At 35.8% G+C, this 72,089-nt stretch overlaps 2 protein-coding genes across 2 annotated transcripts; one reads left to right on the top strand and one right to left on the bottom strand.

Moving 5' to 3' along the window:
• Positions 1-41,224: 41,224 nt before the first annotated feature.
• On the top strand, positions 41,225-41,922 carry LOC127084828 (putative lipid-transfer protein DIR1). Its single transcript, XM_051025346.1, has 2 exons — positions 41,225-41,604; positions 41,680-41,922. Exons 1-2 carry the CDS (start codon positions 41,292-41,294, stop codon positions 41,685-41,687), a joined length of 321 nt encoding a protein of 106 aa, XP_050881303.1. The 5' UTR covers positions 41,225-41,291; the 3' UTR covers positions 41,688-41,922.
• LOC127084826 (sodium/hydrogen exchanger 4) lies at positions 41,881-46,578 on the bottom strand. The gene is made up of 14 exons (XM_051025345.1): positions 46,271-46,578; positions 45,840-45,958; positions 45,659-45,756; positions 45,497-45,556; positions 45,108-45,154; positions 44,829-45,020; positions 44,611-44,657; positions 44,386-44,452; positions 43,731-43,831; positions 43,562-43,663; positions 43,241-43,385; positions 43,088-43,150; positions 42,900-42,983; positions 41,881-42,604 (listed from the first exon to the last, which is right to left on the bottom strand). Exons 1-14 carry the CDS (start codon positions 46,460-46,462, stop codon positions 42,305-42,307), a joined length of 1,617 nt encoding a protein of 538 aa, XP_050881302.1. The 5' UTR covers positions 46,463-46,578; the 3' UTR covers positions 41,881-42,304.
• Positions 46,579-72,089: the final 25,511 nt, after the last annotated feature.

Here is a 72,089-nt window from a genome sequence, read left to right as displayed (position 1 = left end):
CACGGATGACGAGGATTTTCCATCCTCTGTGAATGCGGACGCAGTTAAAAAATACTTCGTATAAAGAGACCCGCTGGACGAAAAGAATAAAATAGTCTAGGCAAAAAAGGGCATCCCGGCGAACCAAAAAACAGAAAGAGAGGTTCGGGCAAAAATTAGGGATAAAATGAAAAACTGTACACCCGGCAAGTCGAAAACCTGAAAAGGCGACTTGGGCAAAAAAGGGTATCCCGGTGGACTGAAAACCCGAAAGGGCGGTCCAGGCAAAAGAGGAATTGAAACGAACAACTGCGTCTGGCATGATCGTTTACGCTTTGGTTAAAGCATCATGGATAATACCCGGTGGGGATCGATCAGAAGCGTCTTGTTCAGAAGGCAGAAAGCAAGGAGAGTCTGAGGACATATGGGGTGTAACCGAGTTGGAACTCGATGAGATCGCGGTTTCACATTGCCATTAGGATAGATTTTCCTTTTGTGCGCAATTACCTCCTTTCAGGAATTGCTTCCTTTGTATTGCTCAATTTGAGCCACACTTTTTCAATCAATAAAATGCATATTCAGTCAAATAATTTTGTTTTTGTCTTTCATTACCGCTTTGATTGCAAAAACATCCAGGTTATTTTTGATAAAGAATTTTGCATTTTAAGACATACAGGTCCCTTCCAATGCATGCTTATAAGATTGAGGCTTGAAATCTTATTCGGAAGGTTGGGTGACCCAAGTGTTGAAATCTTGACACGCCTGGGGCACGGTTTTATCTAACGATCTCTTTTGCAGGTGTTGTTAGACATTTTTCACTCACTTGCAGGTTGTGATGTGGAAGCTTTTGACAAAACAAATCCCCGAGGAGTCCGATCAGGGACGAATGAATGGAAGAATGGTGGAAAGGACGGCGAAAGACGTACGACAATCCTTGAGGATTAATCAAGAAGACTCTTCAAGGTTGGAAGATTGAAAAGTCTGTATAAATCCCAGGGGTTCGCTCTCTGTCGAGTACGGAGCGGTTGGGAATACAAGATGATGGAGCAGAAAAGGTCCAGACGAGTCTGGGAGTTTTCAAAATTGGAAAGCTGACATGGGAGTTGGATATGAATGTCGTGGTTCGACGAGTTGACGGGTGTTCAACACCGGACTGTCCTCCTACCCAAGCAGAGTCGGAACGACTAATTCCCCAGCAGATTCAAGGTCTGTGGATTCCCTAGCAGGGTCAGGATGGTTATCCCCAGCAGGTTTGAGATCGATGCTTCCCCAGTCGCCAGGCCTGAAGGTTGCTATTTCCCAGCGGAGGTATCTGTGAGTGGTGGTTTCCCAAGCAGGGTCGGGATTGTTATATTCCCAGCAAGTCAAAAACCGTGGTTATCCCCACAGATTGCATTGGTGGTTCTTATCCCCAGCGAGGTCCTCCAAGCGGATCGGGTGCAAAGGAGGTTTTCCCCAGCAAGGGTTGCCTTTTCCTAGCAGCAGTGTTATTCCCCAGCAGGGTGGAAATCGGAGTATTTGCGAGTTCCTCAGTAGAGTGTCACGAGCTCCCCAGAGGAGTCCCTTGAGGGGGATGCTTTTTATACATTCATCATGAAAAATAAGCATAGCATATTGCATAATAAATCGCGTAGCATTTCCATGATTATGGAGCATTACGCTGGAAAAGTCAATCATGCATCATATTGCAAGCATAAGCTAGTCTCAGACCGTGGTTATTGTTTGAGAGGTGGTTCGCCCAAAAGGAAGATGCTACTCCGAGGAGTTTGGTACTGTATCAGCAGTATTCCCCCAGTAGTGCTATATTGGAGGAAGAGTTTCTGTCGAGCAGAAATGGAAATGATGGTCAGAAAAGTTTCAGGGTCCAAAAAAAAAAAAACAAGAAAGAGATAATCCCCAGCTAAACGCGAAGTGTTTGTCTGCTAGGGTTGAATAGAGAGCAGTCGGCTCAGGGCTTGTCATCCTCAGCATGGGTCGTTATGGCACTCCGGCCAGTTTCCGATTTCCAGATCGAAGAAGTTCTCAACAATCAGGATGAAGAACTTGTGGCACTCCGGCCAGTTTCCGATTTCCAGATCGAAGAAGTTCTCAACAATCAGGATGAAGAACTTGTGGCACTCCGGCCAGTTTCCGATTTCCAGATCGAAGAAGTTCTCAACAATCAGGACGAAGAACTTGTGGCACTCCGGCCAGTTTCCGATTTCCAGATCGAAGAAGTTCTCAACAATCAGGACGAAGAACTTGTGGCACTCCGGCCAGTTTCCGATTTCCAGATCGAAGAAGTTCTCAACAATCAGGACGAAGAACTTGTGGCACTCCGGCCAGTTTCCGATTTCCAGATCGAAGAAGTTCTCAACAATCAGGACGAAGAACTTGTGGCACTCCGGCCAGTTTCCGATTTCCAGATCGAAGAAGTTCTCAACAATCAGGACGAAGAATTGTGGCACTCCGGCCAGTTTCCGATTTCCAGATCGAAGAAGTTCTCAACAATCAGGACGAAGAACTTGTGGCACTCCGGCCAGTTTCTGATTTCCAGATCGAAGAAGTTCTCAATAATCAGGACGAAGAACTTGTGGCACTCCGGCCAGTTTCCGATTTCCAGATCGAAGAAGTTCTCAACAATCAGGACGAAGAACTTGTGGCACTCCGGCCAGCTTCTGATTTCCAGATCGAAGAAGTTCTCAACAATCAGGACGAAGAACTTGTGGCATTCCGGCCAGTTTCCGATTTCCAGATCGAAGAAGCTCACGACGATTAGCTCGATGCAGCTTGCGGCAATCTGGCCAGTTTTGCGGTATCCAGACCGAAGTGGTATCCAGATCGAAGTGGTATCCAGACCGAAGTGGTATCCAGACCGAAGTGGTATCCAGACCGAAGTGGTATCCAGACTGAAGAGGTGTTCAGACCAAGGTGGCGTTCAGGTTAATTCCCCCAGGTGTTCAGGCCATGGTTATCCATGCGTTACCATTTATTTTGGTATCCAGGTCGACGTTTCTGTTTCGGTGATCAGGCCGACTTTCTCCGTACCAGACGGGTTCTTCTTTCGAGATTGCTTCTTTGCCGATGCTGACAAGCATTGTTAATTATTTCCCATCAGAGTGCAAATTGTTCGTTTGTTCTTGGTATTCAATCACTCTTCATCCTGATCATCTGAAAGCCGAGGCTATTCATATCGACAGGTTCACAGTGGATTGAATAGGGGCAGCTGTAACACCTCAAAATTTGCCCTCCTCTCTTGGGACTAGCTTGAGCATTGCATATCATTTTGTAGGTCATTAGGCATTGCATAATTGCATTTCATGTGGCTGCATTGAGCAAGTCATCCTCCTAGGTCTTGGTCAGAAGATAAAGAGGTTAAGATGCCAGCTAAGGTTTCATGGATTGATCATTAACCATCTAAGGATGTGTGATTCAAATTAGGGTTTCATGGTTCCTCAAGAAGGTTGAGCTTCATCTTGGTTGCAATGATACATCATCATCATCATGATCTTGATATCATCCAAGAGATTGATCAGATACCTTGGGATTAGGGTTTTGACCACTGGTCAACCCTAATCAGTTGAATCATCTGCATTGGGCCAGTCAGGGCTTGGCAAGGAGATGGGATTTTCAATGGATATGGGGATCATTTCATGATTATATTGAGCTTATGGAAGCTAGGGTTTCATCATTGAGCCATTTTGTCAGAAGTTTGAGGCTCAATTTGATCAGTCAAGCTGAAATTCATCTATTAGTCAGAAAAGTCAACTATGGTCAACTGTGCCTGAATTGATGAATTTGGAGGTGGGAGAGAGTTAGAGACACCTCTTTCATGTCTAGACAAGTTTCATTTGGCATTTCAAACATCAAGAATGAAGAAAAAAAAGTCAGATGAAATATTTCCAAAAATAGAAAGTGACTTGTAATTGAAAACTGCCAAAAATGGAAAGTTTTTCACCTCAAAATTACGTGTCCAAAAATGCTTCAAATGAAAAGTTGTTCAACATGAAAGTTGTAGATCTTGCTCTCACCTTTCCAAAAAAAGCCAAGAACATGAATTTCTCATTTGTGGTTGGCAAGTTATGGATTGATCATTGTCCAAAAAAGTTGATTTTCAAAGTGGCATAACTTTTGATTCACAAGGCCAATTTGAGTGATTCTTTTTTGAGCAAACTCCATTTGACATGTACTATCATGATCCATCATCACATTTCATGAAAACTCATCACATAAAAAGTGCATTTTTCAAGTGGACTTAATTTAAAAAGTGGAGGGAAAAAGTGCATTTTGAGAAATATTCATTATTTTCACTCCATTCCTTTTGCACTAGCTCACATACACCATTTGTAACTTGCTGCAACAAAGAAAATTCTACTGTTACATTGCATTGCATAAGTGAGGGTGAATTGGTAATTGTCCATTTAGCATGAAAATGCATTTTCACTAATCCATTCCATTTTCACTAATCATGATTACTAACATCATTAACATAACATATATAAACTAAATTGTAACTGTTTTCTGATTAGCAATAACAGAATTTCAGATCTAGATCCAAAATTGCACAATTCTCTCAACTTTTCATCTTCATTTTTTTTGCAATTTCTTCAAAAACCTTGCTTAGATCTTCATTGTTTCATCATCTACATGCATTATTGAAGCTAATTGAAGCAAGATTTCTTCATTTCCAAGCCAAATTTTGGACTGTTAAAGTGAGGTGCAACAATGGCAATTCAAGATTTCATCAAGATCGTGCGTAATTGAGCAACAAGACTTGTTCCATTCACCTATACAAGAGTCATAGCGCATCTGTTTTGCAATTTCGAGGCCAAAAACATGCAAATTCGCAATTGTCTTCAAATTAAGGTGATTTTTCGAATTCAATAATTCTTGAAATTGATAGATGATTTGGATAGATCTTTCTTAGTAGAAAATTCTGCAATTCGTTTCACTAAATTTGGTTGAGAAATGAGAGAGTTATGTTGATTTGAAGTTTCATGCATGATTATGTTTGGCTTCGATTCTCTTAATTTAGGAATAATTAGGAAAAATTAATTTGAGATTGTGAATGTACATTAGAAGAGCTTTCCATTGATATAAAGTTTGTCCAATTTGGTGGAGATTTGTTCTTGGACCTATGAACATGAAGAACACATGATGAACATTCAAAAAATTTCCAGAAAATGCATTTTGATCCAAAATTCGTGCTACTGTTCATGGCCAGGATGTTAGGCGCTACTGTTTTGAAATGTGACCTCACTTCGAGTCCTGGCCGTGGCATTTTCGTTTTTGCCTTATTGTATTTATTCCACATGACTTCACATGTCTTGTTTCACATTTTTTTATTTTTTCATGACATTAGAAAATCCATATCTCATTCAATTTTTGTCCGAATAATGTGAGATTTTTTGTGGAATGCTCCTTGTGATGTGCTTTATATTATGGTGATTTTTAATAATATTTTGCACGGGTAGATTTTGAAAATGCTTAGGGTTTGCTTTGACATGTCATTTTGTGCACCATGCTCACTTTTTTGCTCATAAAATGACTATGCTTCATCGGAAATGCCTGAAATTTTGTATGCATGATCTAGACTCATTCCTGGTCAGTTTGGTATATGATTTGCTATTTTTGAGTTCCTGGTTTGAGAGATATGATATAATCTTTGGAGGTGTTACATTTTGTGCCATGCCATGTCTTGTGCATCTTCCTGATTTTATTTGCAATGCTTATTGAACTTGAATTGAGCTGTATTTTTGCATGAGGATACTTGTGAATGTTGAGAGCATATGTGAATTTTTCTGGAATTTTTGAATCCATTTCTTATTTGATTGGGATTTTATTTGCTGTTTAGTCATTTGTTGACTTTTTGTGAGACATGTTTTTATTTCATTTGTGAAATTCTGGTTATTAATTGGATGGATGTGAAATTTGGCATGAGTATTGTAGACATCTTGAAGTGCATCTTGGCTTTGGTCTCATTTACTTATCATGTTTGGTTGCTGTTTATGATTGGTTGAAGTGGATGCATGTTTTGATGCCATGTATGAGCTTGCTTGAATTTGTGTTGATTTAGTGAATTTAATTTCCATACTTCCTCTTATCCAATTGCCATGAAATTTGGTATGTTGCTCATTGAATGTGTTCTGTTTAAGCTTGAATTTTCTTGGAATTTATTGAGCTGTTTTGGTATTGATATGATGGTGATCATTCTGTTTGCTCCAATGTGATTCCAAAGTGCATAGTTTGACATGTTTTGTTCATAAAATAGATTTGGTGCATATTTTTGATGTGAGACCAATTGGATTCTTTTCTTGCTTGATTAATCTTGGTTTTGATCAATTTTCACTTGCTGTTTTGAATTTTTCACCTCCTTTTGACCCTAGGCTTGTCCTAGTGGTCTTGTTTCTCATGTTTGAGTTTGCTTTTCAGGTTAGGAAGCAAATGCTTTAAGGAGATTAATGCAAGTTGATTGAGTTCGGTTGATTGTTATGAACTAGCTTGTTCTATTTTGTAGGATGCTTAGCTCACTTGCTTTGGGCTTGTGCTCTGCACATGTGATTGATTGTGTTGACTGTTGGTTTTTATCTGTTTGTTTTGACTTTGTGATTGGTATACTGATTATATTTGATTGATTTCAGGTACATTAGTTGCTAATAGTTCCTTGAGAACTTGCTTGTGCTGTTGCTTGGTTGTGTTAACCAATTGAGGTAGAATTTCTTTTCTCCATGTAGTCTAGAAGACCTGGCCTGTTACTTGGCCAGGCACCTGTCTGAAGTCCTCCTTAAGAGGCAATGTTTGTGCTTGTTTATTTTTGTCCCCAAGCAGGAAAAGACCTTTGTTAAGGCAATTGGCAGACACAAGAGGTGTGTAATCCACCTCCTGCTAATCTGTTGAGTTGTCCCTTGGCTCACATTACATGTTGATGCCTTGTGGACCCTAACCCAAGATCCATGTACAGTTGTACAGTTGAGTCAGTGTCATAAGTGTAGAAGGGTTCCCACTTTCTGGACCCACACTTCCTTTGTCTGAAGTTCTCCCTGGCCAGGGATAAGAGCTGTGAGGCACACCCCTCACTCACCTTTCATCTGGCTTCACCCTGACTCTCAATGTTAGGGTTAAGAGCTAACATCACCCTGATACAGTTGACTTGCTTTGGCAGTCTAACCCTTGTTTGAGCCACCTCTGTTTGGATATAGTGTGTGCTATTTGTGATTGTTTTCTTTGATTGCTTTGCCTGTTTAGGATTAGCTTGCTGCCTGTGCAAGTTAGGATAGAAACCATAACATAGGGCAATGATGCATGATAACATCTAGGCTCGAGTACAGCTCCCTAGTAGTGTGTCTCCCTTTGTATCTGGTTAGAATTTCTTTCCCGTTCAGGGGAACTACGTCGCTCTGATCCTCATACCAGATGAGGTACGTAGGCAGGAGACCGTGCAAGGTCTCTCCGGGCACTTTTTTTCTTTTTGCGTGTGTTTGCTTGACAGTTGCTAGGCTCAAGTTCCCGACTCCTTAGTAGCTTATTGCTTGTTTGTTCTTGTGTGTGTAGGAGATGGATGTAAGCCCAGCCATTGGCATTCCGTATCCTCTTGTTGTGTGCTTGGAGTCTGGTTTAAGTCCATCAAGTGGCATCTGGTTTCCAGTGTGGGTTTGTTTGGTTCGGAAGCTGATGTAAGTCCAGCTATTGGCGTTCGGGTTCCATGTTTGCCTTTTTGTGTTTTGTTTTGTTTGGCGTGCGTGAGCCGAACTACGACAGCTCTGATTCTCGTTCCAGACGAGATACGTAGGCATAGGATGCGATATCCTAGCGAGCTCTCTCCCCTCTTCCTCCACCTGTGTTGTTGTGTGTGTGTGTGATGTTTGTTTTAGCAACCTTTTCCTATCTTTTAGAGCGTGGATCCTGTCGAGTACGACGGATGTGTAGGGGTGCTAATACCTTCCCTTCGCATAACCGACTCCCGATCCCATTCTCTTTGGTCGCGAGACCATTGCTTTTCCCAGGTTTACTTTGAGCGTTTCCTTTCCCTTTTTGGGATAAATAACGCACGGTGGCAGCTCTGTGTTGTTTTTGTTTTAGCCCGCCGGTTGTTTTTCGCGGATGCGACAGTACCCTAATCATTTTCTTAAGTGTGCAGGATTCTAAGTTAAAATGATTCTGAGGAAACGAATATCTGGCATCTGACGTAGTCAAGAAAAGTTAACCCAACACAAAGAAATCAAATCTAACTTTGAACAAGAACACATATGAAGAGCAATCACCTGAAGAATCTGAATGTTGAAGTTCAAGCTCTGATATCTTAAGACTGCAAGTGATATCTAAAGACTACTAGTGATATCTGAAGACTATAAGTGATATATGAAGACTACTAGTAATATCTGAAGACTGCAAGTGATATCTGAAGACTACAAGTGATATCTGAAGACTCTGAAATAGATATATGAAGTCTACAAGAGATATTTGAACTCTAACTCTGAATACTCTGATCAGGCTCAGTCTGATACATGCTCAACACATCACATGATCAGAAACTTATGCTGGAAGTATTCTAATTCGAGCACAATTCCTTTTTAAAGAAACTATGGATTATGTTCCAAGACTTCTATGGAAAGGACAAGAAATTTAATTCCTTTAACTCCCATAGCTGGCACGAAATCTCCATTGATTTCCCTCCAACGGTATCATCTCAAAGTGATATATAAAGGTCTCCTCACAACTTGCTTAATAGAATAACTTGATACAAAGAAATAACTTTGCTACAATAACATTCTCATACTTCAAATATTCTCACTATCATTATTGTAAGAAATAGCTTCCATACAAGAGCTATTGCTCAATATTGTATGGTTGTGTTTCATAGTTCCTTAAAGTGTGTTTATACTGCTTATCTAGAAGCATCTAGTCAAACACTTGTATTCCTGAAACTCTTTGTAATTCCTCAAGTGACTTTTTTAGGTCTGTAGACTTGAGAGGGCTAATAGGTTGTCAAGCTCTTAGACGTTTTTGTAATCTATTGAGATTATTGGATTAAGTCCTTATTGAAGGAGAAATCACCTTGGCCGGGTGGACTAGAGTAGCTTTGATTTTCAAGCGAACCAGGATAAACTCTTTGTGTTTTTAGTAAAAAGATTTTTGTGTGTGGTGTTTCAAAAGTTTTTAACTATTGTGAAAATAATTCAAACCCCCCTTTCTTGTTTTTCTCTACTTTCAAGATGAACAACGAGAACTTCAGCAGCTGGCTGAAATCCTTTAGGCACAAAGTTATGAGACATACCCCAAGGGAAACCAGGATGCATTTGGTGTTACGGAGCACTGACTGGAGCCACATGAATGGGCGTACAGATGATTTCAGAAATCACAATCCTCTTAAGCGGAGTTTGAGGAGGAGGAACTTGATTTTGAGCAGCCTCCAGAGTTTCCATCATAGTAGTGAGCATTTCAAAGCTTTCCCTCAAAGTAGCCACTTCTTCACGGAAGTCACGACTCTCTTGCTCTAAATGATCCATCTTCTTTTGTTTATTAACACGAGTGTTGTATTGGTGAGATAACTTGTCTGAATGAAGACCTAGAAAAGGAAGCAATAAGGCACCTGACAAACTTACTCAAAGCAAGACAAAAAATGCAACATGATGCTTGATATCCAAATGCAAATGCAAAGTTTTCAAGGAACTTTAAGATATAAAGCAAATTGCAAACGTCATAAAGGAAATAACACATTTTGAAATACTGAAAATCTCATTTTATTAATAATGGGTAGGATTACAACCTGAAATACAATTCCACAATCCTAAGACATAAGAGGAAAGAAGTTAGGTCTATGGAATCATATACGATGATGATCCAATTCCAAGCTGACACTTCTTGCGAAGTTTTTTTATCTCCCTTTCATAGTTGCTCTTCATGGGATCCTTCTTCATCACGAGCTGATCCACAATGCATTTCCAAACACCGGAAGTAGGAAGATGAGTAGATGATGAAATGTTAGAGGAAAATAAATCCTCTTGGTTCCTTGACCTCTTCATGGCACGTTGCTTAAGCAACTCTATCAAGTCATCCTTTTTCCTTCAACTGCTTATGTAATTTTATCTTCTCGGGGTTTAAAGAGTGAAACTTGTCTTCCCAAGCATCCTTCTCTTGGTTCATACTATCCAAAGCTTCTTGCAACTCATATATGTCTTCAATATGAATAGTGGGTGATTTGACCACTACTAAAGGCATAGGTCCCTCATAAGCGTATGACATCTTGAATTATTTTTCTCTCTTCTTCACCCAACTAGTGTAATGCTCAAAAGCTACATAATTCTTCAACCCAAGCTCACCTTTTCTTTTCCTATGAATATTGTGCCAAGCATGCACCATCCTAGCCTTCAATCCTTGAGTGTCTTTTCCTTCTTAGAAAACTAAACCTTCTAACAAAGTGTTATTAGGTTTGTCCTTCATAGCAAACCCAAGTTGACGTCTTGCCAAAGATGGATTATAGTTGATTCCTCCTTATGTAGCAAGAATAGGCACATTAGAGAACTCCCCACAACTATCAATAATCTCGATATTATCGTAATCAGAAGAATACCAAGTGATGTCACCATTGGTGAGAGACATAAGTCTTTGAGACCTTAAACAACCCTAATTTTCTTTGAATATAGGAGACTGCGGCAAGTGCGAAATAAATCACTTGTACATCAAAGGTACACAACAAACAATAGTTCCATTTCCCTTAAAATTCCTATGATAAATGGAGAAATAGGTATCACCAAACAAAGTTGAAACAGGATTCCCAACCAAAAAGATCCTAATGGCATTAACATAATTTTTTTTAATGTTGGGAAACAAGACCAAACCATAGACGAGTAAGACAAGAATAGCTTCAAAGGTCACCATGTTGTTAGAATTATCAAAAGAAAAGGCTTTCTCAATCAGGAATTTTAAAGTTAACCCTCTGATACCTCCTTTGACAGTGAGATTGTCATCTACATCAGATTTCTTCTGGTGAATGGCTTCAGCAATAACTTGATATTCTAGAATCCCTTCCAAACCACAAAAAGGAATCTTATCTGAAATTGGTATACCTAAAAGATAAGCATACTCATCCATGGTAGGCAGCAACTGATAATCAGGGAAAGTGAAACATCGGTAAACATGATCGTAGAACTGAATCAGAGTATAAAGAAGACCATCCTCAACATCAGTAGGTAGAACATAAAAAAGTCTTCCAAAACGGTCTATGATATCCTTAGGATCATCCACAAAATATGGTAGCTTTCTCAATTCCTTAAGATTAGGATATCTAAAACTGTATTTCCGAGTATTCCTTATTCCAATATCCATGGTCAAAATATTTGTGATGTTTGCAAAGAGAATCTCTAAGTTCCTTGAAAATTGAGAAAAATGCTCATGAATGCAATGAATGCATGATGCAACAACCACAAACAAGATCACACAAGGCACACAAGTGAGGTCCAAAGGTTCGGAGTCACGGGTATGGAACCAAGGGTAAGAACCAACCCACAATGTATGTACTAAGGGTATAATCACTTGTAGAACAAGGTTCTAAGAACTTCCTAGAGTCATAATTATATCTTTTGGATATTATCGGCTTAAACGACTACTCACCAACCAATAATATTCTCAAGAGAAACTCGTTCGAGTGTAGTATCGTGTAACAACTAATTTAAGATTACATCTGAATAGCCACCGCACTACGCCCTAAAAGGCCAAGATGGGTTAAAGGTTCTAAGGTCCTCAACTTCTCGGGCTCATAGGTCGGAAAACGTAATACCAATTACAACTACTCGCATGACACCAGTAATCCCAAAGAGGCCTCCACTAAACGGGGGATCTCAAGTCAACTCATTAAGGATTAACTCTACATAAACCAAACAAGACTATACCACCCTCCTATCATAAGGGAACTCAAGTCCGGGTATAAGAATTATCTCACCATATAGAGATCACCAAGCACCAGACAGAATAAACAATAACAAACAACAACAAACATAATATGCACAAATAACCAAAGATAAGCTAAACCAACTAGGGACTACTCCCCAGCAGCGTCTCCACTTTTCTGTAGCGGTAAACATTTTGAGATTACGTTATTGATTAACTTAACTCACAAATCAAGAGCCGCCTCCGTGCTTTTATCATTTCCAAAGGAAAGGGAAAAATTATGAACAAAATCCAAAGAAGTTTTAAAACAAAACTAATAAAAAGAGATAAGGGTTCGGGGTTGGTTATGTAAAGGGAAGATATTAGCACCCTAAACATCTATAGTACTCTATAGGAACCTCTTCGAAAATTTGTGCATTTTGGTTTAAAAATGGTGTTTCTTGCAAAAGATTGGGGAGATGAGAAGAGAAATATTTTTTTATAGTTTTGTGTTTGTCATGACTTCCTGAGTCTCATGCCTACGTACCAACAAAGTGCAATGGAGGATCAAAACCTCGTAGTTCGTGGTAAATATAACAAAGATGTTTTTTTATTCATTTTTAATGAAAATACATTTTTTCATTTTAAGGAGAATACTCAACTAGTCACCCACAAATATGAGAAATTTGCATCATCACAAAGAAGGGATCCAACTTGAATAAAGATCAACAAGTATCTACTAGCTCTATTAAATGTAAAAGAATTATCATAAATACTATGGGGATAGTAGAATTATGTCTCAACTATGGAATGACTCATGTCTAAGCTTTGAGAAAAGTTTTAAAAGAAAAAGTGCACAAAGGGAACAAAAAAGTTTGAATGGGTTATGTTTTTTTAAGTCTTTTGAAATTGATTTAAATATACTTAAGATGTATTAAAGTTTATTAAGAAAAATATTTTGAAAATCACTCAACAAAAGTCAAATTTTATTGAGAAAGTGGTTTAAGTTTGAAAACAAGAAGGTTTTTTAAAAAAAGGAGAGAAGATTTTGAAAATCAAAGAAGGGGAGAAGAAGAAGAGACTATTCTAGAGCATAAGTAAAATCTAGAGAAGAAATATCTAATCAAGAGATAGCAAGCTTTATGACATAAGTCAAGCAAGAATTCCCTCCTTTGGATTTAAGCCTCAAGCAAGCCAAATAAGCAAAGAATAATCCATGTATCAGATGAAATCAAAATAACCAAGCCAAGTATTCAAAAGGAACCCAAAGTTAAGGGTACTAGATGAATCCCATGGTCTCAAATCACAAACTCCCTAAGCAAGGGTCAAGGTCCTAGTTCTAAGTCCATAACTCCACAACCATGTTAGACGGTGTGGCTAGTGATCGAGAGGGGGGGGGGGGGTGAATAGATCACCTCTTTATAATTAAACGGATTTAAAGTTTTATCAGAGTTTTTAAAGTTGGCGGAAAATTTCAGTCCCGAATCGACTTCCGTCTATTCTGAACCGCTACTAGAAAGCCGGACACGCGAGTTTAATGCTGGATTTGAATAAGAATGACAGAAACTATTAACACCAGAATTTTAGCTAATTGAATGCACTTATCATTAAAGTCTATTTCCAATGAATAAAACCTAGCTAACAATTTTGTCGAACAGTTGGTGTGTATGTAATCAATAATGAACAACAGTGGAGTTTAGTTAAAGAAGTTTTCTTGCCACTACTGTCTTGCAAAAGGTACACTCACTACACACTAACTGAATTTGCAAAACTGTTGGAAACGTAAAACGTAGTAGGGAAGAATACAATACGCAGAGATTTGGTAAGGAAGTTCCCCACGCCGTCCTCGCGTGTGGGTACGTCTCCCTCTCAATTTCAAATGAAATTGAGAACTTTGATTATCAATTATTGCCGAATTCGTTGATACAAGGTTATGATACAAAGCCAGAATTCTAAATTCCAAGAACTTCTTCTTGTATGAAACCTCCACTTGATCTGAGCACGATCAAGAATTTCCTGCACGAAATTGCAAACAATTCACCGGTTCCACGACCTGCTTGCGAAATCCCCCGATCTCCAAACGCAACGCTGCGGCTGAATCTGTTCTGCAAACGTGACTAACAAACCCGCAAGAACACTCCAGTTCTTGAAGGACAAAGCAGTAGGTTTTTCCTCGAAACCCCCTTCAATCTTCAACTCAGCTAGATCCTCGATCGTTCCACTGAAAAACCTCAGCTAGATCCTTGATCGTACCACTGAACGTTATCTTGTTGATCCTTTAATCCAAAGAACAAGAATGATTATGTGTTGATGTTCTTGAAGAAAAGTGATTGAGAAGATGAAGAAGATGAAGTCTCTTTCAGGTTTCTATCTGCTCAAGAAACAATTGCCTCTACACACTGCTTTGATCTTGTGTTCAATTGTTTTTCCCTCTAAGAATTCGTGTTTTTGCACTGCTGTCACAACATCTCTTATATATGCTGAAAAGCAGAAACTGTTAGAGCACAAAACAGACTTATGCATTGATACATGAGAGTATGCATCGATGCATACTGTAAGATAGGTTAGTTTTTGGTGAATTGAATTAAGCATGGATCGATGCATAATTCGTATGTATTGATGCACATGACATTTCCACTAACATGTATCGATGCCTAATACGTATGCATTGATACATAGGGTGTTTCAATAGATCATGCATCGATGCAAGGATCGTATGGATCGATCCATAGATCATTTTGCCTTTCATGTTTCGATACATGACTCGTGTGCATCGATGCATACTGAACAAAAAAGTTTTGTGATTTACCACATGCTGTATGGATCGATACATAGGCTTATGTGTTGATGCATACTGACACAAAATGGATTTTATGAGTTATTTTAAGAGATGTATCAATGTAGGTCTTTATGTACAGTTATGCAACAATAGAATGGGATAAAACACAATAAAAACACAAATGTATCATGTAATGTAATGCACAGCCAACATTTGGATGATGATCACACAATTTGCTATCATTCAAAATTAATTCAAAGTAAAGAATTTTCTCACAAACTCCCCCTTTTTGATGATGGCAAATTCTTGGCAAGATGTGTGATACTCCCCCTGAGTCTGTGCATATCTGTATTTCTCCCCCTTTGACAACATCAAAAAGAGGGAGAACTAGGTTTATCAAGGCAACATGTTGTAGCAGAATATGGCAAAAAGATTGATAAAAAAGCTAGCAGTCACAAAGAAGGAAGCTTCAAAGTAAAGTATCACTCACAAAGAATGACAAGCAAGGGTAATAACACTAGAGATAAACAGAAGGTAAAAAGCATTTAAGGAATAGAGCGAGTTTAAGAATTACATAACCTAAACCATATATTGTGCAACAATTCAAATAAAACTTGAGTAATATGAGATGAAATGCAGTGAAATGAAATGATGATGGGTGAGAGAGAAAATATTCATTTAATACACATAGCATCAGTATGGATCGATGCATGTGGCCATGGGTCGATGCATATCAGGCATTTTTGTTTGTACCAGGGCTATGTATCGATGCATGCGACGAATGGATCGATGCATCCTGAACTTGTTTTTAAAAAATTTAAATATGCAGAAGATATGGATTGATGCCAACATGTTTAGATCGATGCATACTGATGCCAAAGCAGATTTTAGAGAATTTTTATGCAGTATGTTATGATGGTTATGCAGAAGAAGAATTCACAAGTCAGATTGTTAATGTGCAAACAGTATAGGCAAACAATATATGCATCCAAATTTACATCAATTGGAGTAAGAACTTTTGTTCTAACATACACAACCACTTAGTAGTAAAAGAATTGTAGAAAGGAATGATATTACCTCTGTTGACGTAATCTTGTGATGGATAAATGATATCTAAAACGAATCTCATCAACCAAGGTAAGGCATAATATAATTAAGAATCAACAGCTTAAGACATCAAATGAGAAAGATCTAAGATCCCTAATTCACGACGAATGTTGAAGAACGGTTCCGTTGCCAAAGGTTTAGTGAATATATCAGCAAGCTGATTTTTGGAGTCAACGTGCTCAAATACAACGTCTCCTTTTTCAACATGGTCGCGAAGAAAGTGATGTCTAATCTCTATGTGTTTAGTGCGTGAGTGTAAAACAGGGTTTTTAGTAAGGTTTATGGCACTAGTGTTGTCACATTTTATAGGAATACGTTTGAGTTGAATGTTAAAGTCTTGTAGTTGTTGCTTTAGCCATAAAATCTGAGCGCAACAACTACCGGCTGCAACGTATTCAGCCTCTGCAGTTGACAAAGCCACAGAAACCTGCTTTTTGCAATGCCAACTTACCAAGGAATTTGAAAATAGGTGACATGTGCCACTTGTGCTTTTCCTATCTGATTTGCAGCCAGCAAAATCAGAATCGGAGTACCCTACTAAACTACAATCACTTCCTTTGGAATACCAAAGCCCATATTTAGGTGTTCCGTGAAGATATCTAAATATGCGCTTCACAGCTTTTAGGTGTGATTCCTTAGGATTTGATTGATAGCGTGCACACATACAAACACTAAACATGATGTCAGGTCTAGAAGCAGAAAGATACAAGAGAGATCCAATCATACCTCTGAACTTTTTGACATCTACACACTTACCATGCTCATCCTTATCTAGATTTCCGTTGGTAGGCATTGGAGTGTCAATTGATTTTGAGTCATTCATTCCAAAGCGCTTGAGTAGTTCTCTGCAGTATTTTGTTTGACATACTGCTGTACCCTCATCAAGTTGCTCTATTTGCAGTCCTAGGAAGTAGTTCAGCTCCCCCATTAGACTCATCTCAAATTCACCCTGCATAACCTTAGAAAATTCTTCGACCAAGTGTATGTTAGTTGAACCAAATATTATATCGTCTACATAAACTTGAACTAAAAGAATGTGCTTCCCTTTGTGTTTAATAAAGAGAGTATTATCCACTTTACCTCTTGAATATCCATGATCAATTAGGAATTTGCTAAGCCTTTCATACTAAACCCGAGGGGCTTGTTTAAGACCATACAAAGCTCGTTTTAATTTGTAAACATGATCTGAATTTTCAGCATTCTCAAAACCAGGAGGTTGTGAAACATATACCTCTTCATTTATGACACCATTAAGAAAAGCACTCTTTACGTCCATTTGGTAAAGCTTAAAATCATTAGAACACGCATAGGCAAGCAAGAGACGTATAGCTTCAAGGCGAACAACTGGAGCATAAGTTTCCTCATAGTCTATGCCTTCCTCTTGGTTATACCCTTGTGCAACTAAGCGTGCTTTGTTCCTAGTAATCACTCTGTTTTCATCAAGCTTATTTCTAAAAACCCACTTAGTACCTATGATATGATGATCTCGCGGACGAGGGACAAGTTCCCAAACGTCATTTCTTTTAAATTGATTAAGCTCTTCTTGCATGGCCATTAGCCAAAATTCATCAATCAAGGCCTCTTTGGCATTTTTAGGTTCTACTTGTGAAACAAAGGCGAAGTGAGAACAAAAGTTACTTATCTTAGAACGGGTCATTACTCCCTTTGAAATGTCTCCCAAGATGTTGTCAATGGGATGGTCTTTTGAGGATTTCCAAGCTGTTGGAAGATCATTCACTTCAGCTGTCTTTTCTTCCCCATTTTCTTCATGACTAGTATCTTCCTCCTTCTCATGGGCAGCTGTTTTGGACTGATCAGTTTCCTCAACAGCTTCCTTGAGTATGTCTTCTGTAGATACACCTGCGTCATCAAAAGAAATACCTTTTCCGACATTTTTCGGATAAGACTCATCAAAAGAAACATGGACAGATTCTTCAACAGTAAGTAAACGCTTATTATACACTCTATATGCTTTACTTGACAGTGAGTAACCAAGAAAGATGCCTTCATCCGCTTTTGCATCAAACTTCCCAATGTTTTCCTTACCGTTATTCAAAACAAAACACTTACAACCGAATACGTGAAGATGTGACAAGTTTGGCTTTCTTCCTTTCAAAAGTTCATAAGGAGTTTTATTTAAAATAGGGCGAATTAAGATTCTGTTTAAAACATAACAAGTTGTGCTAACAGCATCAGCCCAAAAGTATTTTGGTAATCCACCCTCATTTAGCATTGTTCTTGCCAACTCCTCTAAAACACGATTTTTACGCTCCACAACCCCATTTTGTTGTGGAGTTCGAGGAGCTGAAAAGTTATGCTCAATACCATACTTGTCACAGTACTTCTCAAAGTGATAATTTTGAAATTCACCACCATGATCGCTACGAATTGTAACTATTTTGGAATTCATTTTATTTTGGGACAGATTTGCAAAATTCTTAAAAGCAGAAAAAGTTTCATCTTTGCTATGAAGGAATATAGTCCAAGTAAATCTAGAATAGTCGTCAACGATTACAAAACCATAGTAATTTCCACCTAGGCTCTTTGTCCTAGAAGGTCCAAAGAGATCCATATGGAGTAGCTCTAGGGGTCGTGAAGTTGAAATTACATTTTTAGATTTAAAAGAGACCCTCGTTTGCTTTCCCATTTGGCACGCGTCACATAGGTGGTCTTTTGAAAATTTTATTTTTGGTAGACCGACTACTAGATCCTTAGATACAACCTTATTAAGCAAATCGAAATTAACATGCGCTAAACGCCTATGCCAAAGCCAAGAATCATCATTCAAGGTGACTAGACATTTAGTACTTGTTAAAGATACATCAAAAAGGTCAAGCATATAGATATTGTCTACTCTTACACCCTTAAACACAATGTTCTGTTCAGCATGTTCAATTATGCAGCAAGTTTTTGTGAAAGAAACTTTATAGCCCATGTCACATAGTTGACTTATGCTTAACAAATTGTGTTTAAGTCCCTCTACTAGATGGACATTAGAAATAGTAGTGGTGGAGGGATTACCTATACTACCTTTGCCGAGTATAGCTCCTTTGTTATTGTCTCCATAAGTAACATATCCCTTCTTCTTTGCCTTGAAGTCTATAAAAAGCGATATGTCACCGGTCATGTGCCTTGAGCAGCCGTTGTCAAGAAACCACCTTCTATCTGCGGAAGCAAGGCACTCATCCTACAATATCAAAAGAGAGAAGTTGGTACCCAATTTTCATTGGGTCCAAGTGGGTAAGTGCTAACATGGTTGCCTTTTGGCTTCCATTGATAAATACCTTTAGGAACAAGAAATCTCCTAAACTTGCATTTCTCAATGGTATGGCCAGCACGACAACAATAATGACATAAACCATGATGATGTGGTTGTTTATTCTTGTTCATTAAATCCTTTGGAATGAAAGAGTATTTTGCATATGGTGGATTTACCGACTTCTTAAACAACCTAGAGTCAACGGCATAAGTGACCTTAGGTTGCAACACTTTTTCTAATTTGACCTTAAGAGTGTCTACCTCTTTTTTCCAAATATGACAAGCGTCACAATACCTAACTCTACTACATCCATCAATGTCAATATCTTTTAAATTTTCTGCAATACTAGCTTTCAACGCTTCTAAATCATTTTCAGCTTTGTATACTTTACCTTCCAAAAGTGAAAAAATTTGTTTGTCGGAAGATAGTCTTTTAAAAGCATCTACAGCTTCGTTATGCAGTTTTTCAAAAGCTATTTTTAGTTCGGAAAAAGACATAGAAGAGAAATTATTGTAATAGGCTTGTTTTACCTTTTTGTCATTGTTTTTCTTCTTGTGGTAGGACAGATTTTTTGTGTGAGCCATAAGGCACAGATTTGCGGCTTCATCACCGTCACTTGAGCTTTGTGTGCTTGATGAATCACTATCACTTTCCCATGCAATGTACGCTCTTATTTGTTTGTTGTATCCTTTTGGTGAAGCTTTTCTTTGATCCTTATACTTCATAGGGCAGTCCGTTTTATAATGTCCAGATTTACCACAATTAAAACAAGATCCTCTTCCTCTACTCTTCTTGTTCTCTTCTTGTTTCGAATCTGTAGATTGTCTTCGAAACTTCATGAGATTTTTGTCGGAATGCTTGACTCCATTCTTTCGAATGAATCTATTATATCTCCTTACTAACAGTCCCATTTCCTCATCATCCGAATCTTTGTCACTACTTGAATCATTGTCGCTTTGCTCTTTTCGTGAGGACTTAGAGCTAGAGGCCACAAGAGCTATTGGCTTCTTCTCTCCCTCTTTGTCTCTTTTCTTCTCCTTTTCCTTCTTACTTTTGTTCTCGTATTTTTCAAGACTTTCCAATGCTTGCTGATGTTCTTCCAGCTTTCCAAACAGAGTTGTAATCGTAAGTCTCGTTAGATCATTGGCTTCCTTAATTGCTGTTACTTTAGGTTGCCATTCCCTGCTAAGACACCTGAGAATTTTATTAGTAGCAATTTCATTGGAAACAGGTTTTCCAAGAGCATTCAACCTATTAGTGAGATGAGTGAATCTCTTTTGCATGTCGGAGATAGATTCTCCTTGTTTCATGCGAAAGAGCTCAAACTCTTGATTGAGTGTGTTAATGCGGGACTGTTTTACTTCAGTAGTACCCTCATGGGCAACTTCTAAAGCATCCCACATTTCTTTAGCTGTCGTGCAATGGGATGCCCGATAATACCCATCAACACCAAGTGCTGAAATTAGCATGTTTCGAGCTCTCCAATCACACGACCACTTTTTCTCATCTTTCTCATTCCAATCATCTTCTGGTTTAGGAACTATGGCGCCAGCCGCATTTGTCATAGTAATTTGAAAAGGACCATTTTCAATGGCAACCCATACTAGCCTATCCACAGAATTTATATGAACTCACATGCAGTCTTTCCAGTAGCCATAATTTTCACCGTTGAAAATAGGCGCTCTATTATACGCCCCCTTTGGTTCAGAATCCATACTGTTACAGGCAGCCACAGAGCACCAGCGAACCGACGCTCTGATACCACTTGTTAGACGGTGTGGCTAGTGATCGAAAGGGGGGGGGGTGAATAGATCACCTCTTTATAATTAAACGGATTTAAAGTTTTATCAGAGTTTTTAAAGTTGGCGGATAATTTCAGTCCCGAATCGACTTCCGTCTATTCTGAACCGCTACTAGAAAGCCGGACACGCGAGTTTAATGCTGGATTTGAATAAGAATGACAGAAACTATTAACACCAGAATTTTAGCTAATTGAATGCACTTATCATTAAAGTCTATTTCCAATGAATAAAACCTAGCTAACAATTTTGTCGAACAGTTGGTGTGTATGTAATCAATAATGAACAATAGTGGAGTTTAGTTAAAGAAGTTTTCTTGCCACTGCTGTCTTGCAAAAGGTACAATCACCACACACTAACTGAATTTGCAAAACTGTTGGAAACGTAAAAAGGAGTAGGGAAGAATACAATACGCAGAGATTTGGTAAGGAAGTTCCCCACGTCGTCCTCGCGTGTGGGTACGTCTCCCTCTCAATTTCAAATGAAATTGAGAACTTTGATTATCAATTATTGCCGAATTCGTTGATACAAGGTTATGATACAAAGAAAGAATTCTAAATTCCAAGAACTTCTTCTTGTATGAAACCTCCACTTGATCTGAGCACGATCAAGAATTTCCTGCACGAAATTGCAAATAATTCACCGGTTCCACGACCTGCTTGCGAAATCCCCCGATCTCCAAACGCAACGCTGCGGCTGAATCTGTTCTGCAAACGTGACTAACAAACCCACAAGAACACTCCAGTTCTTGAAGGACAAACCAGTAGGTTTTTCCTCGAAACCCCCTTCAATCTTCAACTCAGATAGATCCTCGATCGTTCCACTGAAAAACCTCAGCTAGATCCTTGATCGTACCACTGAATGTTATCTCGTTGATCCTTTAATCCAAAGAACAAGAATGATTATGTGTTGATGTTCTTGAAGAAAAGTGATTGAGAAGATGAAGAAGATGAAGTCTCTTTCAGGTTTCTATCTGCTCAAGAAACAATTGCCTCTACACACTGCTTTGATCTTGTGTTCAATTGTTTTTCCCTCTAAGAATTCGTGTTTTTGCACTGCTGTCACAACATCTCTTATATATGCTGAAAAACAGAAACTGTTAGAGCACAAAACAGACTTATGCATTGATACATGAGAGTATGCATCGATGCATACTGTAAGATAGGTGAGTTTTTGGTGAATTGAATTAAGCATGGATCGATGCATAATTCGTATGTACTGATGCACATGACATTTCCACTAACATGTATCGATGCCTAATACGTATGCATTGATACATAGGGTGTTTCAACAGATCATGCATCGATGCAAGGATCGTATGGATCGATCCATAGAGCATTTTGCCTTTCATGTGTTGATACATGACTCGTGTGCATCGATGCATACTGAACAAAAAAGTTTTGTGATTTACCACATGCTGTATGGATCGATACATAGGCTTATGTGTTGATGCATACTGACACAAAATGGATTTTATGAGTTATTTTAAGAGATGTATCAATGTAGGTCTTTATGTACAGTTATGCAACAATAGAATGGGATAAAACACAATAAAAACACAAATGTATCATGTAATGTAATGCACAGCCAACATTTGGATGATGATCACACAATTTGCTATCATTCAAAATTAATTCAAAGTAAAGAATTTTCTCACAAACCATGCTAAGGATGGTAACCTCAAGTCCATAAATCAAGAGAATCAATTTTTAGAGGATCTTTCCTTTATTAATGTATTTAAAAGAAAACAAGGTCCAAATGGACAAAGGAAAAAGAGCATAAACATAAACAAAGGTCCAAGTGGACAAAAAGCAAATGAGATAAGCACAAATAATATGGTATGAGATGCTAGAATAAAAGGATAAAGTAAATAGAAAAAGAATAAAATCATAATATAAATGACATTAAAGCAAAGTTAATACAATAAAATGTTAGTAAGTGGTGTTAGTAATTAAAAAATAGAAAGATGATTTGGTCATTTTCTGGAGAACACTCAACTATTCACCCACAAGCATGAAAATATGAACCTAGACATCACCATGAGAAGGGATCCAACTTGGATAAAATCAATAAGTATGCCACTGAATCTGATAGGGGAAAAGAAACAATTCTTTTCACACAGTACCATGAGGAATAGGAGACTTACAATCTCACTTATAAAAATGACTTATTTTCGGGACAAATTTAACGCTATGTTAAGTAATCATAATTGGACTTATGTAGAAGTCACGACTGTCTGAGGTCGGTCAATAATAATATTTATGTTAATACATTCTAGAAAATAATATGTAAATCATTCTCCTAAAGTTATGCCACACAAAAAAGAAAAGAGGATTGATCAAGCACAAATTCTAATAGAGTGCTCCATACATTAATACCCACTTCATGATACTTAGAATAAACTTATGCATCAATCCAAAATACCTTAAGTGATCCATGATCAATTAATAGGTCTATTTGAAATGATGAGAGTTCATCAAGCACCAATTCACACATCATGAGCAAGATGGACATAAACCATCCAATTGATCAAGAGAGAAAGAAAGAGATAAAGAAGAAGATGGCAAGAGAGATCATACCAAAATTGGATCAAAGGATTGATCAAGTCATAATCAAACTCAATCATCCATTTTGGTAGATTAGGGTTTTCACCCAATCAACATCCAAGATCCATTGAGTTTGATGAGACCTATGATCAAAACAACCATGATTCAAGGCCAACAGAAGTCCACAAAAGTCAAACAAACATAAAGTGCAATAAAATGAAATAAAATGTATTAAAAATATATTTAAAATGATTTTTAAAAGGGGAATAAAAGATAAAATCCATAAATCCCTTCAAAACACCAAATAAATGGCAAAGAAAATTATGGAAGGATAGAAATAAAATAAGGGACATAAAAGAAATTTTTTAGAATTAAAAAATGCATAAAAGTATATTTTTAAAACCAATTAAAACAAAGGAAAAAAGATAAAATCCATGAAAAATAGAAAATCGATAAAATAAAATATGGAAAAATAAGAATCAGGTGAAGAAAAATAAAAGAAAATTTTAGAAATTATTTTGGGATTTTTTGGATGCAAAATGATTTTTCTATGAATTTTAAAAGAAAATACAGTTTAAAATGAAAAAAGAAAAACAAAATAAAATTAGAAAAAATACAGAGCGTTGGATCTGGTCTAATTAATTGACGTGGTAGATCCAACAGTTACAAGGTTATGACGTACGATGGAAATTAACAAAAATGAAGCACGGGATCTAATTCAAATTAGACCAATCAAAACATTTCAAATGTACAACGTGTCTCCAAACTCAGATGACCTGAGATGAACTCTGGTCATCGTCCCCGATGGTCCCTCACCGGAGTTTCATCGTTTGGTAAATTCAGGACACGAGACCACCACCAATGTGATCGCCTCCTCATCACGAATTCAACCTCATGCTCCAAATTCATTTATCTAAACTGAGCATGGGGAATTACAGATAAGTTTCATAAGCAAGCAAGCTACAAAAAATTAAATTAAATGATGAACACGATCAATCAATACCAGATAAGTTAGAGGAAAACATCAGAGATTGAAGGGCTACATTGTGGTAACTTGTTTGAGTTTAAATGATGCTCATAACTACCTTATCCAAATGGTGATCAGAAGTTCATGAAGCTCAATCTGGTCAGGGTACTTCAGAAGGTCCTAGAGCTTGGGAATTGTTGAAAAAGATTTAGAGAAGATTGAAGATGCTAAATCAAGAAATTGGATTGAAACAAGCTGGAATTCAAAACATGATAGTTGATTTTTTTAGGAAATTTTCAGATTGAAGTAGGGGTTTCTTGGCTCTCAAAAGCTTGGAAATGAATGCAGTAGCTTCCTCTATTTATAGGGAATGAATTAGGATCCAAATACGTGTGGAATCAAGCTTAATTCGTGCAAAAAGAATTTGATCATGAAGTGAGAAAAGTGTGACCTCTAATCTATCAAAACTCAGCCAAATGATACATTTTAAGGGTCAATTAACTTCTGGAGACTTGATTAAACATGTTTAGGTCCAAAACAAGTGGTAATTTGGCTTGGAATTGAGATTAGTGAAGTTCAAATTTTGGATCATGGTGATTTCTTCAGTTTCAAGTTACCATGTTCAACTCAATGGGGCATCATGCTCATGAGGCTTTTTGATCCCATTCTTCTTGCATTTTGTTGGCATCATACCAAAGATCACAATGTTCCGAGAAAGGTCACATTTGGATGCTTGAGCACAAATATATGACATGTTGAAGTTGGCACAAAAATATGCCAATGTAACTTAGAAAATTCTAAGTCCCAAATGGTTGAAAATGACTTGTAATGTTTTAAAGAATTCCATGGCCTTCAAAGCATAATTTGACTTTGATTCTTGAAGAAAACTTGTAGAGGGAATCATAACTGATATTGTGCAAAAACAATCAGTCTCAAATGTTAAATATTGAAGAAGTTATCATTCTCCAAAGTTAAGAAAAAGTCATTTGAAAATAGGTCAAATTTCACTAAGTCCACAAATGACCTATAATGTCTCTAAACTTTTGATGATCCTCCAAGCATAATTGGCTCTTGTCATGTAAAGATAAATTATAGAAGATATTAATATGAGTCATATGCAGAAAGAAGCATTCAAAAATGTTGAGAATTGAAGGAGTTGTGATCCTTGGAATCTTGACTTCAAATGTTGACTTTTTGGTCAAACCTCTTGGAATGAACTTGTGCACTTGGACTTATATTGCATTCTAAGGTACATAGATGATCATATGAACTTAAAATAAGGTGTCCTTGAATGTATCTTGATTAAATTTCTCAAAGCTTGAGGTAACTTGTTGAAGAAGGCATGGAAATAAACACATGAACCTTTGACTTTTTCTTCAGAAACAAGCAATAAAACCTTGAGATGCTCTTGATCAAAATGAGATTGAAAGATGTTTGAGGACCTTAGAGATCATTATTTGAGAGATATCCCCTTGATAATAAATGGTTGATCATACTTTAGCTTGAGGAATCAACAAAACCCTTGTTGAGGAGCCATGTTTGATGCTCTTGATGAGAAGTCATGCCTTGCATAGTAAAGTTAAAGAACATGACAGATTTTGATATTTTAATTAGTGGTTAGATAATCAATAATCATATAAACATAAAGGTAAAAAACCAACAAAGAGGTGCTTGATAATCGCTGCAAAAGGCAAACTCAAAGATGAGAGTGAGAGGACAAACATGTGGCATTGTTTGTATGCAAGGATGCAAATGACATGTGGGATCTTAGGGTTAAAAATTAGGATATGAAAGTATGACACCTTCATCTTAAATTGTTTTCCTGTAATCTTAGGATTAGTCTCTCTTTCAATCTCTAGTGCATCTGCAATAAACATATTGACCCTCAAGTCATATCAGTCTCAGACTAGCATGTATCCTTCTCCTACATCTATGATTCCTTGACTATTGGGTTCAATGCAGTATATGCATCCACTTTCCACATTACAAGAAGAAACCTTTGGCTTAATCTCACTTCTACTCTACATAACTATAACATTACTTGGAGTATTATTTATGACTTTAATGTTATAGTTGGGCCCACGAACATAATGGTAGGCTCTCTCCCAAACAAAACAAATATGCAAGACTTTTCTAATTGGTATGAGAGTAATAACCTTATAGGAATCCCCACCACATGTTCTTTTTACACTTGGAACAACAATAGACATGGCAGCCACTTTATTGAAAGAAGATTAAATAGAGCCTTTTGCAACAAACTTTGGCTTAAAACATGTCCCTTCATGAATGTCTCAAACTTAACCAATATTAGGTCTTACCACCTTCCTTTGATTTTGGAAGCTGCTTTCTCTCAATTCAAACATGCTTCAAGCTTCAGATTCTTAGGTGTGTGGGCAATGCATGAAAATTATGAAGTCTTCATTTCCAAATGTTGGTCCACGCCTATCATAGGATGCCCCATCTACATTCTCACTAAAAACTTCAAATTCTCAAATCAAATCTAAAAACTTCGAAAGAAAGATATTTTTGGAAATATTCAAAAGTTGGTTAGTACCTTCACAGAAAATTTGGACAACATTCAAAAGCAGCTTTGTATAGATGGAAATACTGTCAATCTTAGAGAACAAGAAAGAAAATCCCAAAATGATCTAGAGAAACATCTTGATATAAAATAAAGGTTCTGGAAAGAAAAGTCTAAAGTAAAATGGCACCATGAAGGGGAGAGAAATACCACCTTCTTTCACACCATTGCCAAAATCAGAAATTTCAAAAACACCATCACTTACCTAAAAAATAATGACACCATAATCACTGAGCCTGGGGAGTTAATTAACCATTTTTTTTCTTATTTCACTGAAATATTTTATTTTGTAGGTATGCCCTATGATCTTTCAATCATAAAAGAGGTGATCCCTTCTCTAGTTGATACCACCATGAATAGATTCCTCATTAATATCCCTTCTTTGGATGAAAATAAATCAGCGGTGTTTAATCTCAGCAAAGGAAGTGCTTCTGGGCCTGATGGTTTTGGGGGTGTCTTTTATCACACACACAGGCATATAATTCATCATGATGTCACCAATGATGTTTTAGATTTCTTCAAGACATGTTGGATCCTCCACAAGCACAACTCAAACACCTTGATATTGCTTCCTAAAACCAGATATTCCAATACAATGAACAACTTCAGGCCTATTGCATTGGGTAATTTCAAATTCAAAAGAATCATCAAGATCCTTGCTGATAGGCTTGTTACTTTTATGCCTAATCTAGTTTCTATGGAGTAGAAGGGTTTCATTCAAGGAAGGTGTATTAAGGACTGCATTGGTATTGCTTGTAAGGCCATCTACCACTTGGACAATAAAGATTTTGGTGGGAATTTAGATTTTAAAGTTGACATTGCATAAGCTTTTGACACTTTAAGCTAGGACTTTCTCTTACATGTGTTAAAATGTTTTGGTTTCGACACTACTTTCTGCAACTAGATTGACAACATTTGCATTCAACTTTCTTATCAGTATCAATTAATAGAGTGCAACATGGTTTTTTCAACTACTCTAGGGGATTAGGCAAGGTGATCCATTATCACCTCTCATTTTCTATCTAGCTCAAGAGTTTCTAAGTATAAGCTTGAAAAATTTGGTGGAGATTGGTTCCTTAAAGCTTATCAAAGGTTCAAAAAATACTTATTTCCTTTCTCGTGTCATGTATGCCAATGACATTTTATTTTATTTTAAAGGTCACCCTTCCAACATTCAACAGTTGATCAATCTCTTCACAATATACTCCCTAGCCTCTAGTCAACAAGTCAACGATTCTAAATCTTACAAACGTTCGGGCTCCATTACAACACCTAGAATGAATGTCTTGTTAAACATGATTGGCTTTAATAGAGGTACTCTCCCTTTCACTTACCTTGGAGTGCCAATATTCAAGGGTAAGGTCAAATATGTTTATCTTAAACCTATTGCTGACAAAATAATCTCCAAGATGACTGCTTGGAAAGGATTTTCTTTATCTATGGTTTTTAGGAGTATGCTAGTCAAAACAATTGTCCAAAGCATGCTTACTCATACCATTACTTGTTAGAACTGGCCTACATCTCTCCTTAAAGACATTGAGAGAGCTTCCAGAAATTTCATTTGGTCTAGTTCAATCATCAAAAGGAAGTTGGTTATGGTCTCTTAGGAAAGGTGACAAGTGAGAAAAGACTTGGGACCACCACACTTGTTCATGTTACACTTTATCCTCTTTATCTCATTGTTTGAGTTAATAAATGCAACTCTATATAATGAGCGTTAAAGTGAGTTAATTTTTCTGTGTGAGACTATTTTCTATGCATTGAATGTTCATTCACTCACTTGCAAGTTTTCTTATCATTTTGGAACACACCAATGGTAATTAATGATTATTAATTTTGACAATAACCCACTTTTGTTAATCTTGTTAAGTATATTTCAATTTGAATTTAACCTTAGTAAGGACGACACAGAATCTAATTGAAATTTTAGGTGGAAATACTTTGAACTTGTTACTCCTTGTGATTAGACTGATCTTACCTTACACACATTCTTTAGTGGTTCTTCCCATACATATCTCTCCTGACACTATTTATACGCATATGTTTTTCTTATTCCGTGAATTTATCGTGAGAGAAATTCCAATTCTCACTTTGAGATAACACCATCTCGAAATTCACATAGGTGAAGTTCATATTGTATCTACTTTACTTGAGATACATATTCTCAATATCAAACTTCATTAAGAGTTTGAAAAACCCAACCCTCCAAATAATAGTCACCATTATTATATAATGTTGCACAAACATCTAAATCAACAGTTTAATATTACCCATTGAATCTAAGGTTAATGTTTTCTTAACATTAGATTGGGTTGCTATTGTTTTTGGAACTCTTAATTAAGGAGTTTCAATCCCATAGCTCTCGAGATAGTCTTTACTAAATATTTGGCCAATAGTTTAGTAAATGAGTTAGCTAAATTATAGTTTGAACGTATATATGTGAGTGAAATGATTCCATCCTTAATCAATTTTCTCATGAAAGAATGTCTAATACATATGTGCCTAGACTTTCCATTATACACTTTATTGTATGCTCTAGATAAAGTGGCTTGACTATCACAATTTATCAAAACCTTTGAAACATTTTCTTTAGACAATTGAACTTCTAACATAAGCTCTTTTAACCATTCATCTTCTTGACCAACGAAAGCAAGATCCACGAACTCTGATTCCATGGTTGAGAGAGGGATACACGTTTGTTTCTTACTCATCCAAGATATTGCACCCTAGCTAGTGTAAATATTCACCCAGTTGTATATTTATGATCTCGAAAGCTCGATTTTTGTTTCTACCACAATGAAGGACAAGATATTTGGTTTTCAATAGATAATCAAAAATTCTTGTGATGGCTTTGCAATGCTCACCATTTGGATTGCTAGTAAATATACTCATTTTACTAACTGTAAATGTTATTTCGAGTCTGATACACTGCATCAAATACATTAGATAGTCAATTGTACTTGCATATTTCAAATGAGCCACAACTCTTCCATCACTCTTTTGAAGTTTGACACTGGGATCAAATGGAGTGTTCACTTCCTTGAAACGTAAGTGTTTCAACTTATCAATCATTTTCTCAATATAATGTGTTTGATTAAGTTTATAACCCCTACTATTTCGCTTTACTTTGATCTCCAAAATAGTGTCAACTAGTCCAAGATCTTTCATCTTAAATGTGAAAGTTAGAAACATCTTTGTTTCTAAAATTCCATTCATCTTGTTGTTAATTATCAACATGTCATCAACGTAGAGACAAAACAATATTATAATGTTTTCACGCACCTTTGTGTATAAACACTTGTCACAAGAATTGGGAACAAATCTATTTGAGAGTATTAAAGAGTCAAACTTTTGATGTCATTGTTTTGGAGCTTGTTTTAATCCATACAAGGATTTGACAAGTTTGCACACCTTTTGTTAATTTCATAAAAGAACATAACCTTGTGGTTACTACATGTAAATTTCTTCATCGAGATCTCCATTTAGGAATTCCATTTTAACATCTATTTGATGGGTTATAAGGTCATGCAAAATAACAAGTGTCTCCACTAGCACTTCTACACCCCCAGTGCCAGAGTCCTCGATGAATGGGAATGTGAATGTGACAAGTGACGTTAGACTTGAGATCACCACACTTTTCCATGTACCACTTTATCCATGCATTGAACATTTTTTGTACCCACTTACAATTTTTTTTGTCATTTTATAACACACCAATAACATTAATAATTTTTAATTATAACATCAATAACATTCTATGATACCGAAAACATTTTATCATTTTGTCGATTGGATCATGTAATGTCTCAAAATATTATATGTTTTGCACATTATTGAATCTTCTATGAATTTCATTTTATGTTATATTTAGGATTTCATTTTATGTTATATTTAGGATGATATTACTATGTTGAAGATAACTTATTGTTACTTGAGAAAGATTTCTCTCTCTCTCTCTCTCTCTCTATCTATCTATCTATCTATCTATCTCTCTCTCCAAAAAGATTTCTCTTTCTCTCACATAAATTTGACCATAGTGCTTTGAGAAAGTTTCTTGTGTTTAAGTGAGAAAGTTTGTTAGGAAGGGTAATATTGTTAATTCACCAAGAATTATGTTTCCTCTTGAGTGAATCTTTATTCCTTAGGAAGTGTTTATTTGGGTTTGAAGGTAAACCCGTTAAAAAATTTGCTTGGAGGATTTAATATTAAGTCTCTATTTGGTTTGTGATCTGAGCCACTTAAGGAAAAACTTTATTTCTAGGTTCTTGAATATAACCGGTGAAAAATCTTTTTATGGGTTTTATTAGCTCAGCCTGGTGTAAAAGTCCAAGTTGGTTCGAGATCATCTTGATGTAAATTTTTGGTTCTGTTCATGGTCAGCCCGTGTAAAACCTCGGCTCAGTACGAAGTATGACCAATTTAAAAATCTGCATTGGTTTGAGATAAGTCAGTAGGAATTCTCGATTTACCTTGGGGACTAACCGATCAAATATTTGTTCGTGTTTGGAAGGAAGACTAACTACTTTATTCCTTTGTTTGCTGTTTAGTTGAAAGTAAACTTGAAACTTCTTTGTTCCTTGTATAATGGGGTTCGTGAACTTAACCTTCTAAAAGTTCATAAGCATTATTGGATATTCTCAATATCATTTCTTGGGAAGAGGAGTAGGCCACTTCATTTATACATAACATCTGTAAATCCCGGTGTCATCTCTTTCCCCTAATCTCTTTACTTTTGCATATTTATGCTACAATGTTTTTTCAGCTGCAATATTCAAACATTTTCCATCAAAATGTTTTTAAACTCTAATTTAGAAAACATATTTTTTTAAACCAAAGTTTTTCAAACCCCTATAATCCACCCTCATAGTGTGTATGAAGTCACATGTTCAATAAGTGACATTAAAGTCTAACTTTTGTTCAAAGATTAATCGGCTCAGGAGGATGATGACTTCCAACACTATGTTTAACAATAGATCTTTCCTAAATACACCTCCACCTTTTAATAGTGATAAGTTTGAACTATGGAGATTTAGATTTTAAATGTTCATTCAAAATTTTAATTATGAATTGTGAGAAATGATAAGCAATGGTCCATTTATCCCTACTCACAACATAAATGGAGAAGTAGTAGATAAATCCGATTTCTTTTGGACCATAGAGGAAAACATAAAGTTTAAAATTGATTTCAAAATTAAGAACTTTTAAGTACTGTATTTAGATGATAATTAATTCCTTTATGTTCATAATTTCAAATCCACCAAGAAAATTTGAGAACTCATGAAATAATATATAGAGTTTCTCCAAGTGTCGAACAAGAGCGAATGAACACATGAGGCGAAGAAGATGAAATTTTTATTCATAAATACCTCTCTAAATTTAGAAATGTTAGAAATAATGTTAGAGGGATTGTTACTAACAAATATCTAAAAATTAAGATTTAGAATCATAAATTTGACCCAATCCTTAAATTAAGAGATGGGAGTGTTTATAACTTTCGAGAAAAATCAAAGAAAGAAGAAATCATAGAGAAGTTGAACAGATTAGTTCAACTACTTAAAGATGAAGGCGTAAGCTAAAGCTTAAAAATCATTAACAACTTCATCAAACTCCTCCAAGGAAACTCTTGTGGTTTCCTTCAAAAGAACAGTCTCAGTAGTTGAACGATCTTCAGAGAATTCAACATCAAAGGAAGGAAGTTCATCTGTAAGAGGATATGAAGAAGAAGAAGCCTCGTCTAGTGGAATCTTAGAGAAAATAATATTGAATAAATCTTCTATAAATGGTAAAGATACAACGTCAGAAAGAACCTTCAAAGAATCTTCTTCGAACGAAGAAGATGAAGTCTTCTTAAAAATATCTCACAAAGAAGATGACCATGAGGTAACAGAGTTATCATCGTCTAGTGGAATCTTCTATAAATGGTAAAGATACAACGTCAGAAAGAACCTTCAAAGAATCTTCTTCGAACGAAGAAGATGAAGTCTTCTTAAAAATATCTCACAAAGAAGATGACCATGAGGTAACAGAGTTATCATATAAGCAGTTGTTTAACCCTAAGTAATAAATTTGCATGAAACCATAAGTAAATTACTCAGGAAAAAGAAAACCTTGACATGATCTTATAAAACAAAGGTCTTCCTTAAATAAGACTGGACTAGGGTTTAAATCCAATAGAGCATATAATAAATAATTAAATAGTAAAAAAGTTAATTGATTTGTCTATAAATCTTCCCACTATAATAAATATGGCCATCTAGATCCGTTTTGTTTTGATAAATTGAAGAGGTCTAAAGGTAGTAACCCTAGACCCTTTAGAATTACTAACACACTCGGACCCAAAACAACTTGCGTACCAAAGGTGAAATCCTAGTATGTTTTGCAGGGATGCTTTGTAGATTTTATAAAGCCTTAACACATATTAAATAAATTTCTGCATAACAAAGATTATAGTCTTTAAAATATAGTGGTTTTAATTAAATTATATGATCCAAGAATGTTCGTTCATGGTATATATCAATGATCGTGATCAAAGCAAGTTTTCGTTGAGGATGGTATAAATATCTATGATCTATGATGATATGCTAACCTCTTAGATGGTTGAGAAGAAAAATATGCGGTGGACATATCTATCTTGTAGTTTAAACAACTCTGGAATCCAACGATACAAAAAAAATAGTGTGCCACATTATGTTGGCATTCCCTTAAAAGGGGGAGTTTTTATCAAGGTTGCTTGGTAATCAAGGTAGTACACTATTTAAAGGTTGAAGGATCAGAAAACTCTAATTAATCCTTTAAAATAGTTCATTTAATATTTTCTCATAAAGTCAGAAGATTTTCTGCTAACCAAATAGATGAGCTTTTTAGTGTTTTTATAGAAAAGGGTAAAAATAAGTTGGCCAGGGTGCAAAAAATAAGAAAGCCCGGACATAATCCAGCACAAGGTCCAAAAAGCTCTAAGGAGCTGAATTGCAACAACGCAGTTGATTGCAACAACCCAATTACAATTCTGGATGGGCCAAAAAGGTCCATATGAAACAGTTGTAAGGTTTGATCAATATAAATAATATATTTAGCATTAAAATAAGCCCTTACTTGCTTTCCCTTTTGCCACACATTACATTATGTGTTCTTTTCAAAATGTAAGTCTGACAGGCTGTCTACAAGATCTTTCTTAACCAACTTATTTAGTGATCCATGTGAATGTGAGCTATTCTCCTCTGTCATAGCCAAGATTCATCCTTGTTATTTAGGAGACATACATCATTTGAAGAAATTTTATTTAAATTCCCTATATAGGTATTTCCCCTTCTAGAACTTATAAATAGAGTTTCGTTTGATTTAGATTTTATGATCTTGAAGCAAGAATAATCAAATGTTACATTGTTACCTTTGTTACATAATTGACTTATACTAAGTAAATCATGCTTTAACCCTTTAACCAAGAGAACTTCCCCAATCATTGGATTGAAGGACTTACTAATGGTGTCAAACCCTAGGATTTTTCCTTTATTATTATCTCCATAAGAAACAAATCCTCCTTATTTACGAAAGAAAGTAGAGAATCTAGTTTTTTCACCAATCATATGCTTTGAACAACTGCTATCAAGATACTATTCAATGTTTGGGAATGTAAAGCATTCCTGCAAAGAAAGGGTTAATTCTTAACTTTAGGCACCCATATCATCTTGTGGTCAGCCTGTGTAAAACCTCGGCTCAGTTCAAAGGATAGTTAACTTAAAACCTCGTATTGGTTTGAGATTAACTTATGGGAGATCTTTGTTTGGTGAGAAAACTAACTGCTTCAAGCCGTGTTCGTTGCTTGGTGAGAAGACTAATCAATTCAATTTGTGTTCGCTGTTTGGTGAGAAGACTAACCGCTTTGAGCCATATTCTCTATTTTGTGAAAAGACTAATCGCTTCAAGCCTTATTCTCTATGTGGTTGAAAGTTTACCTGAAAACTTCATTTTCTTGTAAAAGGGAATTCGTGGGACAATCCTTCAAGCTCTAAAATTTAGTGGATACTCTTAAGATTATATCATGAGGGCAATAATAGTTTTTCTTGGCCGAACCTATATAAATTCTACAGTGTTATCTTTCTTCCATATCGCTTTACTTTTTCCTTGCCTTTCCTTCTATCATTTTATTTCCCCTGCTATTACTGTGTTTGATTTGCAAAATAATTTCAAACTTTTTTTATAAAATAATTTTTCTTTAAAAATTATTTTTAAAATGAAACACAATTCACCCCCTCCCTCTCTCTTGTGTACGAAGTCTCAAGTCTAACAGGGCGGTGCACCTAGCGAGACAATATGGCTGGACAAGTTACGAGACATGTTACATTGCTTAACCTAGAAGAAAGTAGACGCACTAGCCGCAAATGAGCGGTATGCCTAGTGATGACCTCATATCAGTAACTATAAATAGGGATTTCATTTCAGTTTTAAGGGAGTTTTTGGTAGATTTAAGGTAGTGTAGAAAATGAGTAGATTCACCTTAATCTCAATAGGAGAATAATAGAGGAAGATTGAAGGCGAAAATGCTGCTCGATTGATCGATGCAGATGTTATTCCAACTCTTTCTTCTAAGGATTACATGTAAAACTATGATGAGTAAGTGTAGTTAAAAATCTATGTGTTGGAGGTAGATGTAGTCATGATATACTCATGTATTAATCATAGACATGGCTTTTTATGTAATTCTACTTAAGCTTTAACATTGATGATTCTTTGTTCTTAATGCTTATTTTAGATTAGCTACCTAAAATATGTTTTCATGGTATGATTTGACATACGATAGGTGTTGGTCATTACTAGATCCAAGTCTCCATCTATTGGATGTTAATTCCTAGGCATATGGTTATGTTTAATATCTACATGTACTTCTAATTCTTAAATGATGTTGTATATTATTTAATCTTAATGTTGTTGTATTAGTTAATAGATCGAGAGATCGTCTGTTAGGCAACACAACCGATATCACGTTGTTGACTCAGAAATGAGTTGTAATGAGAGAAACGGGTAGTAATATTAATAGTTGAGTAGAATAGCATATTATTGACCAATGGTTATACATGAGGATAAAAGATGATGAAATCTACCATAGCAAGTTTTCCCACTATTAACACCAAAATCTCCATTTATTTTATGTCATTTACTTTTTCGCAACAAACAACTATAAACAACCATTTCCTTAGAATCTTAGAAACTGCTAAATGGTCTTTAAAACATAACTTATCCATGTGAATACGATAATTTACATACTCACTTTTCTGCTTCAACGTGCGTAACAAAAGTTTCCCTTAAAAGATATGTGATTAAATAGATTATGTATTACACACCTATATCCAGTGACAAATCAAGGATATATGAAGAATACCAAAACAATCAAAGTCTCAAATCAAATAACGTTCATTTCAGCGAGAGATGTAAATTAAACAATATTCAATTTGATGATAGGATTCTACAACCAAAGTTTTCAGATTTGATCATGAATAATATTATTTAGAAATTATAGATTTAACACGGACCAAAACTTACACTAGAAATCGCTATGACATGAAATTAAACTCAACCACATACAATTTCTAAGAAATTGATTAAACACGCGAGCATGCAATATTAAGAAAATTAAAGAGAGGTAGGGAAAAGAAGAAATGTACACCGAATTTATACTGGTTCATCACATTTGTCCTCACTTTATGCCTAATCTAGTCCGCAATGGTTTTCCATTGAAAATGTGTTGTCTTCCAATATAAAATCATAATTGTTTACATAAACTAGACAACCACTTGATAACAAGATAATCATGAAAATAACTAATCTTTTATCTTGATCCTCTTTCATTGTATGTGGCGTATGCTTTGCAGATCTCTACAAGATTTACTGATATCGACTTCACTCTTCATATATCAAGAATTATGTCAAGCCTACGCTCCGTAGCAACATTTACTCAACCCTAACAGTCCTTTGAATCTTGATCTATTTGAAGAACACGAAAACTCATGTTTTATCTATAACAACTTCACTTAAGCTCTACCAAAGCAACATAGAGAAAAGAGATTTCTTCTTTTTCCTATTGGATTGCTAATTCCCAACCACGACCACACAAAAGCCACTCTATCGTCATAATACGTTAAACTAAGAACGAAACTCCTCACACATATCTCACACACTAGGTTAAGAAGCTAATCTAAATAACAATGGAAAGAGCTAGAGATTTGAAGAGAAACACATTTTCATATGCACTCTCAAGATCCAAAACTCAAAACAAAATTATTGAAGGTTTATAGAAAAATGGGTTGAATGTTAAACAAAAAATTGAATGAATTAAATGAATATTTGAAGAAAAATGGTTTATATATTCACTGGAGGTTATGCACAAAATATGAGAGAAAAACCCATTAGATTTGAGTCAAAGAAGCATGAAACGATTGAGTCGAATGAAAGAATGATTTCATTCAAGAACTTAAGAATCCAGAAATTTGATCTTGTGATTCGCATCAAATTTACATGTCATTTGAATCTTGAAGCAAGAAGCCAGATCCAATAATTTCCTCTTGAAATTTGATTCGAGTCAAGACACTCTTTGTTCCGAATCAAAACCATTATGATTTGAATGAATATTTCATTTTATTCAAATAAGATATATGGAAGCAAAAAATCAAGAATTTATGATTCATGTTTGATTCGAATCAGTCAAATCTTTGATTCAAATCAAACTTACATAAACAAAATCATGCATAACTATTAAGGATTGATCCAAACCAACCTCACAGAATTAATTTCTCGGTTTCACAGTTAAGTTTATTCGAGTCATACAAGTTGTTGATTCGAATCACGTTGGCAGAAGTTAAAAGCTTGACAAAATTGAAGTGTTTTTTTAACTAATGACTTGTTATACTTGAATCATACTTTCATGTGGTTATTAACTCAAACCTCTGATTAAGAAACTATAATGATTAAGAAACTATAATCATGATGTGTTAACTTAAAAATAAATGACTTTATTTATGCATGCATAAAATGATCTAGTTTAAAATCCTAGAATCGCGTGAGGCGATTCAATTCGCCTTAAACCAAAACTAGATTGACAAGTTACAAAACATAAAACATCAAACCCTACGAGGCATCAGGCCCCCCCTAAATTCATTTAGAACTTTATATATAAAGACAAAAGAAATATGTGACAATCCTAATAAGGGAAGATTTAAAGAGGAAAGGGTTGAGGGAAACCTTTGGAGATATCTAAAGAAATTGAGAAGCAATTCTAAACACCCTGGACTTGTGTGATCCATATATATAGAGAGAGTTGAAGAGATTAGGAAATGCTTGGGTAAAAAATAGAGCTTGTTCTTGAGAATTTCGATGACTCTTTTCTTATAACTCATTTGTAATATTTTTTAATAACTTTTAGAATTATAGTGAATCGAAGAGCTGCTCTCTCTCCTAGAGCAGATCCTTTGATATAACTAGGTAAACAAGTTATTCAATTCTTTCTCTTTTATCTTTTTTATCAATTTAAGTTGATGTCTTATTGCATAAAAAATTATTTTTATTAAAAATTATTTATTTTAATTGTCATTATTCTTTATCTTCGTAAATCAAAATTTGAATCTTTCTTTATAACATCAAGGAATTTCACTTTGACAAGTATCTCTTAAGTAGCAAATTATGTAATATATTTGAAATTTTGGGGAATGATATGGCCACCTTATGCCCCAAGAAAGATTCACCACTTGTTTTATTCATTGTACTTATAAATTATTAAGTAGTCTTTAATTCATTGTTGCATATTTTGAAGGTTTCAGTATGTAATATGCATTATTTCATATTTTGAAGGTTTCAGTATGTAATATGTAAATATTGTGTTTGGAAGATCAAACTCTACTATCAATATCACTTTTGCTATCATAGTCACTTTTTTTTAATAAGAATTAAGTTCATTGTTTCTACTATTAATCTTAAAGAATTTTCCTTGTGGCTAAATTGTTACTACCTTTTATTTAGAAGTTGCATTTGTTGACTTCTATATTCTATATCGGTGATAAAGCTCAAATCTTAAAGTGGGAGATGAATTTGATGGGTTAAAATGTGTAATGAAGAATAAGACAAACAAGATTATTTAATTTCACACATTTTATTAGGGTATCCAAATTGCTTAAAAGGAGTGATTTAGTTGAATAAATGTGTTATTGATACTGCTATAAAAAATATTTTTTGTAATCTCATTCTATCTAGTCTAAAGTATCAATCGTGATAGAATCTATTTCCTTAAGCACTTTCCTTTTATTTTCATTTTTAAATCACTTTTCACTACGGTTGAAATTTTCAACCGTGGTAAAAAGTAGTGTATGGTCAAGAATTTGAATCCTATCACTTACAGTTTTGTTTTTTATTTATTTTTAAATCACTTTTTACCACGATTAGAAGTTCCAACCGTGGTGAAAAGTGACGCATAGTCATGAGTTCGAATCCTAACACTTGTAATTTTGTTTTTATTTTATTTTAATCCACTTTTTACTACGGTTAGAACTTTCAACCGCGGTAAAAAGTCACTCAGCGTCATACGAAAATATAAGTGTGTTTATTAAGTTTCTTCACCGTCCTTAAACAAATATTTACCGTCCATTTAGAGAGTATCAACGCTCAACATACTAACATTAGTGATCCGTGTGAAACCTAAAACTTAGATGAACTTCTAACTTAGACGAACTTTTTATTCTACCTCCAAACATCATCTTCCATTTACGACACTCTATTTCTCCTCTAAACCAAGCTCGAAAACACCATTTCTTTCATAAACAAAACTCGAAAACATCATTTCTTTCATTAATAAATTTCAGAAATCCATCACGTCTTATCCAACTTGAATGAGACAAGGAAAATATGGATACAAGTTAGCAATGTTAGTTGTTGTTGTTATTGTTCTTTTTTTTGTTGTTGTTCTTGTTGTTCTTGTTCTTATTGTTGTTTCTGTTGTTGATGTTGTTGTTGATATTGTTGTTACTCTTGTTGTTGTTGTTATTGTTGTTGTTTTTGTTCTTGTTGTTCTTACTGTTTTTGTTCCACTACTGCATGTTTTTTAATTAAAAGACATACAACAACGGTTGTTTAAAGTAACCGTTATGACTTCTTGAGACATACAACAACAGTTGTTTAGAGTAACATTTGTGATAGGTTGCACGCTACTTGCCTTATAATCATGGTCGCACGATCATGGTGGAAAGAATCGTACGTACAATCATACTTTATCTCATAACAGTTGATCGAACGTGATTGTATTCTTTTTCTAACTGTTATGAAGGGTGTTTTTCATATTACTAGTAGTGTGGATAAATTGAGACTGAAATGAGTAGTAGAAACATTACTATTAAAGTGGTATATCATTTATATTAAAATTATGTGATGCGTTTTATAGGATAGTTATGTAGTTAAGGATAGAGTAAATGTCTAGAATTCACATGATTAATGTTATGTGTTTTGTATAACTGTTTAAGTGCTTCAATGCTTTATATATATTTGTGTTTAGTGAAAATAAATGATGTGTTATAAAATATGTATATTGTGCCACAGTAAATTGTATAAATGTGTCATGATGAATTGTGTAAATCTACTATGAGTATAAGAAACGATTATGTGAACAATAAATGTGAGTTAACTGGTGTGTTATAAGTAAACTATAAAAATTTGTTAAATCCAAACTTCCCACTTGACAAAAGCCCTTAAAAGTAAGAGATAATATGAGTCTACAAAAAGAGAAAGATAATATTATAATTGAAGGTCTGAGGGAAGGCTTCGTTGTCATACAAGAGGGCGTGACAACTCTAACGTGGAGAAAAATAATTCTATAAATTCGGTTGACGGAGATTTAAGATGGCATAAAAGTCTATCTAAGATTTGTTAGACTATGCATTATAAAATTATTATGTTCGCGTTATAAATGTTTAATTATGGACGCGTAAAGAGTCTATTAAAAGTTAGATATATAACTAGATGCAACTCAAAAATATATTTATAAGTGGGTGATATGTATCTCGGATTTGTAGCATTAAGTTAAACTCAACCCAACAAATAATAATACTAACTAGGTTCATGTTCAGGCCATAGTTAGTAAAACAATTTTAGTTTATTAGCAAATAGGCCAGTTTAAAGATTGTTTTATTGTGGTCAACATCTCATCTTTACTTGTTGTATAAACCTATCTTGTGAGCATCAATCAAGTGAATTCACATGATACACCTAAAACCAAGTGAAGCTAAGTAAAATAATATTGCAACTTACACACCTAAAACCATGTGAAGCCATGTAAAATAATATTGCAAGTAGCAATAACACCCTAGAGTCTAAAACTTCACTATATATAAATTAACATTATACCTTGTTTGTTCATAACATTATACCTTGTTTGTTCATAACCTAGTTTAGGAGAGTATGACAAAGACTAATGCCAAGGTTTTGATTATGAATTGGTTAGTTTTTGTTGCATTGCTCATTACATTGTTTGGTGGTGCCAAAGGTATTGTAATATGTAACATTGACACAAGAAAGCTAAACTTATGCAATGCAGCAATTACTGGGAAAAACCCTCCAAAACCAAGTGCAAAATGTTGTGCAGTGATTAAAAAGTGTAATTTGTCTTGCCTTTGCACATACAAGTCTCTTCTACCTGCACTTGGAATCAACCCTACAAAAGCGTTGGCCTTGCCAAAAAAGTGTGGTCTAAAAACACCACCTGGATGTAGAGGTAATTAACCTTGAATAGACAAGTTTTATTATTAATCTTGGTATCAGTGTTTTGTGATTGTTCATTATTTTGCAGAGACTTGAAGCAATTATTGAGAATCACTTGTCTTAGAAATGGTTAATTAAGCACCCTTCAAATAAATTAGTTAGTTTTCAATTTGAGTACCTTTTCCATGTATGTATGCAAGATGTATGATGTATCTGTTTCCTATCTGTTAATCTTTACATAGTTATTTGATGTACTAAAAAATCATGAAACAGAATATGTTTCACTCAGTGACAAGAATTTCAAGTCATATATATCACTTGCTTTACACCTTAATCTGGAATCTATATTCTTATAATTTAAACTTAAAATAAAAAACGTTCACAAAATCGACTTGTAAGACATTATGCAACAAACCATCTCACTTGCTCGTGAAATTAACCGGAAAGAACTAGTGTTTTTATCAACCAATTTTTTTTCCAAAGAAGGCATTAACTCAAAAAGTGCGATGTTTCTAACATGCCTCAGGATTGATCAGTCTTAAGAAACTAACTACTACCTTAGAGCTTCAAGTTCACGCTTTTATGTGATAGTCGTCCTGAATGCACGTTGAAGCCACTTAATCTTCAAAAGTGGACTAAAGAAGCTCATCATTTGTTTTCCAACTTTCAAGTGCATCTCTTAGATATCCAATATGATTTGTTGAATTGCTTTGCTAGCACTCTAAAGTGTCAGGGTTAGAGCAAGGTCCTCCAAATATAGGTCTCATGTACGCATCATCAAACTTCCTCCAATAGTAATGTATGGTGTACACAGGACTTCCTATTAACATGGATAGGCTTTCCTTTGCGCGGCTAATGTTGGTTTCTGTTGACTCATGGAAGGATAGCAAAGGTAGATTCAAGTCCCCAACTGGTGACCCCGGCTCCGATGATTCTTCATGTCTGGTGTTTATCCTTCTTACATGGTGGGGAAGAAGATATCTAATAAGTGGTTTTGTGAGACAACCAAACACCTGCAATGCCATCATTTCGGTTATATTGAAACATTCTGAGAATAATCAAATGAAAGATAATTTGCTTGATGATAAACTCTGGAAAGTTAATCTCTTATAGCTCCATCATGAGCATTTCTAAGTTTTTATCTGTTGCTACTAAGATTAAGAGCATATAGGAAAAAAAACTGATGTCACACGTTAGATCATTATTTTAAAAATGAGGGCATAACGGACCGATTTCTAGTCCGGTTTATAAAATATAATCTAGACAACCATCCTCTATCAAATCTATCGAAGGAGAATAACAACTCACCAGTGTAGTGAAAAGTACAACAATAATGGTGTTGGTAATCATTGTCGCTTTAACCGGGTCTGAAGTAACCCCAGAGAACGTGAACTGCATAAACAAAAAAAATTGAAAATTCAATGGCTCGTTATGCTACACTGGTATAAACTTCATTCTAACGACAATGTCTAGAAATGAAAACGTCATGAACATACCTGTTTGAAAGCCAAAGCGATGGAGACTGCTCCCCTCATTAGTCCAGCCCACCAAATGATTATCTGTATCATTCACAAAACATAAGAAACCGATCTAATTTTCTCAGATAACTGTTACACTACAAGACTATCATATAAAGCAGGAAGAGTAACCTGGTGTTGTAATGTGATACCCGGTGTTTCTTCGACGCGCCTATTCATATAATTGACAAGTGCGGAGAGGGGGAATATAAATGCAGCCCTCCCGAGCAATATTAAGAAGATTAAGCAACTGTAAATTCCCAACAAATTTCCAAATCTGCAATGAAGTTGACAAGTAAATATTTATGTTGCAATGAATCTCCCAAGTTATTTTGAAGATGATATTAGAAACACAAGGTCAATTTTACAAATTAATTTTAGTCAAAATCAGTTTTAGTCATCGTAGAACCAAAGATACACTTAATTGTATAGAGTCGTAGAGAAGTATAGTACCTTAAGTGGGTCATCCTCCACTTTTCAATGTCAAGGGCATCCATACCCACATAAAGAAATATGAAAGTTTCTGCAATAAACGACATTGTTGCAAACACATGCCTGGAGAAGAGAAACCAAAATCAGAAATCTCTAAGTTACTAAACTTTACCATGGACTAACCAAATACCTGGTTGTGGTTCTTGAAATTTCAGTCACATTATGCCATGCATAGTGTGACATTGATATTCCACAAAAGAAAACAGTAAGGATTCCACTTAGTTGAAGTAGCTGTATAAGAATTTTCAGTTTAGATGGATGGTGAAAAAAAAAGTATCTAAACTTAATAAAAAGCAAAAATCTCTAAGTTATATGACTGTCTGTTTTGACAAACTTATTTGATTTTTTCTGTCATTATAAATACTGGTATAAAAATTCGATAAATAGCTCATTTGCAGCTTATAGCAAAAGCAGTTATCTTGATAAGCACTTATGTAAAAGCTTACATAAGGTATTTCTACAGCAAAAGATAAAATAAAGTTAAATTGTTTTCATAAATTTTCCGAAACAGTCTCACAAAATCTATGTCAGTAGATAAGCTCAAAATAAGTCAATCAAAATAGACCATGGAACTTATGAAACAACTTATAGGTAAATTGAAATAGTTTAACTTTATTTTATCTTTTGTTGTAGAAATAGCTATATACATAAGAGCTTACTAGTATTTAATAAGCACTTATATTTTAAGTGCTTAACTAAGTTGTTTATTCAAACTGGGCCTTAGTTCTTTAGGCTTGTAACTGGTGCGAAATCAATAAAAGACAAAATAAGTGAGCATCCAATACCTCTGCCAACATGTAGGATAAATATGCCATTAACATCATCATTGAAATTTCACGAACACTTGAATGTCTGCATGCATATGCAGGGGAAAATTTGTTAACTTGTCCTCAAATTTTCACCTTCATAACTCAAGAATATGAAATGGGATTGTTGAGCTTTGATGTTTACATTTCAGATCAATCTTTAAATACTAGTTTTACAGAACTTATAGATAAAAATGTACATACTTTCCAAAGGTTAACGCTTTCAAGATATATGCTGTGACAAGTCCAGCCTGCATAAACAAAAATTCATCGAAGTAAACAGGAATTCCCGAGAAAAAACTACGAGCGTAATGCGATCGACTAACTAAAGAATTTATAGGAAGCCGTGAATTCAGCTAATAACACTTGAAAAAACATATCTTGGTCATTTGTTGCCTACAATGCTCATTAACAATACTCACTATGACTCCAAGCGCAGTGCTTGCTGCGAATAGATACAAGAAATCACCGATAACACGGAATGCCTTGCCGTCAAGTCTTGAAACATCAAGCTTTTGGACTGCATTGAAGAGTACAACTGATGTTGCATCGTTTACCACTCCTTCCCCAAAGACTAAGCTGTATAGTAAAGGAGTAGCTTCTTGATTAAGAACCTACAAGAGCCTCCAAATGCAGTATTTAAACTAAGATCATGTGGATATATAATTAAATGGATAAAGCTATTCACAAATCTAACCAACCTGTAGCGTACATACTGTGTCGGTTGAGGAGAAAATTACTCCTAAAGCTGAATCAAATTAAGATAAGCAAATTGTTAACCAAATACGTATATATAGATTATCGATCATTATTTTTAGAACAACAACTCCGATTCAAAAGAAAATAGATAAGAAAAACACAAACAAAGAACAGACGAGATTTAATCACGAAATTATTGTTCCTACGTGTCCAACTACAGACTGACTGCAGTGCAGTATCTTTCAGTTACTCAAGCTTAGCATTTAAGATTAGGGTTTGTATTTAAATGCTACTGTCCAATTTACAATAATGTTACACTTGAAATGTACCAACCAATTAAAAATATTGTATGTGTTTTTGCATAATATTGAGATGATGCAGTTAATCTTACCGAGATAATCTAGCGCTGTAAGGGAAGGGAAGCCCAACTTGGGAAACAGCCACCAGCTGCCTAGGTGAACCAAATGTAAGGTGAATCCATGAAAATTATCGAAATCGAAATAATAAAGTTACACACTTCACTAAAGAGAAAAACTAAAAGACCAGTCATTACCACCAGTAATAATAGATGTTGAAATGAAAACACCGACCACTCCAAACAGCATGATGGTCAAAAAGTTGTGGAAGAACTGTTTCTTCTTCACCTGAAATCTGTCAGAAAAGATAACTCAAAAACATCAAATTTTGGAATGTCTAGAGATGCTTCAAGTCTGAAACAAGAGAGAAAGTTTTACCCTGCATTGAATATTATAGGAGGAAGGAGATATATGAAGAATACTTCTTCATTAAATGTAAGGATTCGAGAACTTTTTCCCTGAGTTATTAACAATATAACCACTCCAGCAATGCACCCCTACCAAAGTGAATATGTTAGAGGCATAGAGTATATTATTAGCACCGAGACCTCTGAACAAAGAAGTGTCTGGTGTCTGACATGTATCAGAATATAATTACGTTCAATTTACTTATTTTTTCTAAAATTATTATCAGTGTCGATTTGTATATGTTCATGACAGATTTATCAGTGAAATCAACTAAATTTTCAACGGTTCATGATTAACAACAAATGGCTTATGTGCAATAAAACAGACAACAAGAATTATGATGAGACAGCAATATTAACAGAAATAGAAATTATAGATTTCATAACGAGTATGGATCTTACAACAAAAATGGCAACAATAGATTCATTAACCCATCGACTTTCTTCAAGCAAGTGACCAATGAGTAAACAGAGGCAAAGAACAGCGACAAAGAGTGTTATAGGAACAACCTGTGCATGATCATGAGCCATATTTTTTTCCATATCAGATGGGATATCAAATGCAACCCTCATCATGCTCATGATCATGGCCATTATTATTTTTCTTCAGTTCTTGAACAATGATTCTCTCACTCACTCAAACAACCTTTTGTACGGCAAAAGTTGATGTCAGACAATCAGGTTAAGTTTTTATATTAGGTGAATCTGAGTGAACCCTAAAGTGAAAAACAAAATAAAGATGTGCATGAACCGAAAGGATATAACAGAAAAGATGACACGTTTTATTAGATGCATGAAGTGTTAACGTGTCACTCTTTACCTTTAATTTATGTGTGTTATGTGTACTTTCCTTATTGGATCATCACATTATATTTGGATATTTGTTTTGATCATTTGACACTTAGTAAAAAATATATATAAATAAAAAAATTTACCAAAATATTCTTTATTAAATAATATTAGTTAAAAAATAATTAATAGTATATTTAAAATTGAAAAACATCATTCATTATAAAATCATTATTATTTTATATATTAATTTCTATGTATCTCTCCTACTTAAGATGTGTATTATAATTATGAAATGGAGGTGAGTTTCATGATATTGAACAAAATATTCATCCTATAAACCCTATATTGAATAAAATAGGATCAATATTGAACAAAATAGAGTGTGAAGATGTGTCTCTATATATTATTAATGGTTACGTAGATAGGAGGTGTATTCAGATAGATATATATCCTTGTCAATAAAATAGAGGTATCCAGAGATGCATCTCTAAGATACTCCATGTATCATTAATGGTGTTTTTATTCATTGAGTTGATTTAATTAACAACTCAATGATATTTCTGAAGATGGATATAGAAAAATATCAAGCGGAAAATTGAATACGAAAGAAGTGGCATGTACCAACCACAAATTAGGAAGTTGAAATGAGATGACATTGGATCCAAAAAATCTGAGTGTCCTTTTAAATTGAGCGGATAACATATGACGGATGAAACATGTAAATTTAATGTGATTTCTCATATACATAATCATGCCTTGACTGACAAGTTAGTCGGTCATTCCATTGTGTGTCGCCTTGTTCCGGAGGAGAGTGAACTTGTTTAGGACATGACATTAAACGTGATGGCACCGAAAAACATATTCACATCTTTGAAATGGAAAATACCTATAAATGTTTCAAATATCGAGCAAATAATGAACGTGTGTGTTCGAAACAACAAGATGGTAAGAGCACCAAAATATGAGATGCAACAATTGCTGAAACTTTTGGAAGATGATGACTATATTGAAACTTTTGTGAGGATAAAGTCATTGTCCGAGATATATTTTGGAGTCATCCTGATTCCATCAATTTGTTTAACACTTTTACCACCATGCTCATAATTGGTTCAACATACAAAACAAACAAGTATATACTTCTACTCTTGAAAATTATTGGTGTTACTTCTACGGGAATTACTTTTTCAATTGATTTTGCATTTTTTGAATCCAAAAAAGAGGAAAATGTTTCATGGGCTTTGAAAATATGGAAGACTATGCTGAAGGACTAAGAAAATGTGTCATAGGTAATAATCACCGAATGCAACACTACATTGGTGAATTTGGTTGCAACGGTGTTTCACACATCGTCTGCATTACTTTGTTAGTATCACATAATCAAAAATGTGAGAAGTCGAGTAAAACATGTGGTTGGCACCAAACAAATCAAATTTAAAGATGAAAAAATGGTCAAACATGGTGTGGTGGTGGAAAATATAATGGATGCATGGAATGGTATAATAAATTCTTCCACGAAATAATTATATGCCAAATTTGTAATACATTTTAGGAGTGTGTGTGCGAGATATCTATATTTGCTTAAATATGTTGAAGGCACTATGTTTTGGATCAGGTTAAAGAGAAGATTGATTATTCCTGGACCGATCAGATTCGACACTTTAGCAATATAATAACCAATAGAGTTGGATTTGCACATGTTAGACTGAAGAATCGATTGGGAAATAGTAAAGGTAATTTTTGTTGAGATTCGGGCGTCGTGAACCAAATGCTCTTAAACCAACATAATAAGATAAATACATCTTTTGGTTGGAGCGCTACTGTGTTAGAACACCGACTCAAAGACAACATCATTTATTCACAATTGGTTGGCCACATATCTCGGGCGACATTGAATTTTATTTTTCACGAAGCCAAGGGAGAAGATAAAGCATGTTCATATAGTTCAAAGTATGGATGTACACTTAGGAAGACGTATGGTCTTCCATGTGCTTGTTTAATTTCAAATAGTATGAATATTGAAAAATCAATATGTATGGATGAAGTTTTCACTCACTGGAAAAGACATTGTTTTGATGATGATGGTGCGATGAAGGATGATCAATCAAACATATCTATCATGATCGAGTGGGAAGTGATCCAAGAGAGATTCATGAAAGCTAATGACATCATGAAATTTCACATTAAAGAGCCAATGAGGAAGATTGATTGTCTAGAAACACTGGATTTGAAACAACCGTCGGAATTGGTTAAAACAAAGGGTGTCCCTAAAAAGGTCAAACAGATACAAAGTGATAACTCCACATGACGGTCTCCTTCATACTATGAATATGTTGACTCATATTTTCCAGATTCTCCGACTCAAAAATCCCAAAAAAAAAATATTTTTAAGGATGCTCGCATTAGTAAACCATCTCCTTCATTGTTGTTACCAAAAACACATTGAAGAGATGTCTGTTTTTATGCACAAATACATTGAGTGGATTGTAAATGTTGAAGGTTATGACAATTGTGGTTTTCAAGCTATTTCGGGTTTGCTCAGTAAAGGAGAGGACGACAATAAATTTGTTCATCGTCATCTTATACAAGAGATGATGACGCATAGGGAATAATACACAAAGCTATATGGGAACAAAGAAAATTATGATACAATTATCAATGCTCTTGTTCCTTGTCTTAGTGGTCCGACACCGTTTAAAAATGGACGTGCTTCCCGAAAATGGGAAATCTTATAGCAAATGCTTATGATAGGGTGTGTATTTATTTAACACGATATGGTTTCTCATAAACATTCTTTCCACTTCGGAGTAAGTCATCTCAAAATTCATCCAAACGCGTCATATGTATTGGTTGGCTATAAAAAACAACATTTTGTTCAAGTTTATTTGAAATTGGGATGTCCGATACCAAAAAGATCACCGGAGTGGGCGACACATTTAATATAAGATGTTGAAACTTAGTTGGATCACATTCTGGAAAGAATGGAAGAGTTCACCAAGTTGAGCGACATTAAAAGAGAAACAAATAAGGAAAGGTCAAAGAAGGAATCACCAATAGATTTAGGTAGTAACATATATTTTAATGCATTTTAGTTTTAATCTAATAATGTAACTCTTATTTGTATGTAATGTGTCGCATAATATTATAAAATTTGGTGGTAATTTTTGGACAATTTTTATACTGCATAATACACTGGTTTTGTGTGAACAATGGGTTGGATGGATCCGGAGATGCGTCTTTGAACACACCTTTTACTTATAAAAAATAATATAGGGGACTTTATGAATGTATCTCCACAAATCCACTTATTTTTGGAAAAAAGATCTAGCATATTCAGAAATGCATCTATGGAGGCACCTTTTAATCATTAAAAAATGAAATAGGGGATAATAAGGATGTGCATCTCCTTAAAGCCCCTCGATGATATGATAGAGTTTGTAAGGTCCTTATTAATATACAACTTATATAAATAGGGTCTCTCTTTCCATTTTCTTTATACAAACTAAAATGAATACATATCCTCCATCTTGTATTTATTTATTTCAATGTCGCAAAATCTCACTTCAACTTTGATTCTCCGAGGACATACTTCTCGTCGATATAAAATCGAAAATGAATACTCTCATGTGTTAACCATAAAATCAGAGAGTTGTCGAGCTCGAGTATCGTTCACCCTCGATTGATAATGAAGGGAAGATATGTTTCACCATGCTTAAGCTGAAGACGGGTGAAGATTTAAAGGTTATGTGGAGTATATTTTACCGTTTCTCAATAAAGAGTGTGATTGAATTGGATGCAACGATTGCAAGATTGACCGAAGATATTCTAAAGATGTTGTGATGTTCTGAACCATCAGTTTATAATTAAATGTAATGTAAAATCTATGTTAACGTTACATTTTATCTATGTAATATTTATTTTGAAGTTAATTTATGTTATTGTTTCATTATTTTTCCGTTGTTCTTGGTTGTTTATGGTTTGAATTAACATGACATATTCCGGAGATGCATCTCCAAAATTACCCTTTTACACATACGGAGATGGATCTTTTGACTTACTATTAGTAAAATAGGAGATCTCAACAATTTCATATGAGGTATGTATGAAAAAGATGCATCCAGAGATATATCTCCGAACTTACTTTTAGTAATATAAGGGATCTCACCAATTTCATATGAGATGCGTGTGAAAAAGGTGCGTCCGAATATGCATCTCCAGACGTCAAGGGCAATTGTGACTTTTCACGATGGTGGGGGAGCACATGTAAGGGTAAAAAAAGTAACCTCCTAATTATTTACGCTTAAAAATATCAGTTAACAATGATGTAAACAGGGTCGGACCAATCAACCCGAAGACCCATTCTAATTTAAAAAATAGACCAATTTTTTTTTTAAAAGTGCAATTATAATAATTAAAAGTTATACATAAAAAATATAATTATATATTAATCAAAAATAAATTTAATTATAATTATTTTTACTTTTGATCAATCTCATTTTTTATGTATTGAGTTTTTATTATATATTTTTTATTTATTGAATTTTTATTATAGTATTTTTATGTCTAGTAATATTAACGAAATAAATATTGACACTTTCAAAAGTTGAGGCCTCTCATAATTTGTGTGCGTGTGCGTGTTGAAAAGTATATCTTCGGCAAATATTTTTGTATCGTATCCACAGAGATTGGTTGATATTACCGCCGTTCTATAATTCAAATGTTATAAGTTTAGAAAGTAACAGGGTTGTTTTGTTTGGAAAAATATTTTGTGAGTGAATGTTAACAAAAACTATGAAGTGGTTTTAGTCAAATATAAAAGCTTGGCAAGATTGGAGTTCACTATTTCAAATGTTTATGATTCCTTATGATAAATAAATAGATTCAAGATTATTGATGATGTTCAAGTATCCTCTCAAAGTCATTTATGTCTAAATGATATCGTGATAATCACTATATTGATCCTTAGACGATCTCTCCACCTAACTATCAATATAGCAATCTTTAATGTTTAATACCAAAGAAGAGTAATGAATAAATCTATCTCTACAACTTATTCACTACTTGAAAATCTGTTTTATGTCTAAACTCAAGTAATCTCTCTCGACAACTACTCAAATCTGGTTTTCAAAGTAAAGCAAAAACAGTATTCAATACATCAACAATCTTTATCAAATATATAAATCAAAGTGAATACATAAACAGATGAGAATAGCTACTACCTCCAATCTTGACAAAAGGAAGTTTAGCTCCTCATCACCATTGTTACAAAGCAGAATGTTAAAGAAGAGAAAACTCTGTTTTCTCCCATACAAAATATCTCAATGTGTGAATGATAATGAATACCCTAGAATAATGTATTTTTCTTTACAAAAAGGGTTGACATTTCCCTAATTGGTCATTCTCATCCAAAGCAGAAAAGCTATTCCAAGGCAAACACCAAAATGGCAAAACCAGCTGGCCTTCAAAACAGCACTTTTGACCCAAAAATCAGTTTGCTGGATTCGCAGGGTTCGCGGCGCGAACTGACACTGTCATTAAGTTCGCGGGGCGAACTGAAGCTGCCTCAGTTTCCTTGCTTTGCAAGCTTCATCCAAAATCTTCCATATTATGATGCTGCAATCCAAAGCTTTCTCATCCAAAAATTCTACAAAACTAACAAATATGTGAAATAACTATTCAAAACAAAATAAATTAAACCTAATTGCATTTATACAAAATAGTGTGAATAAAAGTGTGTAATAACATCAAAACTTGGTAAAAGGGACCAATAAAATGATATAAAAAGTAGTACTAATTGGTCCCTAACAACTCTCCCCAACTTAGCATTTTGTTTGTCCCTAAACAAAAGTTTCCACCCTCACAACCAAGACAATAACACAAAAGATTGGAACAAGGATTTACCAAGGACATTCAAATGGTTCAAAAGTGTTTGGTAATTTTTCTCAGTTCATCTATCTTAATTCTAGACAAAACATGAATAAGGAAAATGGTTGAGTGCAAAAATCATTCCAATGGAATTCAAAACCATATATGTCAAAATTGAATCAAACTTACACACACATCATAATAATGATGAATAACATGAAGGGTTACTTTCACTCATCCAAGCAATTAAATCAACAACAACTCAAATCAGGCGGTTATCACAACAAATACCAAATCATGTGAAAAATGAGAATCAAGAGGTCTTTCAAAGGTTGTAATGTGGCTTAGGTTACAAGAAAGGATATGATTAAGAGAATTTACAAAGTTGCCTATCCTAAGGGAGCATTCCCAAACATTCAACTCTACACAATTTCCTTTTCCTTGGTCCCTAACTTTTTCTTTTTCTTTTTCTTTTCAACTCCACACAACCATGAGCATTTTCTTTGCTATTCTTTTTCTAATCTTTTTTCTATGCTCTATGGTTTCAAGGGTATTTTCTTTTTCTTGTTTCTTTTCAACTTTTCACCCTTTCATAACAATTCACTTTTCCAAGTTTCTAATCAACTTTTCACTTTACTCTCCCCAACTTTAGATTCCAAAACCAAATTTATTCAATAATGCTCCCTACTTAGACATAAGCAAAAGGCAAAATTTTCAACAACTCGAATTAAGGTTTCAATTGACACGAAAGAAATTAGGATTCATTTATTTCACAATTTTCAATTGATTTTTCAATGATCAATAAAATGAATCCTAAATTAAGCTCAAAGGGGTTTAACTTAGGATTATTCCTCACAAGGTTAGTTGATTCAAACTTTTTGGTCAAGTGGTTTTTCTCATAAACAATGCCTCTATCATTTTCAAAAAATTTACACACAAATAGCTTGATGCATGATTTAGCATGATAAGAATGAGTTAAAATAATGCTCGGTTTCCCGCTTTTTAGTGTACAATGGAAAGTTTCCTCACAAATGGTTAAGTCCTATTTTGATTCAAAGATGACATACATTTCAATGAGTTTATGATATGAAATTTGCACAAACCATCAAACTACTCATGTTAAGTCTAGAAAGCGATAAAGTGTACCTTGAAATACCGACACTATTTCTTATCATCACCACTCGAAGTGTCCTATGCTTCTTTCTTTGCGATCATTTCTCGGTTGCTTTAAGCTTGACTTAAGAGTAAGAACAATTTAACAGAAATGTTGGTAAACCAAGTTGATTAAAAACACACATAAATCTCAAATAGTATTCATGCACTTATCAAGACAAACTCTAAAATTCAACAAACTCATCAATCTTCCTTCAACTCATCGCCATGGGTTACACCACCTCCTGCACCCCCCAAAAAAAATTTGCCTGCCCTCAGGCCACTTAGCATAATCAACAAAATCCTCTTAGGAAGGGAATGAAGAGGGGAAGTTTTGAAATTTGGAGGTTTGGACGTGGAGTAGCGAGGTTGTTGAAAGAATCTCCTAAGTTCGTGAAAATAGGAATGAAACGAAAATGACATAAAACAAAAGTTTTTTTTTTTTTTTTTTTTTCAGTTCGCGGGGCGAACTGAAGGAAATTTCAAAAAAATTGGTTCTGCCATTCACTGTTCGCGGGGCGAACCTTGTTCGCGGCGCGAACTGAAGCTGTGAATTCAGTTCGCGGGGCGAACGGTAAAAAACAGAACCCAATTTTTTCAAAATTTAACACAGCAGAAATTCACACAGCAGAAAAAAATTAAAATGTAGACTTACAACGTTGGGTTGCCTCCCAACAAGCGCTTTGTTTAACGTCGTTTAGAGCTCGACGGTTCAACGGTCTTCACGATCCGGCTTTGTTACGCAACTTCCTCAAGGGCTTGGTTGTCTTCAAGAGGTTCTTGATGAACCTTCGATAAAATCTGATACCACCCGTTTTCGGAACTACTTGCACAACACTCACCCATTCACCATCGGAGATAGAACAAATCATCCCGGCCTCCAATAGTTTGACAACCTCCTTCTTTTTCAGCACTTGAATCAATTTGTCTTCCTCTTTTGTGGACAATGTATTACTAACGACCACCGGTTTAGTACAGTCATCACCCAAGAACAAATACTTCAAATTTGGCTCTAGTTTTGGCTCTTCCACTTCCTTTGTCATATCCAAGCCTTCGTTTGTCTCTTCATGATAAACAAGTTCTCCGCGAGGTTCTAGTTCATGCAACATTGCTTCCATCTCTTCTCCTTCATTTTGGGTCGAAACTTTGTAGACTCCGATAAGAGATTTCTCTGATGGGTTAGAAACATGAGCCTGGTTTGCGATCTCCACTGGTTCCTCCTTGGTGGCATCGATTCGGAAAGACTCACACTTACCATTGAAATGCCTTTTGGCTTCAAAAAGATTGAAGGCTACCTCTTCATCTTGCACCCTCACTTTCATTAGCCCATCATCTATGTCAATCATCATCCGAGCAGTTTTCATAAAAGGTCTTCCAAGAATTAGGGGTACATCACGGTCCTCATCCATCTCTACTATTACAAAATCCACCGGAAACAAAAATTTGTCCACTTTCACAAGCATGTCTTGAGCGATTCCGTATGGTGAGGTGGTAGACTTGTCGGCTAGTTGTAGAGTCATTCTCGTCGATTTAATCTCAACATTCCCCAATCTTTTTACAATGGAGAGGGGGATTAAATTTATACTAGAGCCCAAGTCAATCAAACCATTTCCAACGTATGTGCTTCCAATGGTTACCGGTAGAACAACCCGGCCCGGATCAGACTCCTTCTTTGGGAGAGTCTTTTGGATGATGGCGCTACACCGTGCATCAAGCAATATGGTCTCATCTTCCACGTGTCGCCTTTTCTTGGTAAGAATGTCCTTCATGAATTTAGCATACCGCGGCATTTGTTCTAATGCATCCGCAAATGGAATGTTGATTTGGAGTTGCTTGAAGATGTCCATGAACCGTGCATAATGCCTAGCATTGTCCTTCCTTGATGGTGCGTGTGGATATGGTAAATGTTGAACTGGACTGACCTTCACTCCTTTCTCTCCTTTCTTCTTCTTCCTTGGTTCGATTTCCTTATTCATTTCCGCTTCACACTGCTGTTCTTCCATCAATTGCTGATTCTGCTGTTTTCGCGGCGCGAAGGAAGATCGCGGCGCGAACTGAGCAGTTTCTGCCACTTTCTCCTTCCCACAGGCCACATCCTCATTTTCCAGCACAGCATCCATATCATTCTCAACTGTAATTTCCTCACCTTTTTTACTTGCCAACTCTCTACCGCTTCTAGTAAAAATTGCTTTACAATGCTCCTTTGGGTTGGGTTGAGTGTTCGCGGAGAAAGAGGATCCTGCAGTTTGTTCCGACAATTGTTTTGCAAGCTGACCTACTTGATTCTCCAAATTCTTGATTGCTGCCTCGGTGCTCTTCTGATTTGCCATGGAGGTTTGCATGAATTGTTGGAGAGTGTCTTCTAGCGTTGAATTTCCTCCTTGCGATTGTTGTCCTTGAGAATTTGGGTGTTGATAAGGACTTTGCTGCTGAAAATTCTGGTTGTTGAACCTTGATGGTTGATAACCTTGATTGTTCCTTTGATAGCCTTGATTTTGATTGTTCACATAACTCACTTCTTCTAGTGGAGGGCAGAAACCAGTAGGATGATCTCCTTGACATAATTCGCAACATGCTACTTGATATCGAACTTGAGAACCTTGAATTTCCTTCATTTGCTGTGGAAGCTTGGCCATTTGTTGAGTAAGCAACTCCACTTGTTGAGAGAGTAACTTGTTTTGAGCAAGAATGACGTCATTGGTATTTAACTCAAGAACTCCTGGTTTCCGTTGTGAAGGACTACGGTCATGATGACTTTGACGATCATTGAGTGCCATCCGATCAATAATGACTTTAGCTTCTTCCGCATTCTTTGACATAAGGGAGCCACCCGCGGTAGCATCCAAAAGTGTTCTGTGAGTTGATTGGAGCCCATTTAGAAAAATATGGATTTGAGTGAGCTTATCAAAACCATGACCCTTGCATTTTCTCAACATTGACTTGAATCTTTCCCAAGCCTCATTGAGAGACTCGTTGCTTCCTTGAGTGAATACTGCAATAGCCGTTTTGGCTTCCATGAATCGGGATTGAGGGAAATATCTTTCTAAGAACTTTTCTTCTAGCAAATTCCAATCCGTCATCACTCTTGCTGCTTGATCAAGGTACCACTCTTTTGCCTTTCCCACTAAGGAGTGTGGGAACATCCTTTTGAATAATGCCTCTTCACCCGTCTCATCAATTCCCGTAGAACCCGCAATCTCATAAAATTTGATGAGATGGGTATACGGATCTTCATGATCCATTCCGGTGAATGGATTTGCATAGAGAAGTTGGAGGATTCCGGTCTTCATCTCCGTATTTCTTCCTCCACGGGCAAATTGAGCATTTCTTCTTGGACTATTAGCGGACATTTCGGTACGATTATCCTCCGCCATGTTTCCTTCACAAGCCTCTACAACCACTTCTTCGATTGGAACAAGTGCGGAAGTAGATGCTTCTTCTCTCCGGTTCCTCTCTTCGGCTAGTTTCCTTCTTCTTCGTGTTTTGCTATTGAGCTTCCGAAGTGTTCTTTCAATTTCAGGATCGAATAGAAGTTGCTCCTCGGTTGCTTTTCCTCGCATGCACTAGAATCTACAAAACTAACAAACCAAGTGAAATAAAAGAGGGATAGCAGTAAAAGTAACAAAACTTAAAACAATGAATTATTGCAATGCTTGTAATATCGAACACCAATCCCCGGCAACGGCGCCAATTTGTTGAAAAGTATATCTTCGGCAAATATTTTTGTATCGTATCCACAGAGATTGGTTGATATTACCGCCGTTCTATAATTCAAATGTTATAAGTTTAGAAAGTAACAGGGTTGTTTTGTTTGGAAAAATATTTTGTGAGTGAATGTTAACAAAAACTATGAAGTGGTTTTAGTCAAATATAAAAGCTTGACAAGATTGGAGTTCACTATTTCAAATGTTTATGATTCCTTATGATAAATAAATAGATTCAAGATTATTGATGATGTTCAAGTATCCTCTCAAAGTCATTTATGTCTAAATGATATCGTGATAATCACTATATTGATCCTTAGACGATCTCTCCACCTAACTATCAATATAGCAATCTTTAATGTTTAATACCAAAGAAGAGTAATGAATAAATCTATCTCTACAACTTATTCACTACTTGAAAATCTGTTTTATGTCTAAACTCAAGTAATCTCTCTCGACAACTACTCAAATCTGGTTTTCAAAGTAAAGCAAAAACAGTATTCAATACATCAACAATCTTTATCAAATATATAAATCAAAGTGAATACATAAACAGATGAGAATAGCTACTACCTCCAATCTTGACAAAAGGAAGTTTAGCTCCTCATCACCATTGTTACAAAGCAGAATGTTAAAGAAGAGAAAACTCTGTTTTCTCCCATACAAAATATCTCAATGTGTGAATGATAATGAATACCCTAGAATAATGTATTTTTCTTTACAAAAAGGGTTGACATTTCCCTAATTGGTCATTCTCATCCAAAGCAGAAAAGCTATTCCAAGGCAAACACCAAAATGGCAAAACCAGCTGGCCTTCAAAACAGCACTTTTGACCCAAAAATCAGTTTGCTGGATTCGCAGGGTTCGCGGCGCGAACTGACACTGTCATTAAGTTCGCGGGGCAAACTTTGTTCGCGGGGCGAACTGAAGCTGCCTCAGTTTCCTTGCTTTGCAAGCTTCATCCAAAATCTTCCATATTATGATGCTGCAATCCAAAGCTTTCTCATCCAAAAATTCTACAAAACTAACAAATATGTGAAATAACTATTCAAAACAAAATAAATTAAACCTAAACGCATTTATACAAAATAGTGAGAATAAAAGTGTGTAATAACATCAAAACTTGGTAAAAGGGACCAATAAAATGATATAAAAAGTAGTACTAATTGGTCCCTAACAGTGCGCGCGTGTGTGTGTGTGCGTGTAACACCCTTCTAAAATACCCCAATAATTAATTAAAAACAAAATATAAATCAGAGTAGATATGCAATTTAAGGGTGTCACACTTGACACTTCACACCATTCAACATAATAACTTGTCATGCTCATTTATTAATCAAATTAAAACATTGCATAATTCGCAGCGGATAGCGATCTAATCAATCATGCAAACCATGTAACACATTACATGTAAAGTTGTTCAACAACCAAAATGAAAACAAAGTAAAACATCCCGTCCCGATGTTACATCTACCAGAGCATGACCCACTAAGGAACTACACTAGACTCCAAGCACTAGCTTCTACTCAATCACTGCTCGTCACCTGAAACATAGTTGTAAGGGTGAGTTCCTCAATCGATATAATGAGCATTATAAAATATCATGTAATGCTAAGTAAATTAACACATTTCATCACCCTAATCATATCACACATTCAGCAACGGCAACATCAACTCATAATCATACTCAACACAACACAACACAAAACACACGTATAATATTGGAATACATCCATTCATATTATACGTCATACATACATTATGCAATGAGACTCCATGCATGCGGTACCGACTATTCGTGAACACATCGTTCAACCTCACCGATCAAATCCAGATACGGCTACCAAGCTCACTAGTCCCACTCATTTGAGACCTAGTGACTCACTCACTAATTCCTCACCATGGGAATTAGCTACCACCCCAAGGGTTATGCTATGCACGCTAAATCACCTAGCATGCAAACATCAACAACAATCCACAATAATTCACTCACTAATTCCTCACCATGGGAATTAGCTACCACCATAAAGGCCATACTATGCACGCTAAATCACCTAGCATGCAACCATCAACAACAATCCACAATGGACATATGCTCACACTCTAAGCCATAAACAATCCATCCACAATTGCATACATAATAGATATATTCACGGCATTATGCATACCATCATACATTATCAGCATATTTATCACATAATCATATTCATATCATGCCAAATAATAAATCACAGTATTAGCACACTCTACTAATACCTATACTGCTCAAAACAACGGGAAATGATCCCTACTATATCATACACCAATATAGGCCAAACGTCAAATATGTACACAATATTTGAATATCAAATTTTCACTTTTCCAACAGTGTTAACCGGTTAACGCCCTGGGTTAACCGGTTAACGCAACACAGAACACGCTTCCTGGCACATTTCAACAGTGTTAACCGGTTAACACCCTGGGTTAACCGGTTAGCGCAAGACAAACAGCAATTTCTCATAATTCATAACAGTGTTAACCGGTTAACACCCTGGGTTAACCGGTTAACGCAGAACAGAAATTAATTCTTTTAATTATCATAACAGTGTTAACCGGTTAACACCCTGGGTTAACCGATTAACGCAAGACAGAAAGCTGTTCCTGCGCTAACACGAACAGAATGCAGAATTACCCGCATTTTTCGCCGTCGGAGGACTTCCGGACCTCCGATTTCGATTCCGTAAACGGCTACACGTCCAGAAAATCACAACTCATCCAAATATAGATTCATTCACGGTTTTTAACGTAATTCATTCATCACAATTCAAGGCATTTCTCAAAACCTAATTAGAGTCAATCAATGGCTTATTACTACCCATCACATGTTAATCCATAATACCCATTAAACGACGATAAACCCCCCTTACCTGAGTTAATCCGGAAAATCCTTTAACTTCAAGCTTTTTCCTTCTTCAACCCTCGTTCTCTTGCTCTTCCTCCTTGCCCTTTTCTCACTTTCTGTCGCTTCTCTGGTTTTCACGTGAAAAAACCCTTTTTACCAAATGGAACTCTTTATATATATTCCAACTTTATTATTCCAATAATAATAATTCCAAATAATATTCCAATAATAATCCAATTATTTAATTAAATTAATAAATATACTATTAACTTAATTTAAACAATTATCATATTTTATCGGGGTGTTACAACTCTCCCCCACTAAAAGAGTTTTCGTCCTCGAAAACATACCTCAAGCGAACAACTCTGGATAAGACTCCTTCATCTGACTCTCAAGTTCCCAAGTCACATTGCCACCTGCTGGTCCTCCCCAAGCTACCTTTACCAAAGCAATCTCTTTACCCCGCAACTGCTTCAACTCTCGATCCTCGATCCTCATAGGTGATGTTTCAACAGTCAGGTTATCTCTCACCTGGACATCATCTACTTTGACCACATGCGACGGATCAGGAATGTACCTCCTCAACTGAGACACATGAAAAACCTCATGCAAATTCGCAAGTGACGGTGGTAAAGCGATACGATAGGCTACCTCCCATATCCTCTCCAAAATCTGATAAGGACCAATAAATCGAGGTGTCAACTTCTTCGACTTCAAAGCTCGACCAACCCCAGTTATCGGAGTAACACGAAGAAACACATGATCTCCCTCTTGAAATTCAAGTGACTTACTCCTCTTGTCGTGATAACTCTTCTGACGACTCTGAGCAATCCTCATCTTCTCCCGAATCATCTTAATCTTTTCCGTAGTTTGTTGAACAATCTCCGGTCCAACCACAACACTCTCACCGGACTCATACCAACATAAAGGTGTCCGACATCTCCTACCATACAAAGCTTCAAACGGTGCCATACCAATGCTCGAATGAAAACTATTGTTGTAGGTAAACTCAATCAAAGGTAAATAACAATCCCAAGCACCTCCCTTTTCCAAAACACAAGCCCTCAAAAGATCCTCTAGTGACTGAATCGTCCTCTCAGTCTGACCATCAGTCTGCGGATGATATGCAGAACTCAATCTCAACTTAGTTCCCAAAGCCCTCTGCAAACCTTTCCAGAACTTCGATGTGAATCTAGGATCTCTGTCCGAAACAATACTCGACGGAATACCATGCAAACTTACAATTTTCTCAATATACAACTCAGCTAATCTCTCTAACGGATAATCCATTCTGATCGGAATGAAATGAGCCGATTTTGTCAATCTGTCAACAATCACCCAAATAGCTTCAAAATTCTTAATTGTCCTCGGTAAACCTGAAACAAAATCCATACTGATACTATCCCACTTCCACTCTGGAATAGCCAACGGTTGCATTAGCCCAGACGGCTTCTGATGCTCAATCTTTGACTTCTGACAAGTCAAACAAGAATAAACAAAACTCGCAATTTCTCTTTTCATTCCCGGCCACCAAAATAACTTTTTCAAATCATGATACATCTTCGTAGCCCCAGGATGAATACTCAGGCCACTACGATGTCCTTCCTCAAGAATACACTTCTTAAGTTCGGTAACATCCGGAATACACACCCGATTACCAAATTTCAAAACACCATTCTCATCGACTCTGAATTCACCACCTTGATCTTGATTCACTAGAGTCAACTTATCAACCAAAAGCACATCGGATTTCTGACCCTCTCTAATCTCATCCAGAATACCACTCGTTAACTTTAACATTCCCAATTTAACACTATTGTGAGTACTCTCACACACCAAACTCAAGTCTCTAAACTGCTCAATTAAATCCAATTCCTTAACCATTAACATAGACATATGCAATGATTTCCGACTCAATGCATCAGCCACTATGTTTGCTTTACCCGGATGGTAATTCAAACCAAAGTCATAATCCTTCAGAAACTCTAACCATCTCCTCTGTCTCATATTCAGCTCTTTCTGATCAAACAAATACTTTAAACTTTTATGGTCACTGAAAACCTCAAATCTTGACCCGTACAAGTAATGCCTCCATAACTTCAGAACAAATACCACAGCTGCCAACTCTAAATCGTGTGTCGGATAGTTCCTCTCATGAACCTTCAGTTGTCTCGAAGCATAAGCTACAACCTGCTTATTCTGCACCATAACACCACCTAAACCCAACAATGAAGCATCACAGTAAACCTCAAATGGTTCCGATGGACTTGGTAATATCAGAATAGGAGCAGTAGTTAACCTTCTCTTTAACTCTTGAAAACCTTCTTCAAATTTTGAGTCCCAAACAAACGCTTGCCCCTTTCTAGTCAACACCGTCAACGGTAACGCCAACTTAGAAAATCCCTCAATGAATTTCCTATAATAACCTGCCAGTCCAATAAAACTCCTTATCTCAGAAACTGACTTTGGAGCTTCCCACTTAGATACCGCTTCTATCTTAGAAGGATCAACAACAATACCACCTCTTGAAACCACATGACCAAGAAAACTAACCTCTTCTAACCAAAATTCACACTTGGACAGTTTAGCAAATAACTTCTTTTCTCGTAGAACTCCTAAAACCACTCTCAAATGTTCAGCATGCTCTTCTTCAGATTTCGAATACACCAAAATATCGTCAATAAACACCACAACAAACTTGTCTAGGTACGGATGGAAAATCCTATTCATATACTCCATAAATACCCCAGGCGCATTAGTCACACCAAAAGGCATTACAGAATACTCATAATGTCCATACCTTGTTCTGAAAGCAGTCTTCTGAATATCCTCAGTTTTCACACGTATCTGATGATACCCCGACCTCAAATCTATTTTGCTGAACACACTCGCACCAACCAACTGATCCATCAAATCATCAATCCTCGGCAAAGGATACCGATTCTTGATCGTCACTTTATTCAGTTGCCTATAGTCCACACACAACCTCATAGTACCTTCTTTCTTCTTAACCAATAACACTGGTGCGCCCCACGGTGACACACTCGGACGAATAAATTTCTTATCCAACAGATCTTCCAACTGACTCTTCAATTCAGTTAACTCAACAGCAGACATACGGTACGGAGCCATCGATATCGGCCTAGTACCAGGTACTAAATCAATCGAGAACTCAACTTCACGCTCTGGCGGTAATTCATTCACTTCTTCAGGAAACACATCAGGAAAATCACACACCACGGCTAGATCGCAAATCACCAGTTTATCTTTAGCCTCTAAAGTCGCTAACAGCATAAACAACTCTGCCCCGTCTGCTACTGCCTCATTCACCTGCCTTGCTGATAGAAACAAACTCTTTCCTTCCTCAATCTCAGGAAAGATCACAGTCTTATCAAAACAGTTGATATAAACTCGGTTAAACACCAACCAGTTCATACCCAGGATAACATCAATCTGCACTAGGGGAAGACACACGAGGTCCATCCCAAAGTCTCTACCAAAAATACTCAAAGGGCAATTTAAACAAACTGAAGTAGTAGTCACTGAACCCTTCGCAGGAGTATCAATCACCATACCCCCATTCATCCCAGATATCTCTAATTTAAGTTTCACAGCACAATCCACAGATATAAAGGAATGAGTCGCACCTGTGTCAATAATAGCTACAAGAGGAAAGCCATTAATATAACACGTACCTCGGATCAAACGATCATCTGCAGAAGTCTCAGAACCCGATAAAGCAAAGACCTTGCCTCCCGACTGGTTCTCTTTCTTCGGCTTAGGACACTGTGGGCTAATATGACCCACCTCTCCACAGTTGAAACAAGTCATAGTCTTCAACCGGCACTCTACAGCCAAGTGACCACCTTTGCCACACTTAAAACACTTCTTCTCAGTACTGGTACACTCATGGAAACGATGTCCAGCCTGACCACATCTGTAACACTTAGCAGGGGCACTGGAGTCTCCCCCACTAGGTCTCCTCATCCCACTCTGTCTCTGGAAACCTTTGCCAACTGCATACGGTTTCCCACGATCATTCTGATTCTTGCCCTTCCTATCAACCCTCTGCTGATAGCTCTCCGCTCTGGCCTTGGTATCCTGTTCAAAAATCCTGCAGCAGTCAACCAAGTCAGAAAACACTCTAATCCGCTGATACCCAATAGCCTGCTTGATCTCGGGACGTAACCCGTTCTCAAACTTCACACATTTCGAAAATTCCCCAGTAGCCTCATCATAGGGAGTGTAATACTTCGACAGCTCTGTGAACTTAGCAGCATACTCAGTAACAGACCGATTGCCCTGCTTCAATTCTAAGAACTCTATCTCTTTCTTTCCTCTGACATCCTCTGGAAAGTACTTCCTCAGGAATCTCTCTCTGAACACCGCCCAAGTGATCTCAGCACTCCCAGCAGCTTCCAACTCAGTGCGGGCAGCAACCCACCAATCATCGGCTTCCTCTGACAGCATATGCGTACCGAACCTGACCTTCTGGTTATCGGCACACTCAGTCACTCGGAAGATCCTCTCGATCTCCTTCAACCACTTCTGAGCACCATCTGGATCGTATGCTCCCTTGAACATTGGAGGATTGTTCTTCTGGAACTCACTCAGTTGACGAGCAGCTCCCAGTCCCACAACATTCGGATTTCCTCCAAGTACTCCAGCTAGCATACCCAGAGCCTCAGCAATCGCAGCATCGTCTCTACCTCTTCCAGCCATCTCTATTCTGAGAACCCAACAAGCTAAAACAATAAGTACTGATAGGGTTACACAACACCTATCCCATACAGGGAAACAAAATAATTACGACTCGACTCGACCGACTATGCTCTGATACCACTAATGTAACACCCTTCTAAAATACCCCAATAATTAATTAAACACAAAATATAAATCAGAGTAGATATGCAATTTAAGGGTGTCACACTTGACACTTCACACCATTCAACATAATAACTTGTCATGCTCATTTATTAATCAAATTAAAACATTGCATAATTCGCAGCGGATAGAGATCTAATCAATCATGCAAACCATGTAACACATTACATGTAAAGTTGTTCAACAACCAAAATGAAAACAAAGTAAAACATCCCGTCCCGATGTTACATCTACCAGAGCATGACCCACTAAGGAACTACACTAGACTCCAAGCACTAGCTTCTACTCAATCACTGCTCGTCACCTGAAACATAGTTGTAAGGGTGAGTTCCTCAATCGATATAATGAGCATTATAAAATATCATGTAATGCTAAGTAAATTAACACATTTCATCACCCTAATCATATCACACATTCAGCAACGGCAACATCAACTCATAATCATACTCAACACAACACAACACAAAACACACGTATAATATTGGAATACATCCATTCATATTATACGTCATACATATATTATGCAATGAGACTCCATGCATGCGGTACCGACTATTCGTGAACACATCCTTCAACCTCACCGATCAAATCCAGATACGGCTACCAAGCTCACTAGTCCCACTCATTTGAGACCTAGTGACTCACTCACTAATTCCTCACCATGGGAATTAGCTACCACCCCAAGGGCTATGCTATGCACGCTAAATCACCTAGCATGCAAACATCAACAACAATCCACAATAATTCACTCACTAATTCCTCACCATGGGAATTAGCTACCACCATAAAGGCCATACTATGCACGCTAAATCACCTAGCATGCAACCATCAACAACAATCCACAATGGACATATGCTCACACTCTAAGCCATAAACAGTCCATCCATAATTGCATACATAATAGATATATTCACGGCATTATGCATACCATCATACATTATCAGCATATTTATCACATAATCATATTCATATCATGCCAAATAATAAATCACAGTATTAGCACACTCTACTAATACCTATACTGCTCAAAACAACGGGAAATGATCCCTACTATATCATACACCAATATAGGCCAAACGTCAAATATGTACACAATATTTGAATATCAAATTTTCACTTTTCCAACAGTGTTAACCGGTTAACGCCCTGGGTTAACCGGTTAACGCAACACAGAACACGCTTCCTGGCACATTTCAACAGTGTTAACCGGTTAACACCCTGGGTTAACCGGTTAACGCAAGACAGACAGCAATTTCTCATAATTCATAACAGTGTTAACCGGTTAACACCCTGGGTTAACCGGTTAACGCAGAACAGAAATTAATTCTTTTAATTATCATAACAGTGTTAACCGGTTAACACCCTGGGTTAACCGATTAACGCAAGACAGAAAGCTGTTCCTGCGCTAACACGAACAGAATGCAGAATTACCCGCATTTTTCGCCGTCGGAGGACTTCCGGACCTCCGATTTCGATTCCGTAAACGGCTACACGTCCAGAAAATCACAACTCATCCAAATATAGATTCATTCACGGTTTTTAACGTAATTCATTCATCACAATTCAAGGCATTTCTCAAAATCTAATTAGAGTCAATCAATGGCTTATTACTACCCATCACATGTTAATCCATAATACCCATTAAACGACGATAAACCCCCCTTACCTGAGTTAATCCGGCAAATCCTTTAACTTCAAGCTTTTCCCTTCTTCAACCCTCGTTCTCTTGCTCTTCCTCCTTGCCCTTTTCTCACTTTCTGTCGCTTCTCTGGTTTTCACGTGAAAAAACCGTTTTTACCAAATGGAACTCTTTATATATATTCCAACTTTATTATTCCAATAATAATAATTCCAAATAATATTCCAATAATAATCCAATTATTTAATTAAATTAATAAATATACTATTAACTTAATTTAAATAATTATCATATTTTATCGGGGTGTTACAGTGCGCGCGCGCGTGTGTGTGTGTGTGTGTGTGAGAGAGAGAGAGAGAGAGAGAGAGAGAGAGCTATCAAATTCTCATACCTTATTCAACATTTTATCTCAAACTATCTCAAAAATCTTCCCTTAAAAACGTGTTTTAATACATAATCAATTTGTTTTTTACACCACCAAATTTATTTTCGACTAAATAATTGAGAAAATACGCTCAAATAATAGATAATTGTGTTGTGCTTACAAATATCACTCAACAGAAAATGTAAATAAAGTTAAGCACAAATAAAAATGTTTAATCTCTCAACATAAAGTGTATAAAAAGGAGTCACTTGATTGAGTTGTTTTTTTCTTTGTATAGTTTCTCCTCTAAAATTAGTTCTTGAAAGTTATTTTTTTTTTCTGAAGGTATTGTTCTATTCAAAATATTGTTCAGTGTAGTGCAATGATTTATATATAGTTTATGGTTGTTTGAGAGAAACATTGGTAAAGGAGTAGTTGTAATTGTAAGACCCCAATTTTGACCCTAAGATCCCTCATGCTATCTCATCATTTGCACTGGCTTTGGGATCACACATTGGCATTCTCCTTACCCCTCATTCAGTGGGTTTGCATTGAGAGAGATCACTAAGCACATTTTATTGTATCATACTTTGATTTTTATTACTTACTAACCAAAATACCAAAAATATGTCTATGTATAGCTTTACTTCTTTTGTAGGTAGTGTGTGCATCCACCAATGCCTCATCAAGCCCACAACTAGGGTTTGAGACTCTCAATGCAAGGAGATCAATCAAAATATGATTCACATTGGTTCTAGACATCATATATGGATCCCCATGATCTTCATTTATTGTTTTGATCAAGAAATCATCAAGAGTTTGAAGCTTGTCTTCCTTGGAAGCCCTAATTCACTTGGGTATCTTGTGTGACTTCCTCGACAAGTTTCTTCAAAAATTTGTCAAAGATATCAAGGGATAATTCATTTTACTTCCTCTAAAGCATATATTATCCACCATGAGTCCAAAATATCAAGAGAACTTCAAGTTTGCAAGTTGGTCCATGGTGGTTGACTAGAGAAAGTCAACTGTTCAAAACTGGGGTTCCCTAGACCCTATCTCCTACAATTTTTGTCATATGAAAATGATTCCAATAGAAACGTTACTCCTTATGAAATTCCAAACAACTTTTATGTTGAGGTCAAGATCTAGTTTTGTTTGGAAAATCATTTTTTATGGTGAACGATTATAGGTCATTTTGTTTGTGCCCTAGTTAGGAGGTCAACTTCAAGGACCATAACTTGCTCAATTTTTATGAGATGAAGGCCATCCAAGTTTCATGATAAAATTCAGGATGTATTTTCCAACTTTTATTCTTTGAGAAACTTTAAATTCAACTTGTAAGGGCATGTGCCAAGAGGAAATATTATAGGTCATTTTGGGTCATTACCATTGAACAAGTAATTTACCTCAACTTCTAAAATGCATAACTCCTTCATGCCAAATCCAAATATGGTCAAATCTGTGACCAAATTGAATAGGTTTGAAATAGATACGACCTTTATGAAGGAATATTTTCCATTTGAAGCTCATAGAAAAAGTTATTCAAGATGGAAGAAGTGAACATTTGACTTGGTACTTAGAAAATTTCAATTATGTTTGATTTTCCAAACTTCCACCTCAAAATTAGTCATGATACAAGCTTCAAATGGAAAAGTGTTAAACATGAAAGATGTTACCCTTGATCTCACCTTTCTAAAAAGTCCAAGATCACCTCATTTGGACCAATATTGAGGGACTTGCGCATGGTTCCTTTTGTAGGTTTGTTTTGGCAAGATTTGAATTCAATTGTCCATTTCCTTTTGCATGCTTACATGTTAATGTTGCAGGATCCATTGTGCATGAATTGGAATGTGATCACATCATGAATTTGGCCCAAATCATTGCCCATGTATCCATGCACCAAAGTTGCTAAAATTGGCACATTTTTAAAGTGTGTGAAAAGCAACTTGATACAATATAAATACATGGCCATTGTGATCAGAAAGGGGATCCCTGCTTGCCCAAGCTTTGAACCATTTCCTCCCTAACCTTCCTTAAAGGATAAACTTGAAGATTTCACTTGAAATCGAGTTTCAAATCTCCTTCTATTTTGAGATTGAAACTCCAAGAATCCAAGCCTTTTTTTGATCCATTTCACTTCCTGCAAGCTTTTGGAGTCGAGCCAAGGCTAATTGGAAGCAAGATCAAGCAAGAGTTGTGAAGCTACTCGAAGGTGATTTTTCAGAAACTTTCTCTCTCAATTCTTCACCATTCTCTTTGATTTTTGGTTGGCTGAAGTCCTTCCAATGTAGGAAACAAGATTGAGTTGCTTTGAGGTCAAATCGAAGTAACTCAGTTCATGATCCTCAAAATTCAAATCTTTGTATCTTTCAATATACTTGGAATTGGAGAAAATTGAGGCCAGATTCGAGCTCCTGAGCATTTTTTCTTTAAAACCATGTCCTTATTTTTCATTTTGGTGAAGGTTTGTGGTAGACCAGTCTGGTGAGGTCCACCGAAGAATAAGACCGGAGCTAGGGCTCCGGTGGTGTGTTGACACTCTCTCAACCTTTTGATCCATTTGAAATGTTTTAATCTTGGCCCTTGGTTCTGATTACCACGCGTGTGATGCATTGACTAAGGTTCACCATGGAACGAGCACGCTTGGCCATCAGATCTGCCACCTCAACTAATGGGGGAGATCTGATGGCCCTTGTTTTTTTGTATTTTATGAATTTCCATTTAATCCACTTATTTTATTTAATTCATAGAAATTTCATTTTTAATCCAAAAAAATATGGGACTTTCACCAAAAATCTTTAAATATTTTTCTCTTCCATATTCTGAATTAAAATTATTTTTTGGATTAATTTTGGTATTTTTCATGAATTAAATGTTTTTATGCATATTTTTAATTGTTCAAAAATACTTCTGACTTTTTAAAAATCATGAATTTTTTTGTCTAAGGTCCTTTGACCTTGTTTGACCTAGGATAAATCCCTTGGGCATTGATTTGGTGTTTTTAAGGGATTTTAGGTTTTGACCAAATTAAAATGCATTTTAATTCATTTTTTAAATTGATTTTTAATTGATTAAATGTTTAAAAATATTATTGAGCCATTTTTATGGTCTTGTGATGTTTGACTTTCTGTTTGGGCCTTGGTCAAGGTTGATTTGACTTTTGTTGGATCAAAATCATTGGATTTAGGGGATTGATGAAATGTACATTTCATCTCCCAAAATGAATGGATGGTTTTGATTTGATGAAATTCCTCTCATAATTTATTTGTATTTCTATCTTCCCCTCCCTCTTCATCCATATTCTTCCTCATTCCCTCATTTGACCAATGAAATCTCTAAGGTCTAAAGGCTAATTGATTCATCAATGACCTTGTGTCAGATGAATCAATACAAGTATGACTGAGATAAGTCCCTCCCTCTTGATCTTTTCTTTTAGTGTGTGGTATGTTTTAGGAGTTTGGTTCTTCATACCAAATCTCTAACATGCATTAACACCTACATTTTTATTGCCTGACCTCAGATATTTGTGACTTCTACATAAGTCCAATTACGATTGCTTAACATAGAGCTAAATTTGACCCTCAAGGCATAACATTCTAGTAAGTGAGATTGTAAGTCTCTCATTCTTCATTGCATTGTGTGTAGACTTGACCTTTTTTCCTTTCATGGGAGCTAGTGGCATACTTGTTGAATTATCCAAGTTGGAGCCCTTCTCATGGAAGATGTCTTGGTTTAAGGATTCATACTTGTGAATGAATGGTTGAGTGTTCTCCAAAGAATGACTTAATCAATTAAAAATCACCACTAACACTTGACTTACTTTTGACTAACATTTGACTAACTCTTGTTAATATTGCTTTACTTTCAAGTTATTTACTTTATGCAATTTAAATATTAGTTATTTATCATTCATTGCCATTTACATTTCATATAACTTGTTTATGTTTATGTCATTTTCACTTTGCTCATTTGAGCCATATCTTGTGATTGTATATATTTTGTTTGTGTGTTTTGGTTTTTGTTTATGGTCTAAAGACCTTAAAATACTTAATAAAAATAAAAACCCTAAAAAACATCTGGAGGACTGTTGATCTTGATCTGAACTTTTGGACTTAGGATTAGGCAACATTCCCTGTGCAAAAAGGACATGGCCAATGCCAACATTTTGAGATTGGGCCTTCATCTGATACAAGCGCTTGAGAATTTCTTGAGATCATCTGCTATTCTGTCTTTGTTCTTAATTATTATTTTGATATTATGTTTGATACTTTGCTCTGAGTTGATCAAGGAATATTTCATTTGATACATGAGAATATAATGAAGACTGCTAGCTATTGCAAGTGTTTGCTTGGATGTGGTTATCTTTATTTGATACCTTGATCTTCATGCTGTCTGGATATTGCTCATTGCTTATTGATTATTGCTTGATAAAAGTACAAAGGAAAACGAGTTTCTATATGACATTCTTGTCTGTTGGATTGCATCCCATTGGTAAGATCTTTTCAACTCTTAACTTTTAAATTTATGCTTAGGATAACCTCTTCATCTCCTCCCACTTCTTAAATTTCAAAATCTCTCCCTCTATTCAAAAACTTTCTTTGCTTGTGATTTCAAACTTAGACTTTGTTTTAATAATTAGAAACTTTGGCCTTATGCCATTGAATTTTCAAACTCTTTTCTTAAATCAAATTTGTAAATAAACTTAATCATATTGACTTACAATTTCAAAAGATAAAAAGAACTAACAACTTCATTCAAACTTTTGTCCCTTTGCCCCTTCTAATTAACCTTTTGTTAAAAGCAACTCACCAACTTATTTGAAATTTTACCATGAACTACGAGGTTTTGATCCCTCATTTTTATGTTGGTACGTAGGCATAAGATCGAAGGTCTTGTCAAACACAAAAATATAATCAATGAATTCTTTTCTCACCCCCCCCCCC

Source organism: Lathyrus oleraceus, chromosome 5, assembly GCF_024323335.1.
Source record: "Lathyrus oleraceus cultivar Zhongwan6 chromosome 5, CAAS_Psat_ZW6_1.0, whole genome shotgun sequence".
Classification (NCBI taxonomy): Eukaryota; Viridiplantae; Streptophyta; class Magnoliopsida; order Fabales; family Fabaceae; genus Lathyrus; species Lathyrus oleraceus.
This window is presented reverse-complemented; position numbering and strand designations above follow the sequence as displayed.

Bases quoted from the DNA above. Each gene is read 5' to 3' on its own strand.
- LOC127084826 (XM_051025345.1), bottom strand. From the start codon at position 46,462: ATGGCCATGATCATGAGCATGATGAGGGTTGCATTTGATATCCCATCT. The intron at 45,557-45,658 runs GTAATGACTGGT...TGGTTCACCTAG, and splicing joins AACATCTATTATTACTGGTG to GCAGCTGGTGGCTGTTTCCC. The intron at 43,832-44,385 runs GTATTGGATGCT...ATTCTTATACAG, and splicing joins TATCCTACATGTTGGCAGAG to CTACTTCAACTAAGTGGAAT.
- LOC127084828 (XM_051025346.1), top strand. From the start codon at position 41,292: ATGACAAAGACTAATGCCAAGGTTTTGATTATGAATTGGTTAGTTTTT.